The sequence below is a fragment of the Miscanthus floridulus genome, chromosome 16 (assembly GCF_019320115.1).
Source record: "Miscanthus floridulus cultivar M001 chromosome 16, ASM1932011v1, whole genome shotgun sequence".
Classification (NCBI taxonomy): domain Eukaryota; kingdom Viridiplantae; phylum Streptophyta; class Magnoliopsida; order Poales; family Poaceae; genus Miscanthus; species Miscanthus floridulus.
The window spans coordinates 86,203,977-86,275,794 of record NC_089595.1 but is presented as its reverse complement, the minus strand read 5'-3'; the positions used below and the strand labels follow the sequence as shown (position 1 = coordinate 86,275,794).

At 46.5% G+C, this 71,818-nt stretch overlaps 3 protein-coding genes and 1 pseudogene across 4 annotated transcripts; all 4 read left to right on the top strand.

Moving 5' to 3' along the window:
* Positions 1-23,749: 23,749 nt before the first annotated feature.
* On the top strand, positions 23,750-36,680 carry LOC136514463 (potassium channel AKT2-like). 2 transcript variants are annotated; one of them, XM_066508414.1, is made up of 9 exons: positions 23,750-23,861; positions 24,019-24,316; positions 24,454-24,672; positions 32,998-33,214; positions 33,345-33,662; positions 33,764-34,321; positions 34,437-34,622; positions 34,716-35,397; positions 35,494-36,680. In XM_066508414.1, the coding sequence occupies exons 2-9, from the start codon at positions 24,108-24,110 to the stop codon at positions 35,652-35,654; spliced, it is 2,550 nt and encodes an 849-aa protein (XP_066364511.1). In that variant the 5' UTR covers positions 23,750-23,861; positions 24,019-24,107; the 3' UTR covers positions 35,655-36,680. The 2 variants fall into 2 exon arrangements, with proteins under 2 accessions (XP_066364511.1, XP_066364510.1); XM_066508413.1 differs by lacking the exon at positions 23,750-23,861 and having other exon boundaries at positions 23,874-24,316.
* A 1,311-nt stretch (positions 36,681-37,991) lies between these two features.
* LOC136513285 (uncharacterized) lies at positions 37,992-41,360 on the top strand. The gene is made up of 3 exons (XM_066507278.1): positions 37,992-38,553; positions 39,789-39,907; positions 40,695-41,360. Exons 1-3 carry the CDS (start codon positions 38,113-38,115, stop codon positions 40,840-40,842), a joined length of 708 nt encoding a protein of 235 aa, XP_066363375.1. The 5' UTR covers positions 37,992-38,112; the 3' UTR covers positions 40,843-41,360.
* Positions 41,361-44,478: 3,118 nt separating this feature from the next.
* LOC136514186 (beta-galactosidase 7-like) lies at positions 44,479-52,870 on the top strand (annotated as a pseudogene).
* Positions 52,871-56,291: 3,421 nt separating this feature from the next.
* Positions 56,292-56,594, top strand: LOC136510969 (uncharacterized mitochondrial protein AtMg00810-like). Its single transcript, XM_066505234.1, has one exon. It carries the CDS (start codon positions 56,292-56,294, stop codon positions 56,592-56,594), a length of 303 nt encoding a protein of 100 aa, XP_066361331.1.
* Positions 56,595-71,818: the final 15,224 nt, after the last annotated feature.

Sequence of the window (71,818 nt, the reverse complement as noted above, 5' to 3'; positions counted from 1 at the left end):
ACCAAAGCAGCGCTCTAGAAGTCCTAGAAGGTTCTAGAGGTAGAGCAAAAGGCCCTTTCCGACGCTGAGCAAGAAGTGGTCGCACTCTGGAGGCAGATGCTTGGGGCAGAGAAGTCGAATGCTCGATAGCTCAAGAGGGTGACCCAGCAAGAGGAAGGGCTCTCCATTCTCAAAAGCGCCCGCCTTAGTACATATCTATTCCACCCTCAGTTGATGCCTTGATTTTTCCTTTCCTTTGCTTCTGAAATTGTCGTCTGATTCTAGAACTAGGAGTAAAGATCGACTCTCTGGAGCAAGAGCTGGAGACAGTTAAAGTGGCAGTCGGTCAGGGCGTAGAGGTGCTAGCCCAGTCCCTTGAGGAGCGATGCGCTCTCAAGGGAGAGCTCGACTAGATTTGCAACATCATGCAGGTGGTTGTCTGTGAGGTGTTTGAGTTAGGACCGAGCACCAGTACACCCGCCGTCCAACTAGCGGAGATCCTGAGTGAAGTTCGGGCGCTCATCTCTGATGGCATGTTCTATGGGACATCGGGGGTGCTGACATCGGTGGCGACCCATCACCTTGATCCGGACTTCAGGGCCATCTATAGGGGATACACCAATGGGTGGAGCGTAGACAAAATCCATGCGCTGTGGGAGAGTTTGGTCCCACATACACAGAAGGTCGTGGAGCAGGTCATCGCACAGTGGGTGATGGAGGCTCACCGTTTGACCATGGCTAAAGACGTGCACCGGGAAGCTATCGTCCAGCATGTGGAGGGAGTAGAGGTCGGGTCAGAGGCAAGCATCGTCCTACCCCCAACCGAGCCAAACATCGCCCTGACCATAGCCAAGCTGCCTTTGTCCTCGTCAACCATACCATCAGCCGATGCCGCCGAGGGGGGTCATAATAGAATTAGAGTAGAAATAGTCAGTTTATGTAGAAGATGAGTTCGTGGGGGAACCCCCATGTGAACAGTTTTACATTTGTGAATATTTTAAGTTCATTTTGTGATGAAATCACTTGTGATGGGAAGCTTGTCCCGTCTGCCCTTGTTTTTACCCTTGCGTAGCTTTGTTTTTTGTCCTATCTTTTTCGTACCTACCCGTTGACACATAGGCTGAAACCTTAAGAACCTGGGCATGGCCCGTGAGGCTCAACTGCTTGTTACCGTAGGTCGTGGTGGGGTGTGATCGATCAGGAGGTTAAAGTGCAAGTTACGTAGGGTAATCAAAGGAATGGAACACCCTTTCATTTGGGTGAAAAGTTTTACTACATGATAGTAAAAAAGGAGGGTGGTATCACACCCTTGTGGAGCCCCTGAGTGACCTAGGCTAAGAGTGCTTAGGCTAGGGTGCTGTAGGAGCAAACGCTGAATGGAAAGAAACGATAAGATCGGGCTTTAGGGGAAGAAACAACATAACTGTTCGATGTTCCATGTGTTGGTGAGAATGTTGTCATTGTCGTCCATCAGTTGGTAGGCACCTGGTCAGATCACCTCAGCCACCGCATATGGTCCTTCCCATGGTGGAGAGAGCTTATGTTTGTCCTTGGTTGATTGGGTCCTCTTGAGTATGAGATCACCAGCCTCGAGGATCCTCCCCCTGATTTTTCTTTCATGGTACCTATGGAGAGTTTGCTGGTAACGAGCAGAGCAGATGATGGTCATCTCATGAGCCTCCTCAAGCACGTCGACCGTGTCCTGCTGAACCTCCATGGCTCGGTCTTGGTCAAAGGCCTTTACTCTTGGGGCGCTGTGATCAAGGTCGGAGGGCAACACTGCTTCAGCTCCCTATGCAAGGAAGAAAGGGGTGAACCCTGTGGACAAGTTTGGGTCGTTCTTAGGCTCTAGAGGATCGTTGGGCCCTCTGCAACCCATCGCTCGGCATACTTTTTGAGTTGGTCGAAGATACGGGGCTTGAGTCCTTGGAGGACCATGCCATTGGCCCGCTCAACCTGACCATTAGTACACGAGTGTCCGACCAAGGCCCAATCGACCCTGATGCCGTATCCATCATAGAAGTCTAGGAACTTCTTCCTGGTGAAGTTTCTTCCATGGTCGGTGATGATACAGTTAGGAACACCAAACTGATAGATGATGTCGAGGAAGAACTTGACCACCTCTTCCGAGCGAATATTGGTGATGGGTTTCGCCTCTATCCACTTGGTAAACTTGTCCACCGCTACGAGTAGGTGAGTGAAGCAGCCCGGAGCCTTTTTGAGGGGTTTGACCATGTCGAGGCCCTTGTCGACACGGAATTTCATCCCATGCTGAGGACACATGAGCAAGCCAGAAGGGTCTACTCGATGGAGCTAGAGATCTACCTAGCTTCAGCGCAGGGGTGGTCGATCCTATGTGCTCCTTCTGAGATGTGCCAGTCAATTTGACCCTGCAATTGATAAGGAGAGAAAGTTTATCAGTAATTTAGGGCGGAACATGTCGGTGTTGCCAGATAGCCCCGAATGTATGGCTCTGAGAGCCGATGTGAAAGGAGATCAACTAAATAGTCGATTCCAGCATATTCATAAGAATAAATCAGTTAAAGCTCAAGGAGTTGTATAAGAGGAATCGGTTATCGTTCAGAATGAGTAAATCAGTTAAAGCCATGACGGTACTTATAGACAAGCAGTGGAGGTCGACCGGATCGATGTAGTCATACTTGCTGAAGAACTCGCCAAGATCTACTCTACTCCTAGTCCTAAGGGGTGGCCAGTGTAACAGAACCGACCAATTTATAAGAGCACAAGTACGAAAGCAATCACCTGAATGATCAAACTGTCATACTTGAACCCATATAAACCCGATAGTCAACTGAAACCATGAAGGATTTCAAACAAACTTGCATACAACCAAGATCGCAGTGATTCAACATAACAAGCCACATGTTACATCCATTTCACAAGTAGTTCACATAGTTATTACAACACAAGTTCATAAATAGCAGAAGCAAAGTAGTTTGAGACCCTCACACACACTTAGTTCAAATACAAGCCAGTTCCATAGTCATATCCAGCAAAAGCAACATGATAAGATAGCATAGATGATCATGCCCCATGATCTAGTCTTCATTCCCCACAGGGTGGAGACAATACTTGCAGTAGCCGTTATAGAGCATGTCATCTAAAACAAGGGGGAATAAACCCAGAGTACGAGAATGTACTCAGCTAGACTTATCCATCATAAACCAAAAATAAATGACACCATGGAGTATGCAAGGCTTTACCAGTGGATCTTGCTAGACAGCCTTTTTGTATAAAAGCTTGAGTAATCATTATCATTATTCACCTATACTAGCAGTGACTTTTAGCCATTACCTACCATCTATATTAGCACCTGTTCTAATCAATCACTTGATTAAGTTACACACAATAATAACCATATCAGGTATTTCATGGCTCATTATCATTATCATCATCATCATTTAACCATATCTTTAAATTTAGTGAATCTACGTTGCCGCTGCTAAGTCAAGTTCTCACTATCCGGGAGAGACGACGATTCAAATCGATTCCTATCCACCTGGAGGGGTATTCCTAACACAAACCCTGCTTCCCCCGTCGGGGTCGCAATCAAGTCACCTTTCGTACAACTTCGGAGTCGTGGGTCTGGACAGCGCCGTATTCTCAAGGGTGACACTCTGCCAGGAAGTGCAGGACTTTTAAACACCTGACCCCTTGGACTCACGCCAATGTCCCCAAGCACATCTTTACTACCTCCAGAATGCGCACGACCCCTCAGTTCCTAGCCTGAGTTGAACTACTAGGCTTCGTGGTCAGAACGACTTATCCGGCCAGCTAAGTGTTAGGCTGCGTTCAACATGACATGAGGACGTACAGCGAATCGGTCCTTAAACGACATGGATGGAGATAGATCCACACCCAAGACCTCCTTGCCTTGTTGCTTCACTATCGATATCCCGCCCGGTCTCCATTCATTATTAACACATGGTTATTTCCACGATAGCAAATATAGCCAACCGTGACCAGACATTATCCTAACTTGCAGGTGACAGAAAATCACCTGACTTTTACCGGTCTAAGCAAGGCTCAGCTTTGATTCACTCCTGGACCTAAATAGGATTCAGGGTATGTTTACTGGACAAGGAATAGATATATATGCAACAAGTGTTTGCATCCAATTCCTATCACTTCATGCATCAATAAATAAAGATACTCAAAGTAACCATTTTCAAAACATAGGAGACTTAGAATGCTCTGGAGCTTGCCTTTCAGAAAAGATGAAGGTTGGTGATTGGGACACTCAAGAACTTCTTCGTTGGCTCCTTCTTGGGGGCCTGCACCTCCTGCTCCTGAGCTTGCTGTTGTTCCTTCGAGAGTCCTTGCTCGAATTCTAGAAGCGTGACTCTCTCTAGAACACCTATTGCATGCATAGGCATAGTATAAGAATCATGCATGCACAAGAGATGGAAGGTGATGATGAAATGTGCAGTCATATATAGATGGACGCATGAAAGACACGACGATACAAGATTAACACTTATTTTACTGAGTAGGTGCATATCTCTTCTAGACAACAAGAACTACACACTCACCAAGCTCTAACAACCTAAGATAAGGTTGTTCATCTTCAGTAAGAGGTCTAGCACCTGCAACTAACAAGTTATGTTAATTAGCCTAGCATCTAAATCATCACATCAACTCATAGCAAGCAAACAAATTATTCACTACAATCACAGAGTCAAGGCTACAAACAGCAGCAACTAGTTTTACTCATAAGTAGAGTTGTACTAATCCAAAGACATGCAACAAGACAATCTAGAAAGCTTACGAAATTGTCTACAATTTATATTTAAACCTCTCAGCATGATTCCCAAGTTAATAAGGTCAAACAAGCACATTTATCAAATCTGGTCCAGAAATTCCAGAGAGCTACAATTTTTGAAGGCCAACTTTGAACAGGCATAACTCAAAAACTATTTGGCCAAATGCCATGAAAATTTAACACAAGCTAGTTAAGTGCATTATATATAACTTTGTTTTAGACAAGATTCCTAGCAAATCTCATCTTCGCTAGTTAATTTGCTTATTTCTAAAATCTGTCCAAAAACTCACCGCGAGTGAATTATAGTGAAAATAATATTTCATTACATACAAGAATAGTACTAAGAGCACTACCAATATTACCAACAGTTAACATACATCAAATAAACACTAGAAAATATAGTGGCCATTCCTAAATAACTTCCTTTCATGCCTTTATTAATTTATTTAGATACTTAGGTTAAATAATAAACACCTATACAAAGTGTACAGAAAATTCCACAAAAATTATAGTAGCTTATACATGTCCGCAATAGACTACTGCATATATTTCACATCATTTGAACAATCATAACATCCTACACAAAAATGACAACCAGCATGGCTTAAAATACCATAAATAGGAAACCCTAGTGAAAAGTGTCAAACAATAGAAGAAATATTTTTCTTAGCATCCTCAAGGTATCAGGACAACCTCCAATAAATTTCATGAGCATTGGATTCATAGATTAATTATTCAAATTCACACAAGGATCACCTAATTATAAAAGGGAAATTAATAACTCAAAATTTATTCGTGCAATGACTCTCAAATTTTTACCCGAGCTTCTACTCATCAAGGATAGCTCACCATACAAATTTCATAATTTTTGGAGCACTAGAACTCTAGATATGAATTAAACAAGTTTGCATTCATTTAAAAACACATTTTAAGTTGCAATTTAATTCTTCTAGAAACTTTACTACAAGTGTTCATGTTATATTTTTACTAAATACTACACTTCATAAGGAACATAACAAAATTTGGTTCACCAAAATTGGATCTCTAAAACTCCACTTATGATTTTCTAAATATGCATGCAAATCTGGAAATAAATGAGCTATCTTTCAGATATGTGTCGCTGACAACTGGGGCCCATCGGTCAGATGGACCCACATGTCATCAGCACCAAAAGCAGGGGACATAGCGCGGGACGGCACGGGATCGACGGAGCTCACCGATGGCGACTTCTCCGGCGACATCGCTGGTACCAAGACGATCACCAAGACATTGCGAACACAACGAGCTAGCTAATTAGACCGATTGACGGAGCTAAGCACGATGGCGACAGAAATGGCGGCACGGCGGCGCGGCACGATGGTATGCCAACCGGCTCTAGCCACGGCGGGTCCAGGCAAAAGGCTCTATGGCACAACAGTGCTCAGGTGAAACTATTCGTGCTAGCCTAGGGTTAGGAGATGCTCTAGGGATACCTGGCCACGGAGAGATCCGCACGGCGGCAGAGCTTACTCTGGCGAAGCTCACCCACCGGCGACGTCTGGGTAGAAGCGGTTAGATTGGATAGGGTTAGAGTCACTATGAGGCATGTGGAACACAATGCAGAGGAAAGGGGGCATGGAGAAGCGGTGGTCAGCTCGGGCCACGGCGAGCTCGCGCTCCGGTGAGGTGACAGTCATGGTGACGGCGACAGAATTGGCCAAAGGGCCTCACCTAGGCTCGACTGAAACTACGAAGAGGTCAAGGGAGTAGAACAGCGCCAGGCAAGTCTGTGGGTGCAAGCAATTGCGCGGTGGCTAGCTGGCGGAGGAGCTGTGCGACGGTGACGCTTGCTCGGCGGAAATGGTGCAGCGTGGCGCTTTGCTTCTGGGCGAACTGGCGAGGCGACGTGATGTGGATGAAGCAAGTAAGCGAACCAGCGGGTGCATGGCATCGTCGTGGCAGTGATGGCCTGACGAGCAGGGGCAGCGCCAACGTACGGCTGCCACTTGGTGAGCCTGGCCTAACGTCGGTCGGCCACACGGCCTGACGGAGATGGCCATCAGGCCCGCGATCAACCGCGTGACGACGTGATTTCACTGCGTTCAAACTCCTAAATCGTGGCTCTTCAGTGCAAACAGTCTTAACAACAATTGGAGCCCTATATACCAGTTAAATTTCCTATTAAAGGATCATAGTCTAATTCTCAACCAATGCAGAGAAAAATCATGCCAAAGTTGAGCCGATGAAACTGGAATTCAATTTTTGACTTAGAAAAATTCAAAGTGCTGTATCAGCACCTAAATCTGCCTTGTGGGCCATGTTTGGGGCTGTTCCACACATTTTCATGACTTGGCCTCTAAACAAAGTTTGTTCTATATATAATTTGCTACAACTTTGCTTTAGGTTGCTCAGACATCCAAACAATCTATGGCACTGTTCCAATTTAGTCAAACCAAAGCACTCAAGAGGAGCACCTAGTCAAACTAAACCCTAGAAGCATAATTAGGCAAAGTCATTCACATGAACATTGCTCCACTATGTACCCTAAGTGTAGTTAAGGTGTTTTTGGGATTAATTAACCACACCACACATTGATCACACCAAAATCAAGCATCACATGCATTGAAACAAGGAAAAACAAGTGAATTGCTACTTTTGTTTCAAAGCCATGTTTCACATGTTTCATGAGTTTGCTGCATAGTACTAACTAACCATGTTTCACTAAAGTATGTGACATGTTTCAAGAGTGAGTTGCACATGTTGCACTTGAGTGTTACACACTATCCATTTCATAAAACAAACACACATGGAATATAAACATATGTTGCAATGTTTCAAAAGCATGTTCCAAACAATCTAAGCTCATGAATGGGTGAATGATGCTCATGTTTATGAAATGCAAGTGCAAATGTGGAAGCCAAACACCTGGGGTGTTATAGCCAGAGCTGAAAAAAGTAAGTAACTTGTATTTGATTGATTGTGTGTCTTACAATAATCGGGGTTTGATATTTATACTCGGAGCCTAAAAATGAATCCTACTCGAGTATGACTTAGTACAATCTTTGGTACGAAGAAAACATTCCTATTTTAAGATAACTTGGACTCTAATCTTTCCCCTTTTGTAGAGTCCGATATATATCTTCTCGATGCCAATCATATCTCATCATCGTTATCTGCTGACATCATTTAGAGAGAACTGATCCCAGTGTCGCATCCGAACCGGCAGATATCAATCCTCATGCAATCGACTCCTTGATTGGCACAATCTTGGAAGCCTATGAGTTCCCACGCTCTTCTCCCAAATTTTGGTGTAAACAGCCCTAGACCATGAATGGCCAGGTGATGGGGATGGTCTAAAGCTCCTACACCGGTAGATGAGTTTGCTGAGCATAGAACTGGCATCCTTCACACCTACGGACAACCTCCTATGCATCTCAAAGTGCAGTGGGCCAGTAGAAACCTTAGCCAAAGGCTTTCCTGACTAGCGACCTCGTGGCTACGTGATGTCCATAGATTCCTGCATGGACCTTGAGGATGAGCTGTTTCTCCTGGTCGGTAGGGATGCACTTCATGAGTACTCCCGACAGACTCTATTTGTAAAGTTTGTCACCGATGGCGATGAACGTCTTGGCACATCTAGCGATTCATCGCGCTTCAGTCCTTTCCGGTGGGAGAACCTCCTCAAGGAGGTAGGCGAGCAGTGGTGCTCTCTAGTCAACCGAATCGAGTGCCATCATGGTGACATCACCAGGCGACATTGCCATGGAGGCACCAAGGTCGAAGCCGCCTAGCACTCGGTTGGGGTCGGGGCACATCGGGAGGTCAGAGCCTCTGAGTGCCAGATTGGTGTTGAAGCGCATCTGAGTCAAATCCTATCGGATGTGGGTAGATAGCTCATGGAGGTCATTTATAAAGACCTCATCGACGGGCGGTTCTCATCTAGCTACTAATTTTGCGAGGAAGTCGGTGGCGTCATTGTCCTTTTGAGTGATATGATGCAGTTTGATGCCTCAGAACTTGTCCTCGAGCTTACGCACCTCCTAGTAGTATGCCACCATAAGAGGGCTCTTGTAGGAGGACTCCTTCATGACTTGGTCAATGACCAACTCTGAGTCACCACGGACATACAGCCATGTGGCGTCGAGCTCGACGGCGATGTGCAGTCCGTTGATGAAGGCTTCATACTCTGCGACATTATTCATGGCTGAAAAATGAAGACGGATCACGTAGCGGAGCCTGCTCACATATGGGGAGATCAGAACTATACCAGCCCCAAGCTGGGAGCCATGACTGACCTATTGAAGTACATCGTCCAGTACTCGTGGGTGACATCCGGGGTTGGGAGCTAGACATCCGTCCATTCGGTGATGAAGTCAGTGAGAGCCTGAGACTTAATAGCAGTGCGGGGGACATACCTAATATCATGGCCCATGAGCTCTAGGGCCCACTTAGAGATTTGGCTAGCAGCGTTGTGGTTATGGATGATCTCCTCGAGTGGGTATGAGGTGATGACCATGATCTCGTGGTCGATGAAGTAGTGCAGGAGCTTTCGGGTCACCATCAGCACTGCATATAGAAGCTTCTAAACCTTGGGGTAGTGAACTTTGGTGTCGGTGAGTACCTCACCGACGAAGTACACCGGTCGTTGGACCTTCAGGGGTGTCTCGGATCTTCCCTCTCGACGACGAGGGCGGCACTCACAACGTGGTTGCTTGTCGAGACATAGAGGAGGAGGGATTCTCCCTGTTCGGGGGCGATGAGGATTGGGGCCAACTTTAGTGATGCTTTGAGGCTTTCTAAAGCCTATTGTGCCTCCTCTATCTAGACAAATGCATCTGTCTTCTTGATAAGTTTGTAGAGAGGCATCCCCCGTTCGCCTAGTTGGGAGATGAACTAGCTCAAGGTGGCCAAACAGCCGGTGAGCCTCTGTACGCCCTTAACGTTGTGTATAGGGCCCATGTTGGAGATGGCCATGATTTTTTTGGGGTTGGCTTCGATGCTGTGCTTGGACATAATGTATCCGAGTAGATTCCCCTTTGAAACCCAAAAACATATTTTTGGGATTCAGTTTGACGCTGAGCCTTCGGAAGTTCGGGAATGTTGTGGTCAAGTTTGTGATCAGGTCGCTAGCTTGAGCTGTTTTCACCACCATGTCATCTACATAGATGATGATTGTTGGTTTCAGCCACTCGAGTTGGTCAAGTTGGTCAGGTGGGTCGATTTGGTCCATGAAGCATCGCTGCATGCACCGTTGATAGGTGGCGTCAGCATTCTTCAGACTGAAAGGCATGGTTATGTAGTAGTAGAACCCTTTAGGGTGATGAATGAAGTCGTGACCTAGTCAAACTCTTTCATCATGATCTAGTGGTAGCCTAAGTAGGCATCCAAAAAAGAGAGGATTTCGCATCCTGAGGTGGAGTCGACTATCTGGTCTATGCGTGGCAAAGGAAAATGGTCGTTTGGACACACCTTGTTGAGGCCAATATAATCAACACACATTCTCCATTTCCCATTCTTCTTTTTCACAAGAATAGGATTAGCTAGCCAGTCAGAGTGGTATACCTCTTTGATGAATCCGACTGCCAAGAGTTTGGCAATCTCCTCGCCTATGGCCCTATGCCTCTCATTGTCGAAGCGACATAGGCGTTGCTTGGTCGGCTTTGAGCCTAGGACAATGTGAAGCATGTGCTCGGTGACCACCCTTGGTATGCCTAGCATGTTAGAAGGTCTCCATGTGAAGACATCGCTATTGGTGCATAGGAAGTCGGTCAGCTCGCTTTAATATTTGGTCGAGAGCTTGGTCTCGTTCCGCACTATCCTGGTTGGGTCATTGGGATCGATCCCCACTACCTTGGTTTCCTTGGTTGGATGGAAGGTGCTTGAGGAGGTCGGCTCATTACAGTCGGGGACTGCTGGAGTCGATGAATTCCCAAGCTCCGGGAGTTCGGCGAGTTGATGACGGCAGTGGTGAGTTCATAATGCTAACGGTCGCACGTGTAGGCATGCGAAAAGGTGCAACCCAAGGCAATGATGCTGTTTGGTCCCATCATCTTCAGCTTAAGGTAGGTGTAGTTGGGGATCACCATGAGCTTGGCGTAGCATGGATGCCCCAAGATGGCGTGGTAGGATCCTAGAAAGTCCACCTCCTCGAAGGTCAGGACCTCTGAGCAGAAGTTGGCTCGATCACCAAACGTGATGGATAGGTCGATCTGCCCAAGTAGGTATGCTTGTGTCCTTGGGATCACACCATGGAAGGGAGAGCTCACTGGGCAGTGTTCCGATCGGGGGATGCGCATGGCATCGAGGGTGTCAACATAGAGAATGTTGAGGCCGCTGCCTCTATCCATTAGCACCTTGGTGAGGCGCTTCTTGCAGACGATGGGGTCAACGATGAGTGGGTAGCGACCCGGTCGGGCGATATGGGAAGGATGGTCTCTTTGATCAAAAGTGATCAGGGAGTCCGACCAGCTAAGGAAAGAGGGGATGGTAGACTCGGTGGCGCATGCCTCTCTGTAGCGTACCTTATGCTGGCGCTTGGAGTGGATGGTGTTGGATCCCCCAAAGATCATGAGGCATTCCTTAGGGTTGGGGAAGCCATCTTCATCCTTGCCCACCGTGCCTCCTTTCTTGGCCGCCTCCTCCTTGCCTTTCCCATCCTTTGGCTTGTCGGCCTGCCATAGAAAGCACTTGAGGAGCTCACAGTCCTTGTAGAGGTGCTTGATAGGGTAGGCATGGTTGGTGCATGGACTCTCCATGAGCTTTGTCAAAGTGGTCAGGCTAGCCCTGCTAGGGTTGCTTGCCCACATGGTCGGCCATGGTGACCAAAGCTGGGTTGGCTGGTTAGTGCTGATCCTTCTTGTTCTTCTTGCCCTTTGTGTGGAGGGGCCCTTTCCTTGGTCCCCATGCTTAGCCTTTCCCCTATCTCGACCACCGCTAAAGACCGTCCTGATCGCCTCCTCGCCAGAGGTGTGGTTTGTGGCAATGTTTAGTAGGTTGCGGGTGGTATGGGGCTTCAAATAGCCGAGCTTGTGGATCAAGAACTTGTAGGTTGTCCTAGAGAGGAACGCACTAATGATGTCTGCATCAACAACATTAGGAACGGAGTTGCACCGCTTTGAGAACTTGTGGATATAATCTGGTAGGGACTCATTGGGCTCCTACTGGCAACTCTTGAGGTCCCAAGAATTCCAAGGATGGACATGTCCCTTGGAAATTTCTGACGAAGACCCTCTTGAGATCCACCTAGTCATGGATGCTATCAGGCAGAAGGAATTCGAGCCATGCTCGAACATGCTCCCCCACATAGATGGGGAGGTATTGGATGATGAAGTGATCATCATCCACTCCTCTGGCTTGGCAGGCGAGCCAGAAGTCTTTGAGCCATATACCGAGGTTCGTTTCCTCAGTGTATCTGGCGATGTTGGTGGGCGATCAGAAGTGCTGTGGGAATGGCCCTTTCTAGATGCGACAACCAAAGGACCGTGGCCCCAGGCCATCTGGGCTAGGGCTCTGGTCGTTTGGTCGGCCACCATGCTTGGGGTGCGTGTCCCTACACTCCTCGATGGTTTGGCCAGGGCCCGCATCGCCTAGTCTCGCTGCCATTTGATAGGCGTTATCATCGTGCCAGGCGTGGCATCATGGTTCAGCCTAAGCCATTTGTGCATAGGTGGTCGGTGTGCAGCGGGCGTCGGGTTGGGCTATGGTGCAGCCGCGGCTTCCTGCTCCACGCTCGACAACTGCTACGGTGAGTGGACGGAGCAATTCGAGTGGTGTGGCCCTAGTCCCCCGGTTTGGCTGAGGCCATGAGCCAGTGTCATGATGTGGAGCTCTCTGCCTGCTGAACAGCGGCAGTCTCCACCAGTGCCCGAAGGTTACGGTGGATTGCTTGTTTCTAGGGGTCGGTAGGCTTGGGGAGGCCACGCAGAAGCATCGCCACAACAATGATGTTCTGACCAGCCCAAGCAAACTGAGGGGGGTCATCCCCTCCGTCCAGTATGTTATGCTGGACCTGAGGGGCACGACCCCAAGCGCCGCTCGCTGGGTTACGCACATGTGGTGTAGGATGCTGTGCTAAGCGCGCTAGCGCATGTAGCGGCTAGCTCTACCACCTTTGTCATAACTCATCGTCGTGCTCCTGCACATGTGCGAGGGCCTTCACACAGGGGTCCAGAGGGGTGTGTGTCTACAGAGACTCAACTACCACCGATGGCTGTCCTAGGGCATCCACCATAGCGCACTCCTTGGACAGAGGGTGGCCAGGTGCCACAACATTGCCGATGCTAGAGCCATCGCTTTCGACCTCGTCATTGATGAGGTCATGAAAGGAGGCGGGAGCATAGCCTGCCATCCCCATGAACTTGGACATGAGAGGGGGTAGCGTCAGCATCCTTCCGAGCCCTCGTGGGCACGCGTCCATGGGGGACATGAAGCCATAGGGGAACTAGTCGCACGGCGGTCATAGTGGGGACAATGGGGTCCCTCCGGAGAGTCAGCGGAAGGTGTTAAATACTGAGTAAAAAACAATATGTAGATCACTCACCATGGGGTTTGAGCCCAGCATGGGCTTGAGGCAAAGCGCGAGTGTCTCAACGTTAAGGTCATCGAGTGGCCTAGGCCTGGTGGAGGGCACTCCTCCTCTAGTGGATGCCAGGATGAGCGCCTCCTCATGAAGGCGGAGTACGTTGAGCTAGTCAGCGACGAAGTCTAGGCTTCCAAATAGGAAAGTCTAGAGTGGCTCGAAGACAGGAGGAACCCACATCCCAATAGGCGGGAGCGTGGGAAACACCAACGAGCCAAAGCAAATCATATTGCTCAAGCCCACCATGCTAAAGATGGTGGAAAGGTGGGCCATCCGATGACCAAAAGCGTGAACGCACGGCGTCTTCCCCACGGACGGTGCCAACTATCGGTGCAAAAAGTGACCAACAAGTAAATATTTGTAGTTTTGCCATGCATTGTGATCGGATGCGGCCTAGCACTCAATGACACAGGATTTATACTGGTTCAGGCAACATGCCCTACATCTAGTTTTAGTCAGTCGGTGACTTTATTCCTGAGCCCAGGTGCTCGAAGTTTGTTGTGGGGTTATTAACGAATTGGAATGAGAAGGGGGTGTTAGAGGTCCAGTCGGACTCCGATCCGAGTAGCCAAGAGTGATGGATGCTCCAACGTGCGCTAAGTATTAGAGTGTATGCTCTATGTAGCTATCGAGTTCTAGATCTATTGAGCTATTCGAGTCCTCAGGTCATCGAGTCCTCGAGTTGTCTAGCCCTTTCTTCCTTTTTCTCTAGCTAGCTTTTATGAGAGAGCTCATCTCCTTTTATAGTTTGAAGGGGATGACCTTACAAGTCAAAAAGAGAGAGAGTGTGTGTGTGTACGTGTGCTACCTAGTCTTGTTGCCCATGCTATCGGGTATGAGACGGTCGTCGGCGCCCACAATATTATTTATGTTCGGACACATATGGTAGGCTCTACCATGTTCACCTGGTATGGCAAACGTCGACGCCTACAATACTATTTATGCTCTAACGTGTCTGGAAGGATATATAGTGCCCATCTGGCATGGCCTGGTGGCACTATCCTCAGGTGCGCAGGGCATGGCTGGGTATGGTCCTCGGTATTGCGGTTGACTTGAGCACCTTACCTTATCTGCTCCGCCTTATCCCCGGGCCCTCACCGAGCGGGCATACTCGGTCAGTCATTCCCAGTCGGTCCTAACCATGTCGGTCGGAAAAGAGCAGCGAACAGAGGTCTGGTGTATCCTCGGTCGGAGAAGGTGGTCAGAGCTAGACTGTGGTCCCACCTTGGCCAGGCCTTTCGATCAGGGACCGAATCATTGTCCCGGCCTATCATTATGTACCTGGGCTGGCCCAGGCGCGCGTTGTTGCTGCGCCGCCTGCTGGGCTAGGTTTTATAGGGAAGCGGGTCTATTGGGGACCCCGGGTTTATGAACCTGACAAAACCACTAGTCAATAATCTCTAACCCAAAGTCTTACTAGTGAGGTTCGATCGGATCGATGCAGCTATGGTAGTGTCATTAAATTGGATCTCATTAACTAGTGAATTTATTCAAGATTGAAACATGTCTTTGAATGCATACTACATTTGATTGGAATAGAGATAAAATAGCCAATCTAGCAGAATCAAGTCATCAATCATAAGATTCAAAGCGTGACCAAACTAGAAGACGACCAATTGTGATGATAGGATGCCGATCTATCTCTATCTCAATCAGGTGATTTGTTATAATTAATGGAACATTAATTATAATAAGATTGATAACTGGTGAATCAGCCAAAACACAGCAAGGAAAATCTTATAAATCTTAGCATATTCGATAACTGGTGATATTGTATTAAACAATAAGTTGTTTAACACAAAACCGATAACTTTGATCTATATTATGATTCGTAAGAGATTAATCAGCTAATGCAGCCTTACAAATAATGATACCGATCGATAACTGACTTATATTATACTCGTAAAAGATCAATCGCCTGATGTAGCTTTACAAGTAAGATACAAGTTGTGACAGTACTCACAGACAAGCCGGAGGTCGATCGATCGATGTAGCCCTGCTTGTTGAAGAACTCATCGAGATCTACAGTACTCCTACTCCTAAGGGTTGGCGTAAAGCAGGAAAAGTAATTTTATTGATTGATTGTGTGTTCTTTACAATAGCCGGGTCCAATATTTATACCCGGAACCTAAACATGAATCCTACTCAAATACGACTCGTTACAATTCTTTGGAATAAAAGAAAACATTCCTAACTTAAGATAATTTGGACCCTAATCTTTTCCTTTTTTGTAGAGTCCGACATATTTTTCCCCGACGCCATCCGTACGTAGTCCATTAACGTTATCTGCAGATGTCATCCAAAAAGAGCCGATCCTAGTACCGCATCTGAATCAGCTGATATCGATTCACATCTGATCAATTCCTTAAGGGTACAATCCTAGAAGCTTCAAGTTCTCGTGTTCTCTCTGCTAAATTTTGGTGTAAACACATGCCCCCAGTTTTAGGATAAAAATGATTTTATTCCAAAATTTCATTCATCCGTTCATCGCGTTGCAACCACCTATCCCGAAACAAACACGTGACTCCTGACTTTTTGGGCCAAACTTTATATAGCATCCCAATAGTATTACCTTCAATCCACTCGGTCGATTTACTTTCCCCTTCTTCTTCGAGCAAGCCTCAATAACCAAAGCCGCCACCACTAGAGCTCCAACCCTAGCAGTTTCTCTACTTTGCTCAAGCTGCTTTTCAAGTCACCCCTCTACAACCCTTTCTCAGATTCAGATCTATTCCAACTAAAATGGCGACCAGCGACTACATCCCTGAGGTACGTCTCCAAATTTCTGCCTCTCAACTATCAGCCGTTGCTCTGTATTTTTTCATTTTTCTTAAGTTTATCTCATCTGGCTTTCTAGGGAATGGAAAATGAAATTTTGATCCCTTCGTCTATTGTTCCAAATGCTTATTACCTTGGACCCATGGCCGATACTAATCCTTTAGATTTTATCAACCAAGAAACCAATCAAATTCCTTTTAGGCGGTCCTTGGTAGATCTATCTTCTTGGAACACCAAAAACCCCTTTAGGAATTGGCCCAAAATGCCTAAGGGATGGAGAGACTGGTTTCGAAGAGTGTCAGACAAAAAGGGCGGAGATTGGGAAGTTTATGATTTAAGCCAATGCCTGACACTTTCACTGTTTGGGATGGAAAGAAATGATTCACTCCTAATTGCTGCTTCTTACTTCTGGTCCAAACACCTTGAATGCTTTTATCTTTGGTCATGGTCTGATTACTATCACCTTGGCTAATGTTTATATGTTGACTGGTCTTAGAATAACAGGACCAATGTAGCCATACGAACTCTTAGGTGCTGGGTCAAAGAAACTAGCCAAAATATCAGACTGCATAGGATGGGCAAGCTACATCCAAAACCACATTGGGAATGAATCGATTGTTAGCGAAAGAGAACATGTGGCTTTTTCTGAACATGTGGTTAGAAAGATTCATCTTCTGTGGGTTATCTTGTGGTTCGACTTACAATCACAAACTCTTGGCAGAGCATCTAGCAGTAGGCATTGAGATTCCTCTTGGAAAATATCTATTAGGATCAGCTTACCACTTAATGCACCAGGTGGCTGCTTAGCTACTGAAGAATGAAGCAGTGCACACCATCAGCGGCCCTTGGTGGTTAATACAAATGTGGTTAAATTTGTATATGCATTGTGAAGCCAAATCTCTAGAATTTGAGCTTTCCTTCTTCCAACTTTGATGAGGAATACAAAGGAAAAGAAGGAAGAACCCACCAGTATATGAATTATGGTGAAGCTGCATCAGCCATAACAATTGTCGTTGATGTGGGCCACCTCTTCAAGAAGTTTTATAGAGGGTTTGATACAGATATTCTGACCTGGCAACCCTATGATGAAGATGAAAACAATGAGTTGGTCTTCCCATTCAAATTTTGATTTGAATCAGGCTGCTCAGATAAAACAGCAGCTGCAATCTTTAATTCTTTCATCAAACCTTGCGTTTTACCAGCCGAATTTCATCATGGCCATGGTAAAATGTCCACAGGTTCTTTTCTTCTAGGCAACCTTCCAACCTATGAATTTTACAACCCTTCTTTCGTAGCTCATTAGTTTGGTCTTGGTCAACTGCCCCCCCCCGGCTATTTTTCAAAGATATATTGAAACCGAGAGAAGACATCAGTGAGGCAATGGAAGCTTCAAGAGTTTTCCAGTTAGGATCAAATCTTCCTTCCCTCTATCTGCATGAATGGACTAGAGCCTCCTTCACTTTACATTTATATGATTCCTGGTGGCAAGAATGGCATTCCCACCTCTTCTGCAGGCCAGTCCATCCTAGCTGCATGGCTCTGGATAAAGATTTTGCTTCCGACAGTGAGGCAACTAGCTAACTCTTTTTTCTTTCATAAAGATCATCTACTAAATTCCCTCTATCAACTCATCTAACAGAACTCTCTTGCAGGATGTTGAATCCAATCCCCTAAATGTGGACATAAAAGGGCATGTTATAGAATATTATCCACCATGTCCAATCTCAAGAATGGGGTCAACTGCACCCACACTAAAGAAACTGATGAAAACCCAAACTGCCCCTATAATTGTAACATATCAATCTTCAAAACGCAAGGCAGCCCAAGGAGTAACCCAGAAAACCGTTACTGGGAAAAGGCTTCATAGAACGAGACCATCAACTGCTCAGGTAAAACAATTTACCCTCTTCCCAAAATGATATCCAATTTCTAATTCTGATTCTTTCCTCACAGTTATCAACCATTGCATCCCAATCTGCTCTAGATGCTGAACTGTTGTCCTAGGCCTTTGGATCAGCACCAACCTGACCTTCATCGGCTGACTTCCCAAAGGAGCCAATTATGATTGAAACAACTGATGCTTCCAAAATAGTAGAAAATCCTTCCACTTCACCCTATGATGCTACCAAGGTATCCCCTCAAAATTCTTGATTTTTCATTCAACTTTCATATCTTCTCTGACCATTTACCATGTCAGACACTCCCTGAAGAGACATTCACGCAAGAGCAGAAGTCTGATAGTCCACTAGTTGAAAATGATCCTATTGATGTTGACATCTAGACTGTCGAATCTCCAGTCCAGCAAACAATTGATGGTAAAAAAGTCATATACCTAGTTTATCTTCCTACAACCAACATAATCTTTTGAACAATTTCCCTAATGTCTGCAGATACCATCACTGAAAGTTTAGATCCAATTCAACCAGATTCCATTGGTGTATCATCAGTTGTTCCTTCTCCTCAGATAGAAACTACCCCAGAAAATGTATTGTATCTCCTCATTCTTCTTATTTTCAAACAACTTGTTATTTCTTCAAAAAATTTCCTTACCCACCTATAGGCACTTAACTCACCAGCTCTGAGCTACTCTTTCAATTTTGAAGAGTATATAGATGAAGGTGAGATCAGCTCATCAGCTATCTCTTCCCAAGAAGCCTTATGAGAGAAAACCAAAAATCAGCTTAAAGACATGCTGCCAATGCTCAAAAAAATATAGCCGATTTGGTTCAGGATGCAGATCCGGTCAGAAGAACTTTCTTAGTCATTAAGGATAACTTGCCTCTGAATCATGCTAAGGTTCATCAATCAGCTGATGCAGCCTTACAAACAATGATATAGATCGATAACTAACTTATATTATACTCGTAAAAGATCAATCGGCTGATGCAGCTTTACAAGTATGATACAAGTCATGATGGTACTCATAGACAAGCCGGAGGTCGATCGGTCGATGCAGCCCTACTTGTTGAAGAACTCATCGAGATCTATAGTACTTCTACTCCTAAGGGTTGGCATAAAGCCAAAAAGTAATTTTATTGATTGATTGCGTGTTCTTTACAATAGCTGGGGTCCAATATTTATACCCAGAACCTAAATATGAATCCTACAAAAATACGACTCATTACAATTCTTTGGAATAAAAAAATATTCCTAACTTAAGATAACTTAGACCCTAATCTTTTTCTTTTTTGTAGAGTCCGACATATTTTTCTCCGACGCCATCCGTACGTAGTCCATTGACATTATCTACCGATGTCATCCAAAAAGAGTCGATCCTAGTACCGCATCTGAATCAGCTGATATCGATTCACATCTGATCGATTCCTTGAGGGTACAATCTTAGAAGCTTTAAGTTCCCGCGTTCTTTCTGCTAAATTTTGGTGTAAACAAGTATAATTACTATTTTCAGTATGTAAGAAATATACGAGGCATCCATATATTGCAATTTGTTTTATTCTTTCATTGTCTTATAATTCTATCTAATTTTATTAGTTTTTTATTGGATTCGTCTCAAAAAAGTTTTTTTTATTAGATTCTTTCATTTACCTAATTTTGATAAGAACTGATGCAAGAACATGTAAGTATAAATCATACATGCAATAATTTATTTCTAAGAAAGTCACACAACAACATGCTGGGTACCCTTCTAGTTACATAAATTAAATATCAAACACACACAAGGGCTACTAAAGCTACAACATCATACAATGACATTGGGAAACCTTGGTTAGCCGAATGTAGGACATCTCTTCTTTAGCAAGGGCAACCCACCATAGTTGGCGAGTTTGTCCTTCCCTTAAAGATGTGTCAATTCCTCTTATTCGAAATGTTCTAGGTTATATACATGAGCCATGGACTGCGGTCTTTCTTTGTTGTTGAGAGCTTTGAGTACTCAACATAGACACTCACTAATCTTCCAAAGATTGAATATTTGCATTAGGCAGCCGGACACAGTCTTCTGCCCAGTTCCTAGTAAGTAACTAGACCTCTTGTGCAAATGGGCAAAGCAAGCAGAGTGGAGTGTTGTCTCAAGTTATTGATCACAAAAGCGAGCATACCATATTGCAAGGTCATTGTCAAGCTTACATCTTGTCGGTCATGAGGATCTTCGGTTGCGCTAGAAGCCAAGTAAAGAACTTTTGCATGCCCTAAGCATGAAACCCTCAAGATTGACCATAATTTAAATGTGCAATTAGAGCCAAAGTTGTGCACGAATCAACATTGACACGGGTAGCCACCAACAATTCTCTCTCTGACCATATCTCTCCCTCGCCCACCCTATTGTCGTTGTTGCCGCTCGTCACCCTCCATCCGACAAGCTCTTCGATGCGCGGGCACAACCCCATTGGTGTTTGACTGCCGCAACACCCCTTTCTTGATCCTCTTCTCTCCCCCTCGAGGTATTTCATCGGATTCCAATCTCATCTCTCAATCTTTGCTCGATATATCAATGCTGCTATCAAATCCTACGTAGAACTTGTCCTTGATCATCTGTGATGGTAGATGTAGTTGTAGATAATGCTAGGATTGCATAGAAATTGTGATTTATGAGTTACCATTTGAACTTAGAGCGCGGTCCGTGCCTACGCATAGAATTTCCACGGTCTGGCAAATCATTAGTGCCTAACCCTTGACTCTCAACTTTAACCATTGCAATCCTCCTTCTTTGGTCTATATCTTCCATTAGTTTCTTATCAAGTTCTACCCATCTCTTGGTTGGATTAGCTCCGGAGATGACTAACTAGAGAGAAGGCTGAAGCATCATCATGACCAAATTAGAGATATTGTGATGACAGAGTTGGGCAGTGGCAGTGCTTGTGGCAGTGACAGAGGTAGTCATGGCAAGCAGCCACCGAGGAGAGGGGCTAGTTCTAGTAGGGTAGATGAGTGGGCAGCGGTGGTGATCGTGGCCATGATGCCGCCGAAGAGGATCGTTTGATGAAGAAAGGCAGAACCATCCCAATAGTACCTTGTCCAGCTGCCCCCTCCCTCCTCACATTACTCAGTATGACAGATCATATATGAGAGAGTTTGATGGATTCCCTGTAATGAGGGTCATCAGAGGTCTTTGGTTTTCTTCGACTTGATGATGATGTCATCAACATAGGCTTCTATATTTCAATCGATTTTGCATGTGCAAGCAATGCTGCATGCACCGTTGGTATGTAGCTCTGTGTTCTTTAGCCTGAAAGGCATTGTAACATAACAATATATAATCCAATCGGGTCGATGAATGACGTAGCAATTTGATCAGACTCTTTTCATATGGATCTGGTGATATCTTGAGTAGGCATCGAGGAAACATAGCAGCCTGATGTGGAATCGACAACTTGATCTATGATGGGTAATGGATAAGGGTCCTTGGGACATGCCTTATTCAAGCATGTACAATCAACGCACATTCTCCATTGCTTATTCTTTTTGGGTACAAGGACTGGGTTTGCTAGTGAGTCGGGATGCCAAACTTCTTTGATGAAGTCAGCTGCTAGGAGCTTATGTACTTCTTCTAAGATAATCCTACGCTTCTCCTTGTCAAATCAGCGCAAGCTTTGCTTGACCGGCTTTGAGTCGGGTTTTATGTTGAGGGAGTGCTCGGTGAACATCCTTGGGACACCAATCATGTTAGATAGCTTCCATGCAAAGATCTCTGTATTCTTGCTAGTGTTTTAAATTATGGGCTAAGACATTTAGCGACCCCCCTCCTCAAATAGCTAATAGTGGGCTAAATTAGACTATAGTGGTTAAATTGTACATACGAGCAAATAGCTTTACCCTCTATAAACAGCTATATCTAGAGATAGCTATAGCGGGAGATTTACAACCTTGGCTCTTGTGGAGGAATTCGACAAGTGTGCTTTCTAACAGAGGGAGTATTTCTTGACTAACGTTGGGCCATCTGCCCAATTCTATTTCCGAGAACGTTCATCCTCAGCGAGCACATCATGGTTCCATCCAACCCTAGTCCTTTAGTAGACCCCACATGTTTTTCTCATTTTTCTTTCCCGCATCGCGGGGTGATAAGCTTCAAGCATCACCAGACTGACCACCCGTTCTATTTTCTCTCTCGTTTCTTTTCCCTTTCTCTCTCTTGGCTATGAACACAACATTGAGATCCCTCGGTGGTGATGCTCGGCAGGGTGTTGGCTAGTGCGAGCTTGAAGGCAAACTCCATCGGTAAGTATGAAACTCGGCAGGCTGGTGTGCTTTGTGGCCAAGCAGGGGGTGGCAGATCACCGTAACCTCGCTGAACTATAAATATTAATATTTTCTTGTATACATTGGATTAAAGTTAAAAGTGAACGATACTTATTTTGGGACGGAGCGAGTATATTGCATATCTGACAGCGAATCTATCGCTCTATAAATTGAGCAGAGTTTTTTTTCACAATATTAGAGTAACTTCAGTAGAGGTCCCTAAATCAGGCTCCTACTTTAGATTTGGGTGCTGCCCCTAATTTTTGTTGGCCCATTTTTTTTCATTCCACTCCAACAGCGGCACCCAAATTAGAGCCCCTACTCTTGTGGATCCCACATATCAGTCACTGCTGTTTTTTTCCTCATTTCCTCTATCTTTGTCTCGACACGATGTAGTCCTGATGCGGGGAGGAGGAGGAGCTTCAACCAGCAAGGGGGCGGGGAGGACGAGATCCACGCGGGGAGGGGGAGGGGACCGGAGGAGCCGCCTCCAAGCATTGCACCGCCGCGCTATGTGGCCGCCGCGCCGTCACCTTCTGCCTGTGATTTGGCGCTGAGGGGAAGGGAGCAGGGCAGCGGCGCCCGCCGGTGAGAAGGGAAGCCTGGGAGGGAGCAGGGAGCAACGGCGCTGGCCGGTGAGAAGGGGAGGGATGAGGGCAGCCGCGCCAGTGACAAAGGGGAGGTAGCACGGGAGCTGCGCCGGGGGAGGAAGATGGAGGCGGAGCGTCGAGAGAGAGGGAGCCGCGCTCGCCAGAGGGGAGGGGGCACGCTCGCTGGAGCAGGGGAGGAGCCGCCGCTTGGCTACCGGGGAGGCCGCGCGTTCCGTACGGGCGCGGGGAGAAAGACAAGATGTTGGGCAGGGTGTTGGGCCCACCAGAATGGGTCTGGAGGGAGGATTTTGGTGACCCCAATAAATTTAGGGTCCGTAGTAGGAGCTCTGCTGAAGTTGGATTTTTTATCTGAGCCACTATATTTAGAAGTAGGGGCTGCTGGAGTTGCTCTTAGCATAAAGCCGATAGAGGGTGGTTGTGCTTGACGAAGATGACGGCTTACCTAATTAAGGATGAAAAGTGCAGGACATACACGCCTGAAGTAGGTGGGGGAAAAATAATAATCAGTTTTGATCGGCTAGTTGTGCTGTGATAGAATCGCAGAAATCGTGATAAACATGCATGATGCACGGAGGAGCAGAGCTGCATTTGCCTAGAGACTACACCCGCTGCCGACTGCACTGCACTATCCGACTGTCGCCATTCAGCAATGAATTCGAAAGCGCAAAACTCCAATCTAAAAAGGACCTGATCGAGACACCAGCATGGCGGTATGCTTGGCGCCGGAGGCAGACAGGTAGGCTTGCATGGACCCCAAGCACATGTCCACATCCATGAACATTTCATACGTGCATTGTCTCAAAATCGCGGTGAATTCCCAGCCACAACCACCGGCCGTTCTGTTTACAAATCCACAATTCCACACACCTGTAGGCCGCGTCCGTGTCTAGGGAGATGTGTGCAGCTGCGCCTGGTGGTCATGGTCACTGTCGTCGCGGACAGCACCCCCTTTCCCTCAGTCAGATCCCAACCTCCTCGCTCCTCCATTATTGATGCCTTGATGCTTTGGCTGCTTGCTTCATTATTTCGATGCCTCCCTGATCTGATTTGATTCTTGCTTTCCCTTTGCCTTTCTCGGCCGGCCCCATCTTTTCTTCCCAATCCCCGGCCAGCAGGCTGCAGTGCCACCACAAGCTGGAAGCTGCTCAATTCGCAAATATAGTACTAGTAGTTGCGAGGCTGGTGCAGGAAGCAGCGTTGCGTGATGAAGAGCTCGAGCTTTGAGACCACGAGCAGCGCCGGCGGCAGCTCTGGCACGGGCACGGGCACGGGCTCGAGATCCGGCTCTGGCTCCTTCAACCTCCGGAACCTGTCCAAGGTCATCCTCCCGCCGCTCGGCGGGCCGTCCGGCCAAAGCCAGTCCCATGGCGGGTCGGACAAGTGGGTCATCTCGCCGCTCGACTCCAGATACAGGTGATGCAATGACTGTAAGCTCATTGTCATCTCTACATAGGAGTATCCTGCATCAATGATGGATCAGGCATGCCATCTAGCTCGCTAGTCAATCTGACATGCATACATGTCATGGATGCTCGATCATGCATCATCAGGTGGTGGGATACGTTGATGGTGGTCCTGGTGGCGTACTCGGCGTGGGTGTACCCGTTCGAGGTGGCCTTCATGAACGCGTCCCCCAAGGGCGGGCTGGAGGTGGCGGACATCGTCGTGGACCTCTTCTTCGCCGTCGACATCGTGCTCACCTTCTTCGTCGCCTACATCGACCACAGGACCCAGCTCCTCGTCCGTGACAGGAGGAAGATAACCCTCAGGTACACACACCATGCCTTTGCCTTGCTCCATCTCTCTGTGTTGCAATTGCAACGTCATACTGTAGTAGGGAATAGGTACGTACAGTAGCGTCTTGACAGTGGTCAAAAAGTTTACGAACCATATGTGGCCGTGACGAGCCATTTACTATCAGCTCCTCCAATTCGGCGCTGCTAGCGTCCTGACGCTGAGCCCTTCGCACCGAGGCATTCCAAACCTGCCTGCCTTTGTTAAAAAAAACAAACCTGCCCGTCCTAGCCGCTCACATCTCTTCACCACCCGACCCGTCGTCCTAGCCGCTCACTTCTCTTCACCGCTCGACCCTCCGCGGGAATAGAACAGAACCCGCTCGCCCCTGCATCACCCGTTCCCCCACGCTAAGTGTGTTGCATCCTCCCCGTGCTCCCATCAGAAAATTGTTTTGCAACATCGAACAAAGCGCGATGCGAGGTGAAACATCAGAACAAGTCTACTGCAACATCAGAACAAAAACGATTGCAATACGAGATGCAACATCAGAAAAAAGACTAATGCAACAAAGAAAAATTACTTGGTGCAACAACAAACCAAAACTACTGCAACAACAGAAACAAAGCGCAATGAGAGATGCAACATCAGAAAAAAAAGACTAATGCAACAAAGAAAAATTACTTGTTGCAACAACAAAACAACGCTACTGCAACAACAGAAACAAAAGGGCAATGCGAGATGCGACATCAGAAAAAAGACTAATGTAACAAAGAAAAAAGACTTGTTGCAATAGAAAAACGACGCTACTGCAACAACAGAAACAAGCGCAATGTGAAATGCAACATCAGAAAAAAAAGACTAATGCAACAAAGAAATATTACTTGTTGCAACAGCAAAACAAGCCTACTGTAACAGAGCTCGCCGGAACCCTAGCCACCGCCACGTCCCTCAGATCTAGATCCAGAGGAGGAGGAGGAGGAGAGCTCAGATTCAGAGGAGGAGGAGGAGGGCTTAGATTCAGAGAAGGACCCACCTATCTCGCCGAAAGCCACCATCGCCCTCCTCTCCAGTGGCATGGAGGTCGCGGAGCGAGGGAGGGAGGCAGGGAGGGAGGGTGGCTCGCCGGAAGCCGTCGCCGTCGCCCTCCTCTCTGGTGGCATGAAGGTCGCGGAGGGAGGGAGGGAGGGAGGAAGGGAGGGAGGGGCGGCTCGCCGGAAGCCGCCGCCGTCTTCGGTGGCATGGAGGTCGCGGAGGAAGGGAGGGGCGCGGCGCGCGAGCGCTGCGTGCCAGCAGCGAGAGAGTGGAGGAGCGGGAGGAGAAGAGGGCGAGCAGAGCGAGAGAACTGGCTGCGTGTTCACGGGATGGATGGGGAGGGAGTCGAGCCGACGGATAAGGCGAGGCGCGTCGAGTCGTGCGGGGTCCGTTTGGATGGGATGGACGCCCGCACGGTATCATTACCGTCTCCAATTTCCTCTGCAATAGCGCAGTAGGTGATCACAGAAACTAGGAGGTTGTTTGGTCGTTGCCATAGTTTGCCATTTGCCACGCCTCACAAACGGTAAACCATAGCTGCCATAGAAAGTGTGGTGAGCAAAATCGAAACCATACTTGTGACAAAGTTTGGCACAAAATTAAGTTTATAACATGTGCGACAAGGTGTTAAGAATGTGTGACTTGACATAGTTAGAGCATCTCCAAGAGTTTCCAAAATATAGTCCCCAAAATTGTTGTATTTTCCAAGTCGCCAATAATAATTGGGAGTAGCAAAGAAGAATTTCCCCAGCAGTTTCCAAAAACCAACTCCTAAAATATCAAAACATCAGTTACATCAGGACCCCAAACTACATCTAAATACCAGCAGCTCCTTCCACTTTAGCGTCACCAGTTTTAGTAACGAACGCCTAGCTCTTGCTTGCATCATTCGATTCCTGCCTCGGTCGGACGCACGCAAGTTTCCTTCCCATCCTCTGCTTCCTTTTCTTGCCGGGGCATCGGTCCGTCAGAAAATGGCAAGGGTAGTTCTAGGTTTGGTTGGAGATTAGTTCGGCTGCCGAATCCCACTCTGATCATTCATGTGGATATGCATAAGCATAACACATGCGTGCCGGACCCACTCAATAATGCGTCACAGGTACGACGCTGATAAGTGATACCATGCTTGTACCCGTTGTCATCACACCATTAAGATCAAAGATACTGTTCTGGTTGGAATTTTTTTTAGACATGACAGCATACGATGCTACGGAGATTTCGGGGAAGAACACGTGGCTACTTTAGCAAATAAAAAACTACTTCCTGTAGACATAAGTTAAGAAATCATAACATGGGGAATTGTTACAGAAAGAAAAAGAAAATATATTCTGGAGTATGCATGACGTCCTGTTCGTTTAGGTTTATTTGGCTTATAAGCCATGACTGAAAGTATTATTAATTGGTTTGATGTGAGAGAAAAATACTGTCCGTTGACTGATAAGTCATGACTTGTAAGTCAAATACGACGGAGCCAACAAGCTGATATACGATTTATGAAGTTGTGGCTGATATCGGACGCGAACACTGTACTGAGTGCGCAGCTCTCGGACAGATCAAATGTGCCACATCGTCATCACAGTGGAATGGTAGGTATTCCGGACGTGTTTGATTGCATATACCGTACCGGCTTTTGCGACAGGCTCCGTGCTGCAGTGGACCGTGTTTGTTTGTCTGGACACTCAAGAGCCTGGGCCGTGCGGTGTTTAGGGGATGTTTGATTGTTCACAAATTCACGTCAAATCGAATGTTTAGATACTAATAAAGAACATTAAATATATATTAATTATAAAACCAATTACATAGATGAAGGCTAATTTGCAAAACGATTTTTTAAGCCAAATTAATTTGTTATTAGCACATGTACTGTAGCACCATATTGTCAAATCATGAACTAATTAGGCTTAAAAGATTCGTCTCGCAAATTAGTCATAAGTTGTGTAATTAGTTTCGTAATTAGTTTATATTTAATACTCCATTCATGTGTCTAAACATTTGATGTGACAGAAATTTTAGGAGCGCATGTAGAAACCAAACAAGGCCTTAGAGTACCCCAGGAAACAAAACTTCTCACGGGCTCGACCTCGCGTCGGCTCCTGCAGGCTTCCTCGGTCCATTTTCGGTTGGAGGCCCATGGCTCTGGCGTCATTGGAAAATTTCCGCCGCGGGCGCTAGGGTTTCCTTCCCCCTTTTATTGGGATATTTAACTTTTTACCATTATAATGGATGGCACCTCCTGAAATAGCATCTTTAGAATTGACACTACGGTTTTACCAGCAGAGAGAGAAATTTGATACGAAATTGCCACTTTTGCTCGCGTGGCACGCCAACAAATCACTCCAGCGCGGATCCGAGTCAGTAGCCTCATGCGAAATGACGCCCCTGCCCCTGGCATGTGTTATACTCACAGACAGTCGGACCCCACCTGTCAGCCATCTCTCCCCACCTCTCCTCTCGCTGACGGGGTGGACCCCACCTGTCAGGGTCATCCCCTACCTTCAGCCACTGATCCCCTTCGCTGGCCATAGCCGGGCGACCACGCGATCATGCCCCATCCGCACCCCTCCCACATCCTCAGCATCCCGCACGGACCTGGCCCCTCCACCGCATCCACCACACCACCGCAGTCGCGATCCCTCCACCGTGCCCACCGAGTCAAGCCGCCATGGGCGGCATACGACCGAGCTTCCCACTGCCAGGGGTGCCCACTGCTCATTCCTCCCCCTCTCCGCCGCCCCTCAGGCCCCTCTCCACGCCGCAAACGTCCCGCCCCTCCCTCTGTCCTCTATTCTTATCCAGCGCCGCCAATCACCGTAGCCACCGCCATTGCCGAGCTTCGGTTTGAGCTCCGGATCTCCACACAGACACCACCATTCGCTTCCCCGCTTCCTCCGTTGGCCTAGTAAGGATACATCGCCCCTGCTGCACCGCTTCTCGGCGTCGAACCGTGCCCGCAGCGCCATCCCGCCGACGAGAAGCTCGTCGTCATGGTCCTCACCTCCCACAGCAACGGCACCGGCGGCGGCACGCCGGCTCCGAGCACGACACCGCCGTCGGCGTCACCGGCGTCGACCCCTCTCGCCAGCTCCACCCCACCCCTGTCGTTGTCACCCGCTTTGCCTAAGGGATCGGTTGCTGGAGGTAGGGGATGACCCTGACGGCCGGGTCCACCCGTCAGCGGGAGGAGAGGCTGGGAGAGATGGCTGACAAGTGGGGTCCGACTGTCTGTGAGTATAAACACGCCAGGGCAAGGGCGTCATTTTGCATGGGGCTGCTGTCTCGGATCCGCGCGGGAGTGATGTGTTGGCGTGCCACGCGAGCAAAAGTGGTAATTTCGTATCAAATTTCTATCTCTGCTGGTAAAATCATAGTGTCAATTCTAAAGATGTTGTCTAAGGAGATGTCGTCCGTTGTAATGGTAAAAAAGTTAAATATCCCCTTTTATCCCCTCCGCCACCTCCTCCTCCTCATCCACTCGCTCTCACTCCTCTCCGTCACTCTCTCCTACTCCCCCACCTCCCTCCTCGTCTCCAGTCATCGGTGGTCTATGGTAGCAGCGCGGTGGTAAGCGGCCCTCGCTCTCGTGCGTGGGGTATCTCCCTCGTCTGTTTCACCAGCGGTGCATGGGTCCGGAGCTTCTCCTTCTTCTTCGCGGAGGCAGTCCCTACGCCAGCGAGAACTGCTTTGGGTGCCCGTGTTTGTTTGCTGGGACGTTGCCAGAGGTTGTGGTTGATGGTGGTTCACCTTCGTCTGCTCGGCGTCACACTAGTAGAAAAACGAGTTGTAGTCCCGGTTCTTAACCCCCCTGTAATCCCGGTTTTGGAACCGGGACTACGAAATCGGGACTAAAGGTCTTGATTTTTAGTCCCGGTTCCTCCAACCGGGATTAGAGGTGTTTATTGGGGTAAAAAAAGTTGCAGCTGTGGAGATTCGAACCTACAACCTCCCACTTCAGCTCTTGCACGCGTTACCATCTCACCTACTACCACACATCTTACTTAGATAAGATACTCTTTCCTTTTAAATTTAGTTTGGAGACACCTTTAGTCCGGGTTTGAGACACAAACCGGGACTAAAGCTACCTTTAGTCCGGGTTCGTGTGTCAAACCGGGACTAAAAGTCACACTTTTAGTCCGGGTTCGTGTCTCAAACCGGGACTAAAGATTCTCGCACTTTTAGCCGTTGGGCAGGGACCTTTAGTCGTGGTTGGAGCTACCAACCGGGGCTAAAGATTTCTCTAGTCCCGGACGCGAAAAATACCGGGACTAAAGTCAAATTTCAAAGTGAATCAAATGTCGTTTCTCTACTTCCTCTTCACGGCCTCTTCTTTAGTTCCTCTTCTCGACACTCAAAGCAAGGTGAAATCCTTGCCTTTCTCCTTGTGGTGCGGTCTAAGCATGTTGTGGTTCTCGTGTTGTTCTTGTTTCTCTGGGATTTGGGGCGGCCTCAAGGCTGATGATTGGGGAAAATGTGCGATATGCTCAGATCTGTTGTTTATTGTAATCAATCCATGATTTTTGGTGCTAGACCCGTACTATGCAGCCTGTTCATGAGTTAGTAGGTTTCCTGTAGCACCTACGATGAGATTGTGTACTCTTGATTTTGACTGCTCTTACATATGGTAGCATGATCTGTGCCGATGATTCTTGCTGCTTCATCTTGTCTGTATGAGCTTGGACTAACTACTACTGCTTAGATGAGGTTGTTGTGTTACCTTTCTGTGGCCTCTGTGTCATCAGCATGTTCGTTTGGTTGTGGCTTGTCATAAACGATCGTAAATTTCTAGCCGGAACAATATTTTTCTCTCACACAAACCAGCCAGTAGTACTTCTTCACAAACCAGCAACGATACGAACCAGCGAGTATTGTTCCTGCTTATTTTTCTGTCTACTGTCCTTTGATTTTGCTGTGTCGATGATGTAGGGTCCTATCCTTTGGGTGGCTTGTGTCCACACAAGCAGCCGGGGCTAGGGCTTGTGTGTCCACATGTTATCTTATCTTGAAGATACAGCACTTTTTGAAGCCAACCTTGCAAGCCCAACAACCTAAACGAGTAATAAGTTCATTATTGTTTATAGATGGATTCTCAAGCTAGCGGATCCTACCTGGCCTCTCAGGCTACTGCCCTGGTTGTGTCATGGTAGCTTTCCTGTCCTCTAGGTTGAAGAGGAAGAGGGGTGAAGAGGAACCTATTGTCTATGGTCTTAGGCTAGAGGCAGATGAACACTGGCGGAAGAATGACAACTTATCTATAACTCTTCTGATGTTGAATGCCTGACCACATATCTTCCTCCTGACATATTCGATATTCTGGATGCACTAGCTACTTTAAACAGCAACTTTTAAAGCGACAACTTTGAATTTTATTATTTGTTTTTTGACTAGCAATATTTGCTTACATATTTTGTAGCAAAGCAAAAAAAAAAAGCATCACTAGTACTTGATAAGATGACAAGAATACGCACAAAAGAATTTAGATTTTTATGGAAAAATATTGAAAACACTTATTTTCACAATACATGTGAGCACTGAGTAGATTTGTATAATATAGAAAAATGTCTGGAAAACACGATGCGCCATGCCTAAACACTCGGAAGAAATGGACATCCTGATTCAGAGCAACTTCAGCGGTAGCTTTCAAAATAGGTCCTTACTTTTATTTGAGGACTTTCTGTATTTTTGTGGGTCCTGTTTTTCGGCTACACTCCAGTGGCCCTCAAAGTTGGGCCCTCAATGGTATGGCTATCTATATAATGTGGAACCTTTGGAAAAAAAGCGCAGAAGAATCTTTGAAAATGGGAACCTCATTAGGTCATTGAAAAAACAAAAGAATATTTAGCCAATACAAAAGGACCCTATATTTGTAGGGATAGACTACATTTTCCTCGGGGCCTTTCTATTTGCGTGTTCCGGAGGGTGTACTTGGTCGGGACTGCAGATGGCGAGGGTGATTCCCTGCGGTCAGCGGTTTAAACCGCATTCTTGAACATAAATTCTCTTTTCCGCTTAACTGAAAGGCAAAGCTCTCGCCGGTTCTTTTAAACAAATGTCTAATTTCAAGAAGCATACGAACATGTGATACATATGTGCCTTATATTAATTATATATATCGTTTGAGGAAAGCCTTATATTATTTATATAATAAACCATAATAAAGTATCCACGGTGTCCGGTAAAAAAAAGCGGTCCTGCTAGCGCCCGAACGCCCACGGCTAGTCTGTTTCCACGCCACCGTTTCGCGCGTCCATGTGAAGGCCCACACCGCTCAGACATCGCCCGCCTGTGCCTACATTTTGTATGCCCACGTGGGGCCCGCACCGTACGCGCATCCCATATGCAACACCTGATCTACTTTTGAAACATCCAGATGCAATACTTGCAACATATAAAAGACGATAGATGAAACACTTGCAAAAACGCATGAAAAAACACTTAAAATCCATTGCAAACATATGCAACATTCAGATAAAACACTTGCAACATATGTGAAACATATGCAACAACCAGATAAACACACCTGCAACGTACATCTGAAAAAACAGATGAAACATTGGGAACAGATGCTTGCAACATACGTGTATAAACTATTGCAACATTTGCAACATCCCAATCTACTTTTGCAACATCCGTATAAAACACTTGCAACATATCTCTAGAACATCTGGAAAAATATGTTTGCACCACGCGTTTTTCATCACAACATGGCGCTGGCGGTGCGGCGAACTGACGTGGTGGAGGCGAATGCCACAGCAGATGGCGGCACCTGACGCGGTGGAGGCGGTCGCAGCCGGCCTACCTGGGCACTATGGCTCGGGGACGGTGGTGAGGAAGGACATGAGGCTGGCGCGGACGAACAGTTTGGCGACGAAGACGGTGATGTGGCCTTGCGCCTCAGCGCTATCGATCCACTACAGCGGTGTGGGGCGAATCTACGCGGGCGGGAGCGAGCAGCGCGTGCGGAGCGAGGCAAATGGGCGGTAGCGAGCGGCGCTTGCGGAGTGAGGCAAGCGGAGTGTGCGGAGTCTGTGTGTGTGGATGGTTCGATGTGTGCGGTTGGGAACTGAGCAACCGAACCCCTAAACAAAGCATTTTCAAAAACAAAAAACATCAGAAACCCAGAAGAAAGCATTAGGCTTAGCTTTTCGGCCCATGGGCCATTTCACAGATTACTGCGACCCCTTGCTCAAACCAGGCCTTGATTGAATATTGATTGATTTTTCCTCCTATATGAAGAAAAAAATCCCTCAAAAAATGAAAAGGGAAGTAGAATAATTGCTTCATCAAGCAATTGACGCTGCGAGCTTTGCTGCTGTGCGCTGCGCCCGTAGGTACCTGTCGACGTTCTTCGTCATGGACGTGGCATCGACGATCCCGTTCCAGGGCCTTGCCTACCTCGTCACTGGCGAGGTCAGGGAGAACGCCGCGTACAGCATGCTGGGCGTCCTACGCCTCTGGCGTCTCCGCAGGGTGAAGCAGTTCTTCACCAGGCTCGAGAAGGACATCCGCTTCAGCTACTTCTGGATCCGCTGCGCGCGCCTCGTCGCGGTCGGTAACCATCCACATCCACCTACTCTAGCTTAGATTGAAGAACCGACCACGTTGGTCACTGCGCAATTCCGAGTTCCGATGACTGAATTCTGAAGCGTTTGGCGGTGCGCCGCGCGTGCACGTTCAGGTGACCCTGTTCCTGGTCCACTGCGCCGGGTGCCTGTACTACCTGATCGCCGACCGGTACCCGCACCGGGAGAAGACGTGGATCGGCGCGGTGATCCCCAACTTCCGGCAGGCCAGCCTGCGGATCCGCTACATCTCCTCCATCTACTGGTCCATCACCACCATGACCACCGTCGGCTACGGCGACCTGCACGCCGAGAACACCGTCGAGATGATCTTCAACATCTTCTACATGCTCTTCAACCTCGGGCTCACCGCCTACCTCATCGGCAACATGACCAACCTCGTCGTCGAGGGCACGCGCCGCACCATGGAGTTTGTAAGCACTGCTCGCTCTTGGCCTTGGCCTTGGCATCGCGCCTCTCATGCTGTGTATTGCAATGTTAATGGATGACACGATGGACTTGCGTTTGGATGCAGAGGAACAGCATCAGGGCCGCGTCGAGCTTCGTGGGTCGGAACCACCTGCCGCCGCGGCTGAAGCAGCAGATCCTGGCCTACATGTGCCTCAAGTTCAGGGCGGAGAGCCTGAACCAGCAGCAGCTCATGGACCAGCTTCCCAAGTCCATCTGCAAGAGCATCTGCGAGCACCTCTTCGTGCCGGTCGTCAAGGACGTCTACCTCTTCAACGGGGTCTCAAGAGAAATGCTCCTGTCCCTGGTCACCAAGATGAAGCCGGAGTACATCCCGCCCAAGGAGGACGTGATCGTGCAGAACGAGGCTCCGGACGACGTGTATGTCGTCGTCTCCGGCGAGGTGAATGTCATACTGTTCGACGGCATCGACGAGCGGGTGGAGGCGATGCTGGGGCCGCGGGACATCTTCGGCGAGGTGAGCGCGCTGAGCGACCGGGCGCAGGCCTTCACGTTCCGGACGAGGACGCTGAGCCAGCTGCTGCGGCTGAAGCAGGCCACGCTCAAGGAGGCCATGCAGAGCAGGCCCGAGGACAGCGTCGTCATCATCAAGAACTTCCTCAAGGTTACCAGTCGTCTCGCAGCTCTCTGCAAAAGTCTGAACAAACTGCACCGTGCTCTGTGCTGCAGCTGGGTGATCACTCAAACGGTTGCTTTACTTGTCTCCGTGTGTGTTGCAGCATCAGGTCGAGATGCATGGCATGAACATGAAGGTCGAGGACTTGCTGGGAGACAAGACTGGCGAGCACGACGACGACGCGAATGTGCTGACGATCGCCGCGATGGGAAACAGCGGCTTACTCGAGGACCTCCTCAGGGCAGGGAATGACGCTGACGTCGGCGACGCCATGGGCAGAACAGCATTGGTAAGCGAGCATACACACGAATCCAGGGCATTCTGCATCCATGCACAGCACAGCCATTTGATCCGGACGCTGTTCTTGGCGACGCCATCGCAGCACATCGCGGCGTCCAAGGGGTACGAGGACTGCGTGCTGGTGCTGCTCAAGCACGCGTGCAACGTGAACATCAAGGACGCACAGGGCAACACGGCGATGTGGAACGCCATCGCGGCGGGGCACCACAAGATCTTCAACATCCTGTACCACTTCGCGCGCGCGTCCAACCCGCACGCCGGCGGAGACGTCCTGTGCCTCGCCGCGCGCCGCGGCGACCTCGACGCGCTCCGGGAGCTCCTCAAGCTCGGCCTGGACGTGGACTCGGAGGACCACGACGGTGCCACCGCGCTGCGCGTCGCGATGGCCGAGGGACACGCCGACGCGGCCAGGTTCCTGATCATGAACGGGGCCAGCGTGGACAAGGCGAGCCTCGACGACGACGGCTCCGGCTCCGGCTCCGGCGCCGCGCGGCTAACAATGTCGCCGACCGAGCTGCGCGAGCTGCTGCGGAAGCGGGAGCTCGGCCACTCGATAACCATCGTTGACTCGCCAGCGGTGGTCCCGGACGGCGGCTCGTCGGGGCACAGCCGTCCAGGCAGATTACAGAGCACAAGATCGGACAACCAGCGGTGGCCTCGGGTGAGCATATACCAGGGTCACCCTTTCCTCAGAAACCGCAGTTCTGAAGCTGGCAAGCTGATCAATCTGCCTGGCACCATGGAAGAATTCAAAGCCATCGTCGGTAGGCGCAGAAAGCACAGTTCATTCAGTTAATTGTGTTGCAGTGACAAATTAATTGAAGTACTGATGTATGCTATTGCGCTTTCTTTTTCTTCAGGTGAGAAATTGAAAGTTGATGCGGAGAAGGCGCTGATCGTGAACGACGAAGGAGCGGCGATCGACTCCATCGACGTGATCCGGGACAACGACAAGCTGTTCGTGGTCACTGAAGAAGATCTGAGGAGGCTGGCATCAATGGACTCGCTGTCTTCATCATAGCGTTTGTAGATCCAGGTTTTTCCATAGCAAGTCACACGGTAGATGTGCATCCAACCAAGAGTATTGTATGTTTAATAACTGAGTCATCTATATGCATTCAATTATGACACATATCTACTCATGCAAGTTATTCACATCAACAACCCATGCCATCCACTAAAATGTATTTATTTATCCACATCAGCAATACCATACAATCCACTAAAAATTTATTCACGGTACCCACAGCAACGCGCATGATATGCTTATCGTATCTTATAATCATAAACTCCACTAGCCTTCTATCTCAATATGCAAGTCATCAACATCATGGATCTCCTACTAAATGTCACGTCATCCCTAGCTACTAACTTTTAACCTTTTAATGTAAGTTATCCAGGTCATCTCAACTAAGTGTAATTACTATTTTTAATAATATAAAAAATATACAGGACATCCATATATTGTTATTTGTTTTATTGTTCCATCGTCTTATAATTCAAGTTCTACCAAATTATATTAGTTGTTTTAATGGATTCTTTAATTGCATTGGCTATTTTTTATGAGAACCGATGCAAGCAGTCACCCCGGAGTGGGGCTAGTTCTAGCAGGGGCAGAGGAGTGGGCAGCAGCGGTGGTCGTGGTCACGATGGCCATGACACCGCTGGAAGAGGCACGTTTGATGAAGAAAGGCAGAAGTGCAGAACCATCCCAGCAGCTTGTCCAGCTAAACCCCCTACTCGATATGATAGATGATATATGAGAGAGTTCGATGGATTCCCTGTGATGAGTCCATTAGAGGTGTACCCCATGTTTTGATTTTCTGGGAGTAAATTGTTGGAAATGGTCGGAGCGGAGTCTTGGAGATACCCTCAAATTTTCTCCCTACTCTCTTTTAAGCGCTCCCTCAATCCTCAAATACTGACGTATCCAAGCAATTGTAGGACATTATTATGTGGTGAAACAAATGTTGTATGTAACCCTATCGAATTACCATATTTGGATCGATATATATATTAATGGTAGGTATGCATTTGAATGTTGTCTCTTGAAGGGTTTGTACATCTAGAATCCCTTATAATTTGGAACAAATTTGAATGCTTGAATAGGGAGGGGGTAGAATAATCATAGATTTTGCCAGGTAATTAATCTGACCTGTTGGTGATGCTCTAACAATGTCACTATCTAGATAAATGCTCGTATCCGATGATACTAGCCCGAAGAAACTCACAAATATGCCTTATCTTGGGAGTCACACTGAGACTGGCTTTTCGCATGAGCAAAGGTCTAGCTAGAGTATACACACCCTAACTATTAGACCGAGGGATTAAAAAAGACAATGAGTTAGCTAGCTTATTTTTATCTCATCGTTCATGTTTATCCTTGAGAAAAACCAAACTTTATCTCCACCCACCCAACATATGCATGACATATTCGCAGCTCACCTTCACCCCACACCTCTATTTGTATTTTGTCGATAAAAAACAAACTGGAGTTGCAAACGGACTACGCCCCGTTCGCTTGTCTTAAAGTTTGGCTTGTTCGGCTTGTTTTTTCAGCCGGAACAGTGTTTTTCTCTCACAACAATTCAGCCGGAACAGTGTTTTCAGCCAGTTTCAGCCAAAGTTCAGACCAGCGAACGGGGCCTAAGGCCTTGAGAGTTACTCCCTCCGTTTTATTTATCTAGCGTAAGTTAGAAGGACACGGTCTCCTAATTTACACTTTAACCATTTATTTACTTTATATTATATTATTTATACTTATAAACCTATAATCATTGTATAGTATAATTTTTTTATATAAAGTTTGTAGTACTATTTTCTGTGCCGATCGCAGTATATTAAACTGTTGACCGTACTTACTTTAACGAAACACCTGATTTATTAGAGGGGGGGCGTATATTAAGGGGGTGTTTGGTTCGAGCTACTAAATTTTAGTAGCTACTAAACGGTTTAGTCATTTTTAGTAACTCCAGAGTTACTAGGGATGACTAAAGCTCTTTTAGTAGCTTTTAGTCACAGTGTTTGGTTAAAAAGTTACTAAAGTGACTAAAAGCTACTAAATTTAGTAGGCGAACCAAACAGGCCCTAACTCTGACCTGTGCGGTTGCCCGCCTCCACTTTAAGGGTCTGTTTAGTTCCCAAAAAATTTTGCACAGTACCTATCACATCGAATCTTACGGCGCATGCATGGAGTACTAAATGTAGACGAAAAAAAACTAATTGCACAGTTGGGTGAGAAATCATGAGACGAAACTTTCAAACCTAATTAGTCCATAATTAGACACTAATTATCAAATACAAACGAAAATACTACAGTAGCCCACTAAACGCGCCCTAAAACCAGAAAGAACGTTACATCACGCACACACGCGCACCAAAGCCAAGCCCAGCACTCGACACCACCACACCACAGCGCGCACACGCACCGAGCCGCGCGCACACGACACGCACCTCTCGGCGGCAGCGGGAGTAGATCGATGGGGAGCAGCGGGGGCAGCAGCGAGCACTTCCTGCGGCAGCTGAGTTCGAGCGAAGGCGGCGGCGCGCCGCACCAGCTGCAGCAGCGGGAGTGGGAGTGCGGCGCCGGCACCGGCACCGGCAGCAGGCGCGGGTCGCGGCGCTGGTCCAGGAAGAAGGCCAGCAGGGCGCGGGGACACCGCCGGTTCTGCAGGACGGAGGAGGCGGCGGCGGCGGGGCGGAAGCGGGTGATGGTGGTGGTGGACCAGAGCTCCGGCGCGAAGCACGCCATGATGTGGGCGCTCACCCACGTCGCCAACAAGGGCGACTTCCTCACCCTCCTCCACGTCCTGCCGCCGCAGAGCGGGAAAGGCGGCGGCGGCGGCAGCCGCGGCGTTGGGGAGGACGCCTCCGCGCTCGCCAACTCCCTCGGCGCGCTTTGCAAGGCCTGCAAGCCTGAGGTGCGTCTACTTCTTCACTCATGCAGTCATGCGCAGCTTGTTTCTACATGTTGTATACTTGTATCCACAGTAAACAGATAAGACATGCTCGTCGCATTTTGTTTCAGAACTTCAGTTACACTGAACTGAAGAGATAGGTGTTTGACGTTCTCATTTAGCATTTGATTCGGCAAATATGGACATTGCTTTGGAGTTCATTTTAAGACTTTTGAGCATGCCGTGAGGTGTTCAACAATGTGCATTATGACCTTAATCTGCGCTAACAATAATAAGGCACGGTTTGGATTGCGGGATTTTTCCCCCGTTTCCTGTGTTTTTTTTCCGTAAAAAATAAGTTGATTCTTATCTATAAAATTCCTACGATTCCCAGAGACCTAAGAGACTGAACTTTCAAGCTCACAAGTGCAGGGAGCTGAATCAACAACAACAACAACAACAACAAAGCCTTTAAGTCCCAAACAAATTGAGGGAATCCTGATGGAAATAAAAACTGCTACCTTTACCGAGTTAGTTAGTCCAAACTCAAAAGCTTTGCTTCTTTATGCAATGCATGTGGTGAAATTTGTACTCACAGAGTCATACGGTTGGCCCTGTGGCTTTTTCTTGGATCAAGTTGTTTGGGTTCTTGGGCCACTACTCACTGACTGCCTGGACGCAAGAGTTATGGCTTATGAGAGTAGGTGGCTAGATCTGATTCGAACGTTCATCGCTCTGTTCGTTTGAGTTTATTTGACTTAAAGTACTATTGGCTAATTTGGTGTGAGAGAAAAATACTATTCGTTGGCTGAAAAAATACGGTTTATAAGCTAAACAAGCCCAAACGAACAGGGCCATGAAAAGAGATGCCATCATAGCCACCCTTTTATCGATGGATCATGGCAGGCCTAAAGCTAAAAAGGGTCTCATCTTCCTAAAAAGCAAGATGCTCAGAATTACATCCTGATCTCCCTAACAATTGAGAAAGAAATGCCTTTATTAGGAACTAATAACAAGTACAGTCTCTCCACAAAATTTTCTGACCTTGTTTAATACTGAACTAATAAAAGTACAGTCAAACTGTAACTTTTCCCCCTTATGCCTTATCGTTTTGAGTGTACTTGAGTCACTGTGTTTGCAGTGGAAGCATGCGCAGCTGCTCGTCATTTAGCCCGTGAAACTGGTGTGCTCATATGCATCACGGTATCTGATCTCTGGTGCGATATGATACAAAATTGTTTGGTGATGGACGGTTACAGGTGGAGGTGGAAGCGCTTGTGATCCAGGGGCCCAAGCTGTCGACCATCCTCAGCCAGGTGAAGAAGCTGGAGGCGTCCTTGCTGGTGCTCAGCCAACGCAAGCCCTCGCCTTTCTGCTGGTAAGCACTGCACAGCACACGCACAACATGCATGCCGTGCACGCACCGCCTTCTCATCCGTCACGATCGGATCATTCACGGCCGTACTTTTTTAGGCAACGAATAGTATTTTTCTCTTATAACAAATCAACCAACAGTACTTTCAGCCATGGCTTATCAGCCAAGCGAACGGGGCATCAGTTGGCCTGTGGCCTGTGCTGTGCAAAGGTGAAAGAGGGGGAGGGGAGGGAATAGAATCTCGCGGAGCTGGCACAGCCTATCACACAGCTCTTCGTGCCCATTATTCTTCAGAATTCAGAAACAAATGCCTCGAACTCCCAGAGAGCATCTACATTTTTAGCAGCTGAAGCTGAAGTTTTCTTTCTTGGTAGCAAGAATTGTGTTGACAAGCTGTCAACTTTAAGAAGAACATGGACTTTACCAGAGAACAGTGCAGGGACAGGGATGGACAGCAACAGCCATGTGCCATCCATAAACCGGAGATGCCTTTCCCTTGTCCTTGCAGTTTAAATTCGATTCGATCTCCCGAATGGAGCAAAGCAACCAGCAAGAACCGTAGGGGTACTGTCACTGTTGTGTGCCCTGCATACGTCTGTGAAAGTAAAACATCCGGAAAGAAAGTTTAAAACCACACGAAAAAGCTTACATACAGCGTCAGAAAAGTTACCTTTTCACCACTTGTATAATCAAATTAAGCTTCCATGTCTATGTAGTTGTTTATGTATCTACCTGCTAGTAGAGTAGTAGAGGCTGATGCGTGGGTGGCCGTTGTGAACAAACATTGCAGCTTCCTGCGGAGCAGCAGCGAGGAGCTGGTGGAGGAGTGCATCAACCGGGCGGAGTGCCTGACGCTGGCGGTGCGACGGCAGAGCAAGGGCGTCGGCGGCTACCTCGTCAGCACCCGGTGGCAGAAGAACTTCTGGCTCCTCGCTTGATTTGATCCACGAGGCCTCCCCCCTCCTTGGATGCAAGATTTTACTGCCCGGGCTAAGACCCTGTTCGCTTGAACTTATCAAATAACCGTGTTTTTCTCACACAACGAATCAACATCAGCATCAGTCGCGAACAGAGCCCAAGGCAACTAAGGAACCATTAGTCCACTACCACTACATCTATGATCTACGAGTATTGATCTATACTCCTACCTCCAGTGTCCTAGGGTGTGCCAGTGTGCGTGTGCCTGAATGCCTCATCCCCTCTCTCTCTCTCTCTCTCTGATGCGCTGCTGTATTCTACAGTATCGTCTTGGTTTTAGCTGTGCTGCTGTAGCCTGTAGCTGTTGTGTAGTAAAGCCAGAAGCTGACGACCCGCTCCGTGTACCCTGTCTGTTCTGCGGGAAATCTGTCTATTTGTAGAGCAGGGTGCAGGAAACTAGAATTTTGTGTATTGTGCGATGTGTTTGTTTGCTTGCAGAAATGCTAAGTACGGAGTTCCATAATGAACAGATGATGTGTTTGACCAACTGTCCCCTCTTGCTCTCTCAACATGTCCTGCCCTAATATGCACTCCAAAACACTGGAAGCAAACAAACTTGATTCTTTGTCAAAACTAGGCCCCGGCATTTGACTGGTACAAGTAATCAGCGCTAAACTGCTAATTGTAGTGACTGCTGCAACTACAAAAGGACGACAACCCCGTTTAAACCCCTGACCCCCACCTGGCCCAGATTGAATAACGCGCAGCAGTGACTGGCTCAGATCAGCCAGCCCAGGCTCCTAAACACGGTCGGCATGGTAGTCACCAGCGCGCAACGCACGGTGTCCCCAGTCCCCAGACCGCAGCCCAGGATCCGAGAACAAACCGGTCGGCATCGGCCGATGGATGGAGCGATGGACACGGCGACAAATCCGGCAGGGAGTCAGGGACCATTGCTGCTCTTGCTCGCCTTGAATCTTCTTCACTGCCGCACAGGGCGCTAGCCGGTGTGTCATGTGTGTGTGGCGCCACCGCGCCAGCACAATTATGGCCGGCCGCGGAGATGGCAAAGCTGACGGGAGCCGGCCGGCTGGTCGACGATCGCGCCCGTTCCCGCTCGGCGGCATCGCGGGCGCAGGCTTTTGCCACCACGGGTGCTGGGTGCAGGCGGGGCTCATCATTCCCGGGAGTTGAAGTCTGGCTGGTCGCTGGGTTGGTCTCAGCCGCTCCGCTCGGTCGTCTGCGGAGCAATTCACTCCGGCTGCCCTGATTGCGGCAGTTATGTACGCTCCCCGGTGCCGTCGTGATGGTGGACAGCGAAGTAGCCAACCTTTTTCTACTGTTTGATCTCGTGCTGGAAGATGAAGACGACGCGGCAGTTACGCTTCCTTCCCGGTCTCGTGATGGTGTACGGTGAACTTTTATCTTTTCAGTTCAGTTCTCCTGTTTGATCTCGTGCTGTAAGGTCAAGAAGAAGAGGTAGTAAGGGTATAGAAGATGCGCAAACTGACCATGAAAAGAAAATTCTTGGACCTTTTTGAAGGCAGGAATTTTATATAAATTTCATTCACAGGAAACAGATTATTTTCAAAGAAAAATTGTAGAAAATAGGAAAAATTCTCGTGTTCTAAAGAGGGCCTAAACTGAAAACTGGTTGATAGCAGCAGAAAAGAGCTATTACATACTAGGCGATGTTGAATCTTTTTAAGGTCATGTTTTTTTTTTGCGCTTATAATCAGATTCTTATTGAAAAGATAACAAGAATCCTACCGGAAGCTTTGATTATTTTTATTTTTTTTATCGCCACTTTAGAATTTATTTTAAGAAATCACTGCAGAATTTTGAACTGGTACAATCAAGATTTAAGAATCGAAAGAGCCGGCAGATATGATGATTATAAACGAATTGATTATAAGCAACATATCCCGGAATCTACTTTTCAGCTTGTCTAAGCGCCGCGTGCATGCTCACCATCTGAAACGCTGTTTGCGTTGATGTTCATGACCACGCTCCCTCTTAACGAAACACGTGTCAACGGGCACATTCTCAGAAAAAAAATGATTATAAGCTAAGAAAAACATGGTCTAATAATGGAGCTTGAGCTGAGCTCAGCATTTGGAGCCCCAGTCCCCGGAGCCAGGCTCGGTGTGCCGAACACAACAGAACCACATGTTCAGCGGGGTTTGTCGCAAAATACTATTGTGTAAATCACAACCACATGTGTTTCTCGGTCGCTGGTTTCGGTAATCAGTAGATTACCATGGTCAGCTTAGGATGTAATAAACTCTACTTCTGTTTAATAAAAAGCGTGCTAGGGTACTGTCGCGAAAAAACGGGAGGCCGCGAGTGTTTGGTTCGCGGGCTCCTCTTGGACCACAGCGGGAACATGGGATGGGCTGGAGACAGCAGCCCATAGACATGGGTCCCCCTGCGGCTTCGCGCATGTGGCTCTGAGACGCGCACCGAATCGTCGTTCGGCCCGGCGTGTGCTGCCGTTCCAGTTCGGCCCAACGAACTCGACATTGACGTTGCCCCTCTCTCTCTCTCTCGCTTGCGCGCGCGCAAACAGACTCCAGCAGCACGCAAGTACTACGCCACTCTACCTAGCACCTACAGATTACAATGATGCAATGACGCGTCTCTGCAGCTGACCTGACCTTATCACAAAACCCGGCCAACCCGTTTAAAAATGGCCATTGCCATAGCCAAAAATGGCTAGAATCCGAAAACCCGATGGCGCGCCCTGATCCATCCCCGCACATCTCAAGGACCACCAAATATGTACATGGCTACTCAAAAAAAAAAAGTGATCAATCGGGTCGCCGTCCTACTCCTACCTCCGCTACGCACGCCTGCCATTCGGCAGCGCACGCGATGCGGATGCGGATGCTTCACCGGGGCGTGCACATTTCAGACGAAATGCATGGTGGCCAGTTTATTTGTGTACCGGCACTGCACAACTGCCTTCCAGTTGGAGCATCCCCGGTTTCGACTTTAACGGGAAGGACGCATGCCGTGGCACAACTGTCCATCATCGTCATATATAAGGTCGCCGTTGTCATCACTGGTCAATCATGGTCGCCGTCCGAACTGTAAGTGGGACTGGGATGCAGCGACCAACTATTGTTGTACACTGAAAGCGTGTTTTTTTTAGGGATCGACTCATCTAGCAAGGTAGAATGCAGTGGTCCATCTTATGGCCATCTCATGAACATTTGTTGCTCACTAGTATTTACACTAACATACCTTGTACGCCTGCAAGGGGTCGACGTCGATCAGGGGGTGATAGATCAAAATCGCCATCTCATTTCAATATTTCGTCAAATAGAAAGAAAACAAACAAATTGATCGGTTAGGTTCGGAGCTTTATTATCCATCATCAACCTGTTATTAAGTTGATGACTACCTTCCAAAAAAAAAGTGACTACAAATCGCTTCTTCTGTTTATGCACAAAGCGCGTGAGAACGCCCAAGTCATGCATATATGATGTTAGATAGACCCCAAAGCCAGATATTCAGTCACACAAGAAACGGAACAATCAATTAATAACTGGCCAACTTTATCAATTATCATATAGACACACATAGCAAGACTGCAGGAGATATGCGGCCATCCCGGCAGTGCCAGCCAATGCTCTGCAAACGTGCCCGTTTCTGCTGCCTCCTCACTTCCTCAGGTACAAGTAGCAGAGAGGAACACAAGAAGCAACTGCAAGGAACGAACTGGTCAGGGAGCCAGGAGGTCCAGGCACGAGGCCAGCTAGCTGATCGATCATCAAGGATACCGTTACCGAGGGAGAGAGTGAGTGAGTGAGAGAGAGATGGCCGTCGCGGAGGTAGTAGTCGCCGTCGTGACTCTGCTTCTCGGGCTAACGTCGTGCACGACGACATCGTCGTCGTCGGCGGTGGCGGCGGCGGCAGGGACGAGTGCGCGACGATGGAGGGAGGAGGACTGTGGTGGCGTGCGGGGAGAGGTGACGTACGACCACAGGACCCTGGTGCTCAACGGCACCAGGAGGATGCTGTTCGCCGGGGAGATGCACTATCCACGGAGCACGCCGGAGGTAATGCTGCTGCATGCGTGCCTGCACTTTTTTTTCTTGCATGATTTTGCTCCGTGTAGTGCTCTAATAAGATCCATGTCAGCTGTATTGGAGTTTTACCTGAGTCAGTCGTTTGATTGCGCGTACGTCTTTGTGTTAGAAGAAAATGGATCCATGAGAGTGAGGATATGAAACGCTTAGATTTGTACATTATTCTGCTTTAGCCTCACGGTTTAGATTCAGGTTTTTTTTTTTTTTTTTTTTTTTTGGTAAAGTTCACTTTAGGACCTCCAACTATTACAGAAGTATGGATTTCAACCTCCAACTTCAAAACCGGATAACATTGGCCCTCCAACTCTCGAAAAAGTTCACTTTAGGACCCTGGCCGGTTTCCCTGGCGGTTTTGCATGGCACTGTAGCAGTGCTGACGTCAGCGATGACGTCAGCACTTCTTTTTAATTTGCAAAATTGATATCTTTTTATTCAGAGCTTCAAATATAGCAAATAATATATCAATTTTGATCGTCTCGACGAGCTCTTTGCAATGGTGTACTCCGTTTTGTTGTTTGAGATAATTTTATTTCATGAAAAAAAATATTTCTACAAAACAAGTTAGAATAACAGAACTCGTGGAATTTGTTAGATAAATAATATTTTTATTATTATGTAACACGAAATGTTGTCTTTTTAGGTTCATTTGACCATAGAATATATAAGTTTGACCATTTTTGAAATGCAATAATTCAAAACTTGTTTTGTAGAAATATTTCTGCTTCGTGTCCGCCCGGTCCGCAAATATTTCTGCAATAATTCAAAATATTTCTGCAATAATTCAACAAGGGCGCCGTGTCCGTCCGGTTCTGGCTGCACGACACGAGCTTCTGCTTCGTGTGCTGCCACCTCGCGTCGGGCGGGCACGAGGGCGACGAGGTGCACCGCAACGTCAATTCAATCTAGCTATCCACTGCCACTTCATGCGGTCATACTCATGCCATGCCAGCCAGGAAACAGATACGTACAGGTCGGCCGAATGGTCGTCCAGTTCCTGTGTGCTGCAATAGTAGCCGTAGGAAAGGAAAAAGGACAGGTGTACACGAATCGTATACTGTATCGGATTTGGGTACAAGATAAATATAATACTACTACTACCACTAGCTACTTAATTTCACCACAAAAACAGAAAAAACTACACTAGGAGCAGTAAACATATCGTTAGTTAACCGCAGCTAGGGAAGGTTAATTCAAAAATATCTAAGCGATCGTGGCAGGTCTGATTGACCGTCCAACTCCCTGTTTTATATACTGACTACGTTGGTGTTGTACATATACAAATATACAAAGTATATAAAATACTTGCATACGTCAGCTTAATTGCATAACTTGTTTTGTAGAAATATTTATTTTTTCATGAAATAAAATTATCTCAAACAACAAAACGGAGTACACCATTGCAAAGAGCTCGTCGAGACGATCAAAATTGATATATTATTTGCTATATTTGGAGCTCCGAATAAAAAGATATCAATTTTGCAAATTAAAAAGGAGTGCTGACGTCATTGCTGCTACAGTGCCATGCAAAACCGCCTGGGAAACCGGCCAGGGTACTAAAGTGAACTTTTTCGAGAGTTGGAGGGCCAATGTTATCCGGTTTTGAAGTTGGAGGTTGAAATCCATACTTCTACGATAGTTGGAGGTCCTAAAGTGAACTTTATCTTTTTTTTTTAGGTGGAAGTTTGCCCGGTCGTTCGTACGTACGAATAGTCGAGTAGGCTGGCACTAGAGATGTACTACTACGGAGCAAAGCAGGAAATGCTCCGCCGGCTCGATCTCACTCGTCACTCACACAAGGCACAGATGGAGGACTGCAGCCTGCAGGTGCGTTTGCCTCAACCCACGGCGCGCGTGTTCCACCGTCCCCCGGTGGTCATGGCAAACGCTAGCTCGCGCGCCGGATGCACTGCCCACGGCGCCCTTGGCTACCGAACCACCTGTGGGCTGTGGCTAGTACTGCAACCATGCATTTCGCTAGTCCTAGTGGAAGTTGGAGTGGATGATCAACGCCTCCACGATCCAGCCGGCTTTAACGAAAGGCCGGCGGGAAGCGAAAATTAAAAGAAACGCCGCATGCAGGGCGCAGCCGCGCAGGCACAACTGCTTGCCAACACCATCAGTGTGTGATATGGTCGCCGCGTACTGGAAAGCGCAAAAATCGGAAATAACCTAGCTAGGTACGTCAACGTGATTGCCAACTGAAAGTCTGAAAGTTGGAAGCCGTGACCTGCCCCTCTTCTCTTGTATGCTAGCTATTGTCGGTTGCTCTGTTATTCACTCGAGTATGCTACATGGACTACTAGCTCTAGCTAGCATACCCGCTACTAATGCACTGCACGTTTCGTTGGTGCTGGGCTTCCAAGCACAAGGCTGACAAATATATATAGGCGTTGTTTAGTTCCAAAAAGTTTTCCCAAAAAGTGCTACAGTGGCCATCATATCGAATCTTACGATACGTGTATGGGGCATTAAATGTAGACGAAAAAAAACTAATTGCACAGTTTTGTTGGAAATCGCGAGACGAACGTTTTGAGCCTAATTAGTCCATGATTGAATACTAATTGCCAAATAAAAACGAAAGTGCTACCGTAGCCAAAATCCCAAATTTCGCCAAACTAAACAAGGCCATAGAAAAAACGAGAATATATTCTTCCTGAGTTCTGACACAATTAAAATCGGACTTGCTCGTGATGAGCCTACATACCGGAACGGCTTGCATTGTATTCTTGGATCGAGGCCACACAAGTGGACGCATGTGCCTCTACAACCATGGCTGCCTGGCAGTAGCCTCCTCCAATGTTGCAGCACCAAGCTTCAGGCTCTGCAGCCTGGCAATCTTCAAATTCCTTGATTGCATGTGACATGATTGGATTTGGATGCAGTATTCCACAGTACATTAGTATCTTGAGATGAGTTTTTTTTTTATGAATTGACTAATGATCAAGTGGCAAGTTTGTTATTGGTCAACTGATCTAGCGTGGGAACGTGGAACATTTCAGCATTTCACATGCACGTTCAGAATGGAATATCTGAAACTACACCTTCATGGATTCTGTCTTCACAAATTTTGAACACAAACAGAGCAGAGATGTCAGCAATGACTCTAATTAAGAAACTGAGCTGATCTCTGAAATTAGTTTTGAACTTTTACTTGAACTTAGTTCTGAACAAGATACGATGAGTTTCCTAGTAAGCTGGTTGTGGCATTTCATGGCGTGTAATGGCATGGCTTGAAATAAATTGGCAAATTGATTATGTAGCTCTTGTGTGTATTTGAGACCTGACAATAGCCTCTGAGCAATATCTGTTCACATCTGAATTTTCAGCCTACATGCTTAACTAATTTGGTCAGCCATTTGTGTTCTGAAGTTATGCTGTGTGAGCATGTGAACAATTGGACTTTTGATCTTGTCACCTTGCTCTTAAGCGTTAACTGCTGTGATCTTGTGCACTTTTGAGAAGGGTGTCGTTATATGAACTTGTTTTGATTCTGTGATTGATTTGATAATGTTTTTAGGCTCCAAGCGATTGATAATTAATATAGATGATTCTTTAGAAATATTAATATATACATTCATCTTATTCATTTGTATCAAAGAAGCAACAAAGTGACTTACAAAGATCTTATTAATTCTTGATCGTAGATGGGTGTATGACTGTATGCATTACACAGTTCGCGGTGAAATAGATGGTTTACTGGACAAGTTTCTATTTAGCCATGTGTTGTGACATGCAAGTGCCCTTAGTTGTCGACTTGGTCATTTGGGTCGCGTGTTGCTGCATTCGTTTGTTTGCACATGTGTACGCACATAATAGGTCTACGGCTACACAAAATAAAATAAGGATGAACACATCTCGATCTCTGGTCAAATAACACATCTCGATCTAGGGTGCGTGGTATCACTTGTCCAGTGTCCACGGAACATGCAGAGAGTTTTGGGATGCCCATTGTTTCAAAAAAAAAAAAGTTTTGGGATGCCCCGATCATTGTAAATTGCTAGCTCTATCACGGTTCATCTGAATACACAGCACGAAACCGACAGGAGGGTGTAGAATGTAGAAACCATCTTGACTGCATTATACTCTTACTTCCACACTCCACAGTCAATGCGAAGTTTTGAAACTGCCGCTCTCGAGGCTTCACTAGCAGCGGACAAAATGCAAATATGTCTGTAAGCCTATTTGCTAGTTGTAACGTGTTGAGCACTGTACTCTTCTTGGCGGATACGATGCGGTATGAGACCCAGAGATCTATACTGCATGGGATCACTCGTTTGCCAATTGTTTGCAATGCATACCTTGACCAAAACTTGCAGCCGTCGACGAGATTTATCAAAAATTAGATTAGAGACGCTTAGCGCAGACATGCATGCATGACTTCCCCAACGTCTCAGCGTGTATATATATAGACATGCATATACAAAGCTTTTCCCTTTCAACTGACTTGAGCATAGACTGGAAGCCAGCCTGAACTACATATCCTAGTGATCATAGAAATGCCAATAAACATTGCTGCCACAGCGTTGCTCGCTGTGTTGGCAGCCTTGTTGTGCATGGCACCGGCCGCGGTGGTGGCAGAGATCCGGTGGCCGGAGGAAGATGGGGTGGCAAGACAGGTGTCCCACGATACTAGGGCCTTGGTAGTTTTTTTTTTTTTTTTTTTTTTTTTTTTTTTTTTTTTTTTTTTTTTTTTGAGCCTCTACTCTGGGTACAGCTGTAGAATAGGGCCTTGGTAGTTGATGGCACCAGGAGGCTGCTGTTCGCCGGTGAGATTCACTACAGCAGAAGCACCCCTGAGGTTAGTGCACGCCATTGCCTTGTGGGAAAAATGCCAAAGAAAATTTGTAATATCTATTATCGGCAATTTAACTTTGCATAAGTGATCATAGATACCAAGTTCATTATAATTCGATGCAGATCAAAGCACAACTAGTATGATCATATCAGGGAGCTGATGGACATGAGCTCCCAATCACCCAGAGCCACTGCATAGTGTACCCGCCCCTACTAGTGGTCTCGACACCGTTATATCAAAGCTCAGAGCAGATCTGGAAGAGCTTCAGAAATACTTTCTTGCTCATTGCAAAAGAGTGGTTTTACATTAGTTTCTGTATGCCACCAAGCTACTTAAGCCCACGCTTTCACAGGAACGCTCAAGCAGAGAGAAAAAAATTACTTGTCTCCTCTAAATGCCCTCACTGACCTTACATATAATATTGCCATTTCTACAAGCACGCATATTTTATAAACAATTATAGATTAGAAACCACGTGTCATACAAATGGCATGTTTTTTTTTTCTTTTGTGTACACGGTCATTTGGGAATGCCACAGTTTTTTTTTTTTGGCTTGTCATTCAGAGTGACCAGCAATCCTGAGTTTCAGGATTATGATAATCACAGCTGAATTGGCTTAGAGGCCAGGGCGCCAGGCATTTCAGAAAATGAGGGCATGCACACACAAAATCCTTTGGTTGAGAGTTATAGGCAAGAATATGTAATGCAAACAAAGGTATTTAGGACAAACTTCAAATATAATAACAAATGAACTTAGTAACGTTTTCTGGCTTATGCGCTGCATGTTTCAGTTATAGTCCCTCCGTTCTAAATTATAATTCATTTGACTTTTTTGACCTCAAGTTTGACCACTTGTCTTATTCAAAAAATTTGTGCAAACCTAGTCAAATTTAAGTCATTCTTGAAGAACTTTTGTTAATAAAGCAAGCTATAGCAAAGAAATGATATTTTGCACAAATTTTTTAATAAAACGAGTGGTCAAACTTAGGGTAAAAAAAGTCAAACGAATTATAATTTAGAACGGATTTAGTACCTTTTCTTATTAAAAAGTTCTAAAAAATTGCAGATGTGGCCAAAACTCATTGCTAAAGCAAAGGAAGGTGGCCTTGCTGTGATACAGACCTATGTATTCTGGAATGTTCATGAGCCTGTCCAGGGCCAGGCAAGCGCTCTTCTCAGCTTCATATGAACACCTGTCAAAGCACCTGAAAAATATCTTGTGAGAGGCCAAGTAGTAAGAGATGTGTAAATGGTATCATTTCACCAGTACAACTTCGAGGGAAGATATGATCTTGTCAGGTTCATCAAGGAAATTCAAGTTCAAGGCCTCTACGTAAGCCTCAGGATTAGTCCCTTCATAGAGTCCGAATGGAAATACGGGTATGAATGAAGTAAATACAAATAAAGCATATATTCTTGCTGAACTAAAATATTTTAGAGAAGCATCTCAAAAAATATTGAAGGAACTATATAACATCTAAGTAAAATAAAACTAGATATTACCTCAACTGCTGAATATCATTTGTTTGGCCCATGCAGAGGATTTCCGTTTTGGCTACATGATGTCCCAAACATTATCTTCCGAAGTGACAATGAACCGTTTAAGGTAAGCAAACTTGTGATGTGGAATTTTTAAACTCAGTTTTTCTTTTTTAATGAAAGACCAGACAAATAGTAGGGTTCCATTTACCAAGATCCAAATGAAGAACTACTTTAGTACTTTCATCAATAATTTATCATAATAAAAACTGTTTTAAGGAATCATACTAAATTACTTACATTTGATCTATGCAGCAACATATGCAAAGATTTGTTACAGATATAGTAAACACGATGAAACATGAAGGGCTTTACTATCCACAAGAAGGCCCCATTATAACTTCTCAGGTCTGTAAAACAACAAAATTATCGATTTTTGGCGTGCACATCATCTAACTACATAAATTATATGCAGATTGAGAACGAATACCAAATGGTACGGTTGAGCCTGCATTTGGCTCAAGTGGGCAACGTTATGTCAGTTGGGCAGCTGCAATGGCTGTAGACCTTCAAACAGGTGTTCCCTGGACGATGTGCAAGCAAAATGATGCTCCAGATCCAGTTGTCGGTATTCATTCTCATACTATTCCACTTGACTTCCACAATGCTAGCAGAAAGTTCCAACGAGTCTAATAACAACTTCATGATTAGATCAATACATGCAACGGGCTCATTTGTGGAGAAACATTTGTTGGACCAAACTCAGCTAACAAGCCTGCATTATGGACAGAAAATTGGACCTCACGGTATATGTGCTACAATATTTTCACTTGTTAATAATTTAACATTTTCTAATCGTGATGGAATACAACATGCTTAATTAATGGTAGAATGTTCATGCATCCAGCTATCTTATGTACGGTAATGATACAAAATTGAGATCTCCAGAAGATATCGCCTTTGCAGTTGCATACTTTATAGCAAGGAAGAATGGAAGCTATGTGAGCTACTACATGGTATTAACTTCCTGAAAAAGAATTGAATATTTCCTAGAAATACCTCTCAGTTTCTCATTTTTTGTTGATTATCATAAAATGACTTTGTTGTTGTTGTCTACTGATTATGATAAAGTATCATGGAGGAACAAACTTCGGGAGGTTTGCTTCATCGTATGTAGCCTTGCAGGCGGGCTCGTTCGCGGCCGGCCGCTAATCCACATCGTTTGCCGCAAAAGTTTATTAGCGGGTTTGCGGCTAGCCACTAAGCTGCAGACCTTGTGGACAAATGCTCCGCGGACACAACAAACTTGACTGCAAAACCCGCAAGATCCGCAACAGCTCTCTAAAAATACGTTCTTTCTGGGTAAACAAGAATTTTTTAGCCACTGTAAAATTATACAAGACTAATTGAGTGTTCTTAACTTCTATTTTGTCCTTGCCAATTGGCCGCGCCCACGCAGGCACCGCGACAGGCTACTGTTGTCTGCCGTTAGTGTAGTTTATGTTTCTCCCACACAAAAAAAAATTGTTTCTCCCACTTGGTCCTCGTCCTGTATGAAATGAACACAAGGATAGCAGTCTGAAGCAGAGTTCCGAGTGTCATGCCCAACCAAATCCCCTCCAGATTTCATTTGATCAGAATGTCATGTAATTATGTACAGAGGTTACACACATTGATCAGAATGAACTTTCGAATTCCATTTCTTTTTTTGTTTTTATCATTGCATCCATGCTTACTAGCTTGAAGCCGAAGAGCGCTGCCAGCGGGATGCCGACGAAGTAGTAGCTGCCTATGTTAACGAAGGCAACGAGCGCCTGCCAGCTGGCTCCTATGGCCACGCCTGAGAGCACCGACTGGATGCTGTTGAGGAAGATACAGCCGGCGAGGAGGCAGCCTAGCTGCTGAAGCAGAAGTACGCCAACCTCAAGTTCAAGGATGGTGAATCGGTGGAGGACTTCTCCCTCCGCCTGCAGTCGCTCATCAGCAAGCTAAGGAGCCACAACATCACCATCGACGAAGAAGAGGCGGTCTCCATGTACCTCCACTCCATGCCAGTGAAGTACATCCAGATCACTCTCTCCATAGAGACGATGCTGGACTTGTTCACCCTCACAATTGAGGATGTGACAGGCCGTCTGCGGGCGATGAACGAGCGCATGGAGCAGGCCATAGCAACGACGGACAGCGGCAAGCTGCTGCTAACAGAGGAGGAGTGGGCTGCTCAGATGAAGAAGTCTGGGGAGGCCTCCTCCAGCCGCGGTGGTGATGGCAAGCGCCGCGACAAGGCTTCTTCGGAGAAGAAGAAGAAAGTCGACCCCAACGCCTATCGGCGTTGTGGGAAGATGGGCCATTGGGCAAAGGAGTGCCCAAATCACAAGCAGGAGAAGAAAGCTAAGGCTCATTTAGCGCAGGCTGATGAGGATGATGAGGCCACTCTCTTGATTGTGACGTTCTATGCACTGCACGACGTTGAGGCCAAGGAGAAGGGAGAGGTGACGGCGGTGAAAGGACACGACAAGGCTCTGAAGGTTGTCCACCTTGACAAATCGCGCGCCCAAGTCCATCTCGGATGTGTGGGTGGTGGACAGGAGCAGTAGTGGTACCTAGATTTCGGCGCTAGCAACCACATGACGGGCTCCAAGAAAGCCTTCTCCGAGCTCGACGACAACATGACCAGCACGGTGAAGTTCAGTGATGGATCAAGGGTGGCGATCTGAGGGCACAACACCATCATCTTCAGGTGCTAGAACGGTGAGCACCACGCGCTGACGGATATATATTACATTCCGCAGCTACGTTCAAGCATCATCAGCATTGACCAGCTGGATGAGCGCGGTAGTGAGGTACTGATCAAGGACGGAGTCCTCAGGATCAGGGACCGGGAGCAGTGCCTTTTTGCCAAGGTGAAGAGGTCCTGGAACCGGTTGTACCTACTCAACTTGAAGGTGGAGCAGCCGGTGAGCCTGGCAGCACGACACACCAAGGAGCCGTGGCTATGGCATGCCTGGTTCGGCCATCTCAGCTTCGACGTGCTTAGTCAGCTGGAGAAGATGGTCCGAGGGCTGCCCCACATCAAGCACGCAGGCGAGCTGTGTGACAGCTACCTGGCCGGGAAGCAGAGGAGGTTGCCATTCCTAAAGGCGGCCATGTATCGCGCGGCGGACGCTCTCGATCGCATCCACGGCGATCTCTATAGGTCAATCACGCTGGCCACAAATGGTGGTCGGCGGTACTTCCTCTTGCTCGTGGATGATTACAGTCGCTATATGTGGCTACAACTCCTAACGAGCAAGGATGAGGCGGCGGAGGTGATCAAGAAGTTCAAGGTGCGTGCGGAGGCAGAGAGCGGCAAGAAGCTGCACATGCTGTGGACTGATCGCAGCGGCGAATTCACTTCGGTGGAGTTCACTGCGTACTGCAAAGATCAAGGTGTGGTGCAACACCACACTGCACCGTACTCGCCATAGCAGAATGGTGTGGTTTAGCGGTGGAACCAAACGGTGGTCGGCATGGCTCGATCCATGCTGAAGGCCAAGAGCATGCCAATAAGGTTCTAGGGTGAGGCGGTGACCACAACGGTGTTCATCCTCAACCGTGCGCCCACAAAGGCCCTGAAGGGCTTGACGCCATTCAAAGCTTGGTATGGGCGCAAGCCGAGCGTGTCCTTCCACCGGATATTCAGCTACATCGGCCACGTTAGGAAGACAAAGCCGGTCCTCAGCAAGCTAGAGATAGGAGCACACCGATGGTGCTCCTGGGCTACGAGGAAGGTACCAAGGCGTACCGGCTCTACGACCCACGGAGAGGCAAGGTATTTGTCTCACACGACATCATGTTCGATGAGAAGGTGACTTGGGACTAGGATAGACTAGGCATGGGGGAAGTTGGCGGCTTCACCAGCACCTTTGTTGTCGAGCGCTTGGTCATCCACGGTGGTGGAGACGCTGGAGAGGAGGTGCCGACCACTCCAGCAATAGAGCCGAGCACTCCGAGAGGGGTGCCGAGCACTCCAGAAGTGGTGCTGAGCGGTGCTGTAGTGGTGCCGATCACTCCGGGACAGGTGCCGAACGCTCCCATAGCAGAGCCGAGAGGTCTTGCAGTGGTGCCAACCACTCCAAGACTGGTGCCGAGCACTCGTGCAGTGGTGCCAACCACTCTAGGAGTGGTGATGAGCGGTCTAGGAGTAGTGTCGAGCACTGCAGCCTAGGTGCCGAGCACTCCAGGGGCTGTGCCAACCACTCTGGTGGAATAGGAGACTCCATCGACGCCGATCGAGTTCACCTTACCTCCAAGCGATATCACTGAGTTCATGGATGCCTTCCACGACAGTGAGGAGGTGCAGTTCCATAGGCTAGATGACATCATCAGCGGCATAGGATCCTCAGGCCTGGTGGGTCGGCTGCTCAATGACCTAGAGATGCTTCTCATTTCTACAGAGGAAACACCCACATTCATGCTAGACGAGCATGATACAAATTGGCGACAGGCAATGCTGGAGGAGATGAAGGCGATCGAGGAAAATGAGACTTGGGAGCTCATTGATCCACCTCCAGGATGTCGCCCGATCGGCCTGAAGTGGGTGTACAAGGTCAAGCAGGATGAGCACGGTGCCATTGTCAAGCACAAGGCACGCCTCGTCGCCCGAGGCTTTGTCCAGCGTGAGGGCATCAATTTCGAGGAAGTCTTTGCACCAGTAGCGCTCATGGAGTCTATCTGATTGCTGCTGGCTTTGGCAGCAGCGAAGGACTAGCGCGTCCATCACCTGGATGTAAAATCGGCCTTCCTCAACAGCAAGTTGTCGGAGACGATCTTTGTCAGGCAATGTCCGGGTTTCACCATCAAGGCAGCGGAGCATAAGGTGCTTCGACTGTGCAAGGCACTCTATGGGTTGCGGTAGGCCCTGCAAGCATGGAATGCCAAGCTTGATGCCACACTGGGTGAGCTTGGGTTCACACAATGAGCAATCGAGCACGCGCTCTACACGTGGTGATGGGGGAAGGAGGAGCTCGTCGTTGGCGTGTATGTGGATGACTTGATCATTACCAGCGTGCATGCGGAGGACATCGATAGCTTCAAGCGCAAGATGGTGGCTCATTTTTGAATGAGCGATCTCAGTGCACTCTCCTACTACCTCGGCATCGAGGTGAGACAAGGGAAGGTGGTGCTCACGCTTGGTCAGAGCGCGTACGCCTTGAAGATGTTGGAGCAGAGCGGCATGGCTAAGTGCAAGCCGTGTGTGACTCCGATGGAGGAGCGACTGAAGCTGACGAAGGCCAGTAACACGACAAGGGTAGATGCAACACTCTACCAAAGCATCATCGGCGATCTACGCTACCTAGTCCACATAAGGCCGAACATTGCGTTCGTCGTGGGCTACGTCAGCCGCTTCATGGAGGATCCCTGAGAAAATCACTAGGTTGCAATGAAGTAGCTGTTGTGCTACGTCAAGGGGATGGTGGATCAAGTGATTGTCTTCCCCAAGATCGGCGAAAGTAGGCTGTAGCTCACTATGTTCAGTGATGCAGACATGGTGGGGGACATCGACAAATGGCGGAGCACCTCTAGCGTGCTTGTCTTCCTTGGGTCGGCTCTAATCTCATAGCTGTTGCTAAATCAGAAGGTGGTGGCACTGTCCATGTGCGAGGCAAAGTATGTGGCGGCAGCCACAGCGGTGTGCCAAGCTATGTGGCTGCGCCGGCTGCTGGGCGAGCTGACCGATGTGGAAGCTCAACCACCAGCACTGATGGTGGACAACCAGCCCGCCATCGCCCTCGTGAAGAATCTGGTTCTCCATGACCGGAGCAAACACATCGACATCAAGTTCCACTTCCTCAAGTACTGTGTCAATGGAGGGCAGATCGTCATCGAGTTCATCAAAACTGGTCGGCAACTCACGGACGTCCTCACCAAGTCGCTCAGCCATCTTTGGTTCACGGAGCTAAAGAAGATGATTAGCATGGTGGAGGTTCTAGTGTTAGTAGCAAGATTAGGGGAAGAATTGTAAAGTAATCTGCTGCTCTCCCACCGTGTGAACGTGTGGCAGGGACAGGCACCGAAAGGGCTCCCTGCTGCTGCATTTTAGTTGCTGTAGGGGTAGGCGCCGAAAGGCTCCTCTGCCGCACTGTTGCCACAGCAGGGACAGGCGCCAAAGTTAGTCCTGTTGTCGCATCTAGCCACTATAGCAGCATGGCAGCCTGGCATGTCTATGTACTAGGATTAGATGGGTAGAGTTGTATTTATAGCTTTCCACTGCAACTCAGTAAAGAGAGCGAGTTTAGTTTTGCCATCTCCTCTACAGAGCTCCAACCAACGCTGGTGCTTGTGTTGTGTGCGCGCGCTCTGTTCTCCCTCCCTTCTTCTACCTCTAGCCATAGTGTGTGGTCGGCAACACCGGTGAGCGGTCGGCTCACCCGTGCCAGAGATCCAGGGGCCAATAACGTGTTATCTGTACATCGATTTTGCCTAAATGACGGCTCATTATTTTATGGTTTATATGATGATTTAGAAATACGTGATATCATTCATTTGTAGCACCTCCCATCTTCGGCTCATTGTCTTATGATTTAGAAATAAGCTATATCATTCATTTCTTGCGCCTCCCATCTGATCGCATCCCCGCACGCACCGTGCAACTGCCACCAGAAACCAAAACCCTTCAGGTCACCGAAAGTGCGGAACAAATGTGAAACGTGCATCAACATCAAGGATTAACTAAGGGGAAGAACATTCACTAGTATAACTAAGGGGAGGAACATTCACTAGTACGTACAACTATACTAGATTGCCAGGGAGAAGAGAAGGAATCACATACAACAGCGGTCGTCCCTGCCCAAAGCAACCAATCCATCCCCGCTGTAGATCCCTAGGATGGAGGCGCTCGATCATCACCTGGGAGGGACCGAGAGAGGTGGGGGCATGTACTTTCCTCGTGAAAGTATCTAGGCCCCCAGTTGGGTTTCGTTAATTAATGACGACACGAGATTACTATGACTAACGTGTGTTTTGCAGAGGCTATTTGAGTTATGTCATGGTAAGGGAAATTGATTGGGCAATAATGGTTGTCATGCCCCTATTGATGGAAATCGTTTCGGTTTTCAAAGGATGGATGACAAGATTAAGGACAGACTAGTTCTAAGTGTCGTTTGGTGTTGGTGAGACACTTAGAGTAGTTTATGACTTTGTTTTTCCTTTGGCCGTACTATTAAGGGGGATATGGACTAGTAGCTTAACCTAGGTGAGTTTAATGGATTAAGTGTGGTGCACACTTGTTAAACTTAGCACTAGGTAGCTCAGGAATAGCCTTAAGATCAATAGAAGTCAAATTGGAAGTAAATAGAGAGTCAAATGACTGACCAGACGCTGGTTTGGTTATGACCAAACGCAGCTTGGAGAGTCTAGTGTGTTCATTTGATCGGCAGCAGCAGTCAAAGTGCGACCAGACGCTGGACACCAGTGCTCATCGGATGCGACGCTAGCCGTATCTGTAGCAGCATGGACAGGCTGTTGACCACGGACCAGATGCTGAATAGAGAAATGACCAGACTCTGGGTGCCAGCATACGGTCAACAACAGTAAGGTTCCAGAGAGGGTTTTTGATGACCAGATGCGTCCGATGGGTGCTGACCGAACATAGGCCAGAGTCCGATCAGAGCAAACGGCTCTTTCTAACACGCTGACGTATTACACTGACTGGTGCGTCCGATCATCTTGACCGGAGCGTCCAGTCATCTCGATACTTGCTGAGTTGGACCTCAACCGTTTTGTTTTGAATGGGGGGTATAAATACATATCGCACTCATCTATTTGAGGTCTCTTGCCCATTTGTTTAGCTGAGAAACACCTTTGGAGTGCAAAGGACAACAAGAGCCTAGTGGGGTGATTGAGATTTGATAATCCAAGATTAAGGACCTCATTAGTGCATAGGGAGTAGCAAGTGTGCATCCACCTTTCTTATTACGCTTGTCTTTGTCAAGTGAGAGTTTATGCTTGTTACTCCTGGTGATTGCCATCACTTGGACGGCTTAGTGGTTGGGAGTTTGGTGATCATTCGGTGGAGCTTGTGGATGACCCAAGTTATGTTGTGAGCGGTTGTGGGTGATTCACCATGACGGAGTGTCAAAGAATCAGCTCGTAGAGAGCACTTGATCTTTGTGTGGATTAAGGGAGAGCTACACCCTTGCGCGGGTGCTCCAACGAGGACTAGTGGGGAGTGGCGACTCTCCGAACCTCGGGAAAACATCGCCGTGTTCCTTTTCCTCTCTTTATTTTGAGCATTTACATTTGAGCAATTCATTTCATGTCTTTACATTCCTAGAATTGCCATGCTAGAGTAGGATTGGAACCTAGGGTGCAAAACTTTTGTATGGGAGAACAATAGAAACATATTCTAGACACAAGGGGTGAAATGGGCTAAGTGTAGGGCTTAATTATTGCAAAAATTTAGAATTAGTCCAATTCACCCCCTCTTGGGCATCTTGATCCTCTCAATTGGTATCAGAGCCTCATGCTCCCTAAATTAGGCTTAACCCTCTAGAGTAAGATGTCCCACGGGGATGAACCCCCTCTTATCTTTGAGAGAGATGATTTTCCTTATTGGAAAATTCACATGGAGGCATACCTAGAGGCTTTAGATGTTGGAGTTCTTAAAGCCACCTCACAAGGCTTCCCAAAACCTAAGGATCACTCCAACCTTCAAGGGGATGAGGTTAACTACGAGAAGTGGAATGCAAAGGCTAGAAACACCCTCTTTAGAGGCCTTTGCAAGGATGCTTTTAACCGTGTGCGGAACCACAAAGACACCCATGCATTATGGTCGGACATTTGTGCGCTCCATGAGGGAACCAAGAGTGAGCGTGAGGAACGCTACCACCTTGTGATGAAAAAGCTTAATTCATTTGAGATGCTTCCTAGAGAAAGTGCCAATGAGATGTATTCATGCTTTAATGTTCTTGTAGACGAAGTCAATGGGCTTGAACTCACACAAATGCAACCCTCCGATGTTGTGAGAAAGATCTTGAGTGTCCTCCCCAATGATAAATATAGGCATATTATGACGGTGCTTCATCAAGGTGATCTTTCCACCGCTACACCAACTCAAATATTGGGGAAGATTAATGTACATGAGATGTACATGCATATCACTCCACAAGATGGCTCTTCTTCCACCAAGAAGAAAGATTTAGCATTCAAGGCTAGCCAAGAGAAGAGGGGCAAAGCAAGAGTTGATCATGATAGCTCAAGTGATGATGAAAATGATGATGAGAAGAAGAAGAACAAGTCATACAAGAAGTAGGATGGCAAGAAGAAGGAATTTCATAAGAAGAAGAAGAATGGCAAGGCATACATTGTTGGTGATTGGCTCACGGACATTGAATCATCAAGTGGCTCAGCTGATAATGAAAGTGAGAATGAGAAAGAGAAGGTGTTCGTTCTTGTGATTGATTCTTCACTATCTTCACCGACACCGCCGCCGTCATCCTTTACACACCTATGCCTTATGGCCAAGGGTGAACGAAAGGTACAAAATGATGATGATAGTAGTGGTGATGATAATGCTAGCAATGATGAAAGTGGTAGTGATAGTGATGAAGAATTTGAATCACCTTCTTATGATGATCTTGTCAAGTTGCTAAACCAATACACTAAAATCATTAAAAAGACAAGAGCTAAAAATGAAAAGCTAGAACTTGAGAAGGACTTACTCTTAGCAAAGTATGACATAGCCGAAAAAACTTGTGTTGAGCTTAGAGAAGAAAATAAAATTGTGTCATCCAAACTCAAGGAGCTCAAATCCTATAAAAAGGAGCTTAGAGAAAAACATGATAAACTTGAGGGGATACATAATGAGCTCATCACTAGTTATAATTTGCTAAAAGAAGAGTACACCAATCTCAAGATTAATCATGACAATCTTGTTCTTTCTCATGAGTTATTATTCAAAGAGCCACATGATGCTACTAACAATGTTGTTAAGATTGATATAGCTACATCATGTGATGACTTAATTGTTCAGAGCATTGAGCAAGGTTCTAGTAGCAAAGACAAGAAAGTGGTTGAGTCCGACAACTATGACGATTATGTCAAGCTCAAGAATGAAAATGAAAAGCTCAAGAAAGATCTTGAAAAGCTATCAACTACCAACACAATTGTGATAGAGAATCTTGACAATGATTATGATATAGCTCTTGAGAATGAGATGCTTAAAGAAGAGAACAAGAGACTCAAGATGGATAAAAATCATGATGAATTTAGAGAAGAAAACAAGAAGCTCAAGTTGGAGAAAGAACATCTCAGGACCAGTTTGAGCAAGTTCACAAGAGGCCAATATCTTCAAAGTGAGCTACTCATGAACACCGTGATGAAGATGGATAGAAGTTGTCACATAACCATCCAATTTATAAGAGCACAAGTACAATAGCAATCACCGAAGCGATCAAACTATCATACTTGAGTCCATATAAACTCGGTAGTCTGATGAAATCTTGAAGGATCTCAAACAACCAATCATACAAACCAAGATCGTAGAGATTCTACATAACCAGTCACATGTTACATCATAGTTCACAAATATTTCTCATACGTCGGAGTTCGAATAATTATTACAAACCAAGTATGAAAGTAGTGAAAGCAAAGTAGTTTAACATCAACATCACACGTAGTTTAATACAAAGCTAGTTTCATAGTCATCTCCAACCAAAAACACAAGGGTGAGATGATATACAGAGTGACCAAGCCCATGGTCCTAGTCCTCATCCACTGCAGGAGCAAAGCAATTCTTGTAGTAGCCGTGATACATAACATTATCTGCAACAATGGGAATAAAACCCTGAGTACGAGAAGGTACTCAGCTAGACTTACCCATCCAACTAAAATACTAAGACACCAAGGAGTATGCAAGGCTTTATAAGTAGAGTGGGTAGCCATTATTTGCATAAAAAGCTTAAGTTATCCAATATCTCTTTAATTATGAATCACCAGTTATTAATCCTGTCTCATACTAGATTATCACTATCCTATGCCAAACATGTTGGTACCAATAAGTCATCACAATAATAACCATATCCAGTTGAGTTCTTGCATAATCTCATAACCAACACTTCCATCAATTACTATGATGAAGTATACTCCTGTCAAGTTCTCACTATCCGGGAGAGACGGTGCTTCGACTCGATTCCTACCTAGCTGGAGAATTATTCCTAACACACACCCATACTTCCCCCATCGGGGTTGCATCAGGTCACCTTTGGGACAACTCAAGTACAATCGCGGGTAGGACCAGCGCCGTACCCTCAAAGATACAACCAATCTGCCAAGGGGGCTCGAGACTCTAAACCGCCCTTAGGCTTACGCCATTGGCTCTCCGCACATCCTTGCAGCCTCCAGGGTGCGCACTTTAACTGCTCGTGTCCCTAGCCTGAGTTGAGCTACTCGGCTTCGCGGTTGAAATGACTTATCCGGCCAACTATGTGAGAGGCGTGCATTCAACACGACAATATAACCTCCAATGGCCGGTCCCACTGGTGCTACACCTCTTGGTTCTCCTCTTGTGGATCGTCGTTGAGCTCCACCAACGTGATTTCCTCGGTTGCACCTATTACATGCATAAGCATAAGTAAGCTCCACGAATGCACAAGAAGGATCATGGGTGATGTGATATGGGAAGGTACATGCTATGATAATGATGTTGAGTTACACAATGATAGCAATGCTAACTCCATGTTAACTGAGTAGGTGCATATCTCTTCTCTATCTACTTACAAAATTCAACACAAGGCAATTTCTAAGCTACACATGGCAGTTAAAAGTTTACATCATAACTGAAGTTATACTTATCCAAATGTTGTGATCTTAGACTATCTGGAAAGATTATAAAATTTCTTACAACTCTTATTTAATCACCAAAAGCTAATTCACACTCTATCCTAACCAAAACAGGCAATATATCTAGTGCTGTCCAGAAATTCTAGAGAACAAGCATTTCGGAAGACTAACTTTAAATAGCTATAACACCTAAACCCTTTGGCCTATTGCCCTGAAATTTTAACACAAGGTATATGAAGAAGTTCCCTACAACTTTGTTATTAACCACTTCTACAGTAAACATCATTTTGACTAGGTAACATACCCCACAACAGAATATGTCCGAAAACACTTCTAAATCGAATTATAGAGTAACAATATTTTTACTGCATATAAGCATTCAAAATTTGACATCACCAACTATACCAATAGTTCAGGAACATCAAATACACTCAAGAAAATATAATGGTCAAGCCCAATCTATTCATTTAAATGCCTTTATTAATTTAATTAGATAATTAGGGGAAATAACAAACATATATCAATTATGCACAATAAATTCTCAGAAAAGTACAGTGGCTTCCAAGTGCTCCTAGTAGACTACTGTAAAAATTTCATACCAATTTAGCGTGTATAACATCCTCTACAAAAATAACAAGCTAATAAGGCTTATTTTGGTGAAAATAATTAACCCTATAGAAAAGTGTCAAACAACAGATTTCATATTTTTCCTAGCTTCATATTGGTGCCATACTACTGTACAAAAATTTGCATAGCAGTATATTACATATTTATATCCCTATAATTTTCCTCAGAAAATACCATTTATTAATAGATAAATAGAAAGACCCTACTCCAAGCAAGTTTACATTTCATATTTTTATAAAATACTACACTTCATGAGGATTACAACAAAATTTGGTTCACTAGAATTGGACATCAACAACTCCACTTATGATGTTTCAAAGTTGGCATACATTTCTATAATAAATGAACTAGCATCTAGACCTAAGCTGCTGACAGCTAGGGCCCATGAGTTAGCTGGGCCCGCGTGTCATAGGCTCAAAACAGAGTACCGGCGCTGACCAGCCGGAGTTCACCGATGGCGAGCTCTCCGACGACGGCACCGATACCACGATGATCCCTGAGACATTCCGCACCCACTGAGTTAGCTATCTAGGTCGATTATAGACGCGAAGGTGATGGCGGCGCTCATGGTTGCACGGCGGACGCGGGTCGATGGTGAGCTGCCGGAGCTGGCCGAGCTAGCCCAAATTAGGGTTCGGTCGAGCTTCTATGTACTATGGTGAGTCTAGCGCGCACTCAATCACGGCAAGTGGTGGTCGGAGGCGGCCTAGCCATGTGCGGCGTGGCATGGCAGCGAGATGACGGCGATGGCCGCGCGCTGCACGGAGGCTTATAGTGCGTTGCTAGCTAGTCAAGGAGTGAGATGAGGTGGTGGTAACACGACGGAGCTACGGTGGTGGCGAAGGAGCGACGCGAGCGCTGTGTGGAGCCGAATGGCCGGCAATGGCATCGGTGGCGAGCGCTGCGCTATGCTGCTGCGGTGCGTGAGCAGAGGAGGAGGCAGTGGAGAGGGAGGGAATGTGAGCGCGAGTGCGGGATGAGCAGCGTGACACCTCTGTTAACGCTCGCCACACAGCCACGGTGGGGACCTGACGATGGCCAGCGGCAGCCACGCGGTGGCCAAGTTCTGTCCGTGGTCGGCCACTGTTGGCGCGACGCAACTCGGCCATCAGAGCTCACGTTCAAGCTTGACAGCGCCAATTAACGTTGCTCAATCTCCTAATCCATGGCACATTAGCGAAATCTTTCTTAACAAAAGTTAAAGATCTACATACCTGCTCCAATATTTATTACATGTTCAAAGTCTAAATCGCAACGGTTAGGAAGATACATCACTCCAAAGTCAGGCAAGTCAAATTGTAAACTCATCAAGACTTAGAAAATTTCTAAGTGTGGAAAAATTGTGAAATATTGATTCTTGTGAGCTCAAAATAACCAAGCTAGGCACTGAATTAGCTCAAGACCCAAAAATAAAAGTTGTTTCTCTACTTGAATACTACAACTTTGCTTAAGGGTGCTTTGCCATGCAAAGACTCTACGGCATAGTTCAACCTAGGTCAAGCATACCACTTTAAAATGATGACTTACACTATAACTAAGACTTAGAGGCCAAACTAGCCTTAGTCATGAATACCAAAGTTGTTCCTTAGGATATTCTAAACATGTTTAAGGTACTCCCAAGGTTCCACAAACAATTTATACCTTGGTTAAATGCAAACCCTAACATAAGTAAGGCAATTAAGTAATAACACATGCAATATAAGCCAACAAAGGGATACTAATTGAGATGTTGATGCTCATGCATGCTTAATGATGCTTTGGCTCATGCGATGTCATGGTTAAAAGCATGCTTAACACCTAGGATGTTATAGCCCTTCCCCCCTAAAAGAAATCTCATCTCGAGATTAGTACGACCTACCATTCCTCGTAGAAACTCGAATAAACCTCACGAAGATAGTCCTCATGTTCCCACGTAGCGTCTTTCTCACTATGATTATTCCAAATCACCTTGTAGAACTTGATGACTTTGCTACGGGTCACTCTTTCCATTTCTTCAAGCACTCTAATAGGTCTTTCTTCATAGGTCAAATCTGACTGAATCTTAATACTAGTGGGTTCAATAGCTTCTTTGGGCACACGAAGACATTTCTTGAGTTGAGAGACATGAAAAACACTGAATATAGCTTTCATTTCTAGAGGTAACTGGAGTTTGTAGGCTACAGGTCCTTTTTGTGTAATGATCTGGTATGGACCAACATACCTAGGAGCAAGTTTTTGCTTCACTCCAAACCTTTGTACTCACCTCATTAGGGATACCTTCAGATACACATAATCTCCAACTTGGAACACAATAGGACTTCTCCTCTTATCTGCACAACTCTTTTGTCTTGATTGAGCAGCTTCTGTATGTTGTTGAATGATTTGAACGCGTTCTCTAGCTTCTTTGACAAAGTCAATTCCATAATACCTTCTTCCACCAGGCTCAATCCAATTCAGAGGGGTCCTACACTTGTGACCATATAAAGCTTCAAACAGAGCCATCTTGATGCTCTCTTGATAACTATTATTGTAGGAGAATTCAACCAAAGGTAACCAGTCCTCCCATGAACCCTTGGAAGAAATCACACACACTCTCATCATATCTTCCAAGATCTGATTCACATGTTCAGGTTGACCTATGGTCTGGGGGTGATAAGTAGAGCTACGAATCAATGTGGTACCTAAGTACTTGTGCAGATGTTCCAAAAAATGATTAACAAATTGGGGCCCTTGATCTGATACAATACTCTTAGGTACACAATACAATCTATCAATTTATTCAATGTATAGCTTTACATATTGATGAGGTGGATACTTAACATTGACAGGAATAAAATGTGCAGACTTGGTGAGACGGTCAACAATTACCCATATAGAATCATGACCTTTTTGGGTGTTTGGAAGTCCGACAATAAAATCCATACTAATGTCATCCCATTTCCAACTTGGAATGGACAGTGGCTGAAGTAACCCTACTGGTTTCATATGCATGGCCTTAACTCAGCAACAGTTATCACATCTAGCAACATATGCCACAATTTCTTTCTTCATTTTTGTCCACCAAAACCTAGTTTTCAAGTCTTGGTACATCTTGCTGCTACCCGGGTGAATGGATAGCTTGGAAGAATGAGCTTCCTCTAGGATTTGGTTCCTCAACTCCCTATCTTTTGGCACTACAAGTTGATCTTTAAACCGCAGAACACCATTCTCATCCAACCGGAAATGCTTGCTTTCTTCTTCTTTCATCTTTCTCTTGATATGGAATATACTGACATCGGTCTTTTGGAGCTCAATGATCTTTGACTCTAGAGAACAACTAATAGTGATATTGTGTAGGACTACCAGATGCAATAAGTTGAAACCATCTTCCAACAAAGAATTACCATGATACTTCCGACTTAAGGCATCGGCAACTACATTAGCCGTTCCTGGATGATAATGCACTTCTAGGTTGTAATCCTTGATCAATTCTAACCATCTGCGCTGCCTCATGTTCAACTCAGGTTGAGTGAAAATGTACTTAAGGCTCTTGTGATCAGTGTAGATATGGCAAACATTACCAAGCAGGTAATGTCTCCAAATTTTTAGAGCATGGACAACTGCTGCAAGCTCCAAATCATGCGCTGGATAGTTGACTTCATGCTTTCTCAATTGGTGCAAGGCATAAGCAATGACTCAGCCTTCCTGCATTAAAACACACCCTAAACCGGTACCTGAGGCATTACAAAATAGATCAAACGGTTTCTCAATGTCAGGCTGTGCTAACACAGGAGCAGTAGTTAGCAAAGTCCGCAAAGTGTGAAAAGCTGCTTCACACTCTGGTGTCCATATAAACTTTTCATCCTTCTGAAGTAACCTCGTCATAGGCTTGGATATCTTGGAGAAATTTGGGATAAATCGATGATAGTATCCAGCTAGACCAAGAAAACTCCGAACTTCATAAACTGAGGTGGGAGCTTTCCAATCCATCACTTCTTGCACTTTGGATGGGTCTACAGAAATTCCATTCTTGATAATACGTGACCTAGGAAAGGTACCTTCTTCAACCAAAACTCACATTTACTAAACTTTGCAAAACAACTTATGCTCTCTTAGTCTTGATAACACCACTCTCAAGTGCTCTTCATGTTCTTTTGCCATCTCAGAATAAATCAAGATATCATCGATGAACACAACCACAAACTTGTTAAGTTCGAGTATGAACACCGAGTTCATCAAATACATGAATAGGCAGGAGCATTGGTCAATCCAAAGGACATGACTAAATACTCATAAAGGCCATACCAAGTGGAAAAAGCCGTCTTAGGTACGTCTTCTGGCCTAATCTTGATTTGGTGATAACTTGACCTCAAATCAATCTTAGAGAACACTTTTGCTTTCACTAATTGATCAAACAAGATATCAATGCGAGGCAAAGGATATTTGTTCTTGATAGTAACAACATTGAGTGGTCGATAGTCCACACACATCTATAAAGACTTGTCCTTCTTTTTCACGAATATGGCTAGACAACCCCATGGTGACGAACTAGGGCGATTGAGACCCTTTTCTAAAAGTTCATGTAATTGAATCTTCAATTCTGCTAACTCATTGGGTGGCATTCTATATGGTCTTTGGGAAATGGGTGCGGTACCCAGTAACAATTCTATCTTGAACTCTATCTCACTATCCGGTGGTAACCTCAACAATTCATCAAGAAAGACATCCAGAAATTCACATACTACAGGAATATCAGCAAGGGCCACATGCTAGATAGCATTGGCCACATTATGGAGATCAAACTCCCTAGGAAGGGGTACTCGAAAAGCCTCATTATTCTTGGGATCTCTCAACATAATGGTTCTGGTCAAGGTATCGATAAGAACACCATGGTTCTTCATCCAATTCATACCCAAGATCACATCAATACCCAATCCCGGTAATATCACTAAGTTTGCAGTATACTCCCATTCACTTATTTAGATACATACATCTCTAACTATCTGATTGGTAGAAATGTTACTCCTAGTAGCACTTATACAATAACCACCTTTGCCTACTACAATTATTTTCTAATCATACTTGGATGCAATTGTTGGACTCATGAATGAATGCGAAGCTCTAGAATCAAATAAAACGACTATAGGATGATGATTTGCAAGAAACATACCAGCCATGACAACCTCACCAGAGGGAATCTCATCCATGGTGGTATAGTGCATGTGTCTGTGACGTCCATTTGCATTACCCTGCTTCTGATTGTTGTTCTTCTTGGGATACGAGCAATTTCATGACCAATGACCAGTCTTGTTGCAATTCCAACATGGCATACTGCTAGGTGGAATGTTGGAGCTTCCTTGTCCATTGCTACCCTTAGGTAGAGCAACAGAATAGGCCTTGTGATACACTTTCTAGTTCTAACTAGTATGTGCCTTCTTCTAAGGTGGTCTATACTTTGGAGCAGGAGGGCAAAACTATGGTCTCACAGCGGTAGGAGCTTTTGGCTGAGATACACCAGCTTCATAAGCTCTCTTGCGACTCTTGGATGCGAAAAAGATGTTATGATTCTCTTGGGTTAATGCATCATTAACAAACTCATTGAAAGTAGCACATTTGTTGTTAGCTAGTGTCTTCATCAGCTTCGGGCTAAGTCCCCGCTTGAAACTAGCAATCTTCTTTGCATCTGTATCCACAAACTCTAGTGCCACACGGAGCACCACGTCGGGTGTCGACTCTCGGCCGCACCATGGCCCACTGCTCCGGGCGTCCTTCGGCCGGACCGTAGCAGTCGCGCTGCCATCCCGCGTCGGCCATACCGCACCACCACAGCCCCTAACCACCCCCGCGCACCTGGGCCGTGGAGCACCGGCGCTCCGCTGCCACCGTCACTGCACCAGGTCGCCTCGCTGATGTCCGTGCGTGGCCCCGCATCGCCTCGCGCATCTTCCCATGCCAGCCACCGTGGCACCGTCCTACCAACCACCGTGCCATAGCCATCGGTCGCCATGCCCCTCCCCTGGTGCTCTGTTTTGAGAATGAAGGTGAGAAGGTTATTAATCCAAGGATAGAAATTATACGGGGTTCTGAATGCGAGATACGTGACTCTTAGGAATAGAGACTTTGTACCACGGGTTAAATTGAGAAAAACACGGGGACCGAATCGCATTTGTGCCGCACCACCTGACCGTGCTGGGCCGGCCTATGGTCACCCGCCTGGGCTCGCCGCGTGCTTGGGTCGGCTTGGGGCGTCGGTTTCCGCTGGGTCATCCGCGCCGCGCCTGGGCCGCCATGCGCCCGTCCACCATGGGCTGGGCTGCCATGGCCGGCTGTGCCTTGTGCGGCTGTGGATTGTTTTCTTTTTCTGCTGAGCTTGCTATTTTATTTAATATGGCTGAAGTTTGTAAATCCGTAATAAATCAAATAAAAATCATAAAAATGCCAAACTAGTTTCGTTAAGTTTCTAAAATCATGGTCTATCTGATAGGGTAGTTTGTTCACATAGTGTGATAATATTCTTGGGAGCTAGATAATTAATTTAAGGTAATTAATATGGTAAAAAGATAACTTGTAGGAATTGTTGTGATAAATCGGTGATAGTGTTGCATCTAAAATTTTTACAGTAGGCTCTTTGCAATATTAGGTACTCGTGGTAATTTTTGTAGCTCCAGAATAATCAGTTTGTTAGGTAGCTAATGATGCTCTATTTCAAATAAGGATTAAATCAATAGAATAAAATAAAGAAACACCTTGGTTTATATAACTAAAATAATTGTTGGGAAATAACGCCTTATCCGACAACGTGTATTGTAGCCTAAGTACGGACGTCGTTAGAGCGAGCTCATTAGCTTGTGAGGCGTGATCGTGTTTCTAAGCATTTCGGCTATCGTTGATTATTTACATCTATGCATTTGCATCAATGCATATCATATAGGTACGATGATGGATCAATAGATCAATTGAAGGATGATTGGGAATTCAAAGATGGTGTAAGGGTATTCTCTCTAGGAGATGATGCAATGGGCTTTCTGTCCAGTTGATGGTGGATGATCTGAAGATGCAGATACTAACCTTTTAATATATATCTTACCCAGGCAAGCCCCGGTGCATAACCCCTACTTTTCTGCAGTTTAAATTATATTTATGCATTAAGTTTTAAGGAGTTGAATGAAACCCACCTGCATATATATATCTTTATCCTATGAGTCTTATAGTATGATAGGATCGTGTAGAATGCTATGCTACAGGCCTATGGTAGAAGTCGAGTGATTGCCTATCACTCGCGAGAGATAGGAAATATATTACTATAATATTATCACTTGGAAAATATAAATGGTGGAAAGGAAAATGATGATCAGGCAGGGATATGGTTTGGGTATTGGTGGGTGTAAGAAGTTGTGTCGCCGTGGACACGGGGCATGGCTTGGTTACACTGTTTTCCCTATCTGCGTCGGTTAAGGACCGATCGTTGCATAAGATTCTAGGTAAGTCACAGACTTATTATCCTGAGCACATACTCGTGTATGGGCGCTTAGAAGACTTGTTGCTCTCTTGTCTTGGGTTCCGGCTCTTTCTGGACCGACTGTCAGGGTTTTGTTTTGGTGGAGGAGGTCCTTGTACCGCATTGAGTCCAGGACTCAAGGACGGGGGCTTGGAGTCCTAGTTTGGACGGGGACCTAGGAACCTAGGACAGGAGGGTGACGGGTTGGTCCTGCTTGTGCCTGGGGTACAAGTGGGGCATGTGTTTTCGGGCTACCCAGCTGGGGGCATTGATTCGCGAATCGCCGGGCGATCCGGTACAGCTTGTCTACGGTTTAGCATCGTAGTAAGAACTGCAGAATGGAAGATGGAAAAAGGAAATCTGATTGCTTACCACCTGCTTGAAAGTAGCATAGGTTCTTACATAGAATGGTTAGTTAATGAACCAATGCGGCTATTAATAAAAATCGAATATAAGGACGCACGCTTAGTAATGCTTCCTGCAAATGCAATAAACCCACAAACCAGATAGCCTTGCATATCCTTGGAGTCTTTTCTTTCCTCCTGTCGGGTAAGTCTTGCTGAGTACAATTAAGTACTCAGGGTTTTATTCCCCCTGTTGCAGGTGACAGGTGGATGCTAGAGCTGACCCTTGTGTGTGGATACCTCCTGGTGGGCTCAGCAAGGATTCCTTTACGCTGCGATCGTAGTTGTTATTTATAACTCTCACCAAATGCTTTTATAAAT

What these genes read in the sequence shown, in the direction of transcription:
- LOC136514463 (XM_066508414.1), top strand. Translation starts at nt 24,108, where the DNA reads ATGAAGAGCTCGAGCTTTGAGACCACGAGCAGCGCCGGCGGCAGCTCT. An exon ending in CGCGCCGCACCATGGAGTTT is followed by an intron (nt 33,663 to 33,763) that starts GTAAGCACTGCT and finishes GTTTGGATGCAG; the next exon opens with AGGAACAGCATCAGGGCCGC. An exon ending in TCATCAAGAACTTCCTCAAG is followed by an intron (nt 34,322 to 34,436) that starts GTTACCAGTCGT and finishes TGTGTGTTGCAG; the next exon opens with CATCAGGTCGAGATGCATGG.
- LOC136510969 (XM_066505234.1), top strand. Translation starts at nt 56,292, where the DNA reads ATGAGCGATCTCAGTGCACTCTCCTACTACCTCGGCATCGAGGTGAGA.
- LOC136513285 (XM_066507278.1), top strand. Translation starts at nt 38,113, where the DNA reads ATGGGGAGCAGCGGGGGCAGCAGCGAGCACTTCCTGCGGCAGCTGAGT. An exon ending in GCAAGGCCTGCAAGCCTGAG is followed by an intron (nt 38,554 to 39,788) that starts GTGCGTCTACTT and finishes GGACGGTTACAG; the next exon opens with GTGGAGGTGGAAGCGCTTGT. An exon ending in AAGCCCTCGCCTTTCTGCTG is followed by an intron (nt 39,908 to 40,694) that starts GTAAGCACTGCA and finishes CAAACATTGCAG; the next exon opens with CTTCCTGCGGAGCAGCAGCG.